Genomic DNA, 72089 nt, shown 5'->3' on the forward strand with positions numbered 1-72089 from the left:
CATGCCATTAACAATTTAAAAAGTGATGCTATAATAATAATAAACACTGAAAATTATATAGTATGCAATTCGAGTGTATTATTTACGATGGATGGTGTATTTCAAAGGTTCAAGAAATATCCTTTTTTCCCAGTATAAGTGCTTAAATGTTTTAAGTATACATTGCAATTTTATATTCCTTTAACAATCATAAATCATACAGATTTGATAATGCATTTTATAATTTTCTCATATGTGTAAAAATGTCTAACAATTTGAATAAAATTGGTGTTTATCAAGTCAATACTGTATTCAAATTTAGGAACAGCTTAATCACAAAATAATGGGATTATTGTGCACTTTGTAATATTAATAATTCATTATAATGATGTATTGATACTTTAACACTTCTTTATTGTATCTTAAAATTTGTTGTTATCATTGATACAATAATACATGAATCAGGTGTCAAGTGTCAACAATTATAGAGCATTCATATTAACAGTTAATGTTGACTGATATGATTTTACTGTACCTTTCATCTCATCTTGAAAATTAAAAAAGTAAATAAAAATTAATCAAATATTAAAAATAATACAAATATAAATAAGGCTGATATTGATGATATTGATTGCAATTTGCCTAATGAGGTTTGATGATTAAAATGAGAACTCAACAGGGTGAATTGTCAATACAAGATGTAGGCCTACTGTAAGTAATAATAACCTGTCATTCTTTTAAAATACAAAATAAATTGGCAAATTGAGGGTAAATGCCACTTAAAAGAGTTTATATGAAAGTATTTGTATGGAAAAATTGAATTATCAATATGCATTTATTATTTTTAGGATGGAGACACACCTCTGATTGAAGCTGCACATCAAGGTTTTCATGAAGTCTGCTTGGTCCTTCTCAATAAGGGAGCTGATGTAAATCACCAAAACGAGGTACTTTCACACATTGTATTTCGAACATTTTTAAATATAGGTGGCCAGTACAATTAAATTAATAATTTATGTTTTGTCATTGATACTGGGATTGTAGGATAATTCAAAGTTAGTACTAGTTCAAAATCTAGACTATTAGTATATTTAAATTTGTTTGAAAATGTATACCACAAATATTTGTTGACATGTGCACAACAAATAGTTTGTTTATTTTGCTTTGTTATCCTATTTTGTAAAGAAATTAATGAGAGCCTTATAATTAAAAGTTTACATTATTTATATATGCAGTATGTTTATTTACATATTTCTTGGTAGCAGAAATAGAGCTCACCTTATTCTGTCATATTTCCTCATAGAGGTTTGAATTCAGTACATTGCATTTCATATGCCATTTCTAGTGCCTTAATTTACTGTACAATGCTTTCTTTATATTTATGTTATAATTTAAGAATCAGTTTTTAAAAATGATTTGATAATAAATAACTGCTATTTAATTAATTAATGTATGTTTAAAATCCAAAAACAAAATGAAATTAATTCTAAATAGGCCATATAGTTTTTCTTGGTCAGAATAGCATGTAGCTTGTTAGGTTGAGTTAATTCATGGAGGTTTACGCAGGGTTTTTGGTGTTTGTGCAATTTAGCAATACCCCTGTGTTATTGATCTTGATCATCAAGTTAGTGAGGGTTTTAATATATTCCTGTCAGTCTGGATGGCAATATACTATATGGTGACAAAAATAATAATACATAGCCATGTCCTATATTGAATCCCAAATCACAATATAAAAAGATCAACTTTAATGATTTTGTAAAGCTTCATATTTGTTAACAGACTGTTCATTCTTTTAAATTCAAACTTTTATTTATCCACAAAATATCAAAGATTAAAATTAAACTTGTTTAAAAAATGAAAAAAATTTTAAAACACTGATCGTGCCTTAAGTTGGTCATTGACACCATTTTAACTAAAATAACTAACTAAAATTTAAAGTTTAGTTAGCAAAGTTCAAAAGGATGAACTAAAACACCTAATAAAAAAAGTCTATGAGGATGCTTGTTTTTCTTTTCATTATTGAATAAATGTTATTGAATTGAAATTGAATTTTAATCACAGTCTACACATACAATAATATACAATAATGACAAAATATGATGTTTTAATTAAGTTTAACTAAAAATGAAAAACTACAATGTGTATTCCCTTTGCGTACTGTACACCCATTTTTTATTGTTGCAAGGTTTCAAAATGACGCAATGAACTTTACTCCGTCCATTGGATTGAATGTTAAATCAACCAAATATAAGTCCTGATAATGAACAGAACAGAGTATGCTCAGTATAATGTGCATAAGCATGCGCAGATTAATATTTTGTGTAGATTACCATATCCTTTCATCTACCATCCACCTTCGTCTACCATACAGTACTGTCATAAAGTCACTAGTTTTATTGTAAATTAACAGCACACTACGTGCTAATACTAAATAGTAGTACTAATCATTGTCAGTATTTTCATTTCTATTGTAAATTAATAGTCAACAGATACCTCTTAGAATTGGTAAGTCATACATTCTACTCATTCACCCTTTACCAAAAATTTTGTATTTTTAAAATGTCTTTCTTTCCATCATATATATTCATTTAGGACTGACAATTTTATACTTATAGTTTCATTCTACTGTAAAACAATAATACTCTCTTTGTCATTACATTCAACCTCTAGTCTTACATTAATATTCAAATAAATTCAGAATAAATACATTTGAATGATGAAGCCTAAAAAAACAAAAAACCAGAATTATAACTAAAATACAAATAAATTGGTATAATTCTATACTATTGTACCTTTGATCAAAGAACTTATAACACAGGAATCTCCTGTTCGTCCGAAGCGCGTAACAATTTCGAAAGGTATTGTGGGATAGAATTGAGCTAATGGGTGGTGCCATTGTGAGCCATGGAGTAGCGCGCCCTCATCAAATTAGTAATTAGAGTAATTGACTGAGCCCTCTATAGGAATTAATAGTTTTGACTTCCTAGTTTGGAGGGGGCGCTGCTCCATGCTGTGAAATGGCGTCACCCACCTTTTAACCCTGTACTTCCAATACTGTGTTTTAAATGCAAATTGAAGAACAGGAGATTCTTGTGTTATAAGTTCTTTGCTTTGATGTAGATGATGATACATAAAACTGTTATAAAGCCTATCAAACATACAGTAGTAAAGTCAACCAGAAATAAAACTTGATTTACTAATTAAGAGCCATTGTCTGTAAGAATCAAAGAAATATCAAAAAGAGTGGCAGACTAAAAAATATGGATTTCTTTCAAATTTTGCACATGGCTATATATGTGTTGAGAGAAATCAAATATGAAGTATTTTTAATTTCACACGTATATTTCCATGGCAACGGCCAAATTTGTGTTTTTGACAAATTTTGTCCTTTTTTAAGGTTTTTTAAAATGGATATTGGTACTACTTTGATGAACGCTATTTTTGTTTTGTTCATTTAATTATAAAAAATAATTAGTGTATGCATAATAACAATGCATTGTGTACCTGTTACAAATTTTTTTATTTTTTTTTATTTCATACTTTGGGAGATACCATTTATTTAAAAAGGGGTGTTTTTCACTTTTTTTAAATTGTTCAATGCAACTAAACTTTACTTCACCATAACGCCCAAAGTGGTGTATTTTTTTAGCTGATTTATTACAAATAGGTAGTTCTAATGTTTAATAATTGATTTCTAAAATAAAATACTGCGGTGAATTTAAAATCTACAAGCAGTGTTGCGAGAAACATAGGCATTTTTATTTTAAAAAAACATGGTATATTAGTAAAAACATTTTATTTTCTTTGATTATTTGATTTGAAACTCATTGGTCAGAAAAATTCTTAATGTTTTATATAGTTCTAGTTGTGTTGTGAGAAAAAAAATTAATTTTTAATTATAGATTCTGTAGTTCCCAGTTGTAATGTTATTTTAGAGGTTATATCCTCTGGAAATTTGAATAAATTATCAGATCGTTGTGAATTTTAATCTTTGCAACAGATTACTCCTCTCTTATTTTGAAGCTCCTCTTTCATTTGTTTACTTCTTTTATTTGCTAACCTAAGCAGATCCCACATGCCCATCCACCACCACTTTCGACTATCACCCCCCCCCCCCACCCCGACTATAACCATAAAACTGCAACACTTTGGTCGATCATCCACTATAGAGTGTCAAATGCATGCATTCAAGCACCACCCACACTGCCGCTACTATCGCCCCAATAAATAGACGGATTCAAACTCCTCCATCCCACCCCTCCCCCTTTCTCCAAGCCCCCACCCACCCCAAGTTAAAAATTGCAATGCAAAAGATAGGACATAAAGTTAAGTTTTTAGACCCTCGCCTTCAACCCCTAACTATTTAAAAGTCTTGGGTCCACCACTTTCCCCTCCCCAAATTAGAACCAATCAAAAGTCAATGATATACTCAGGTATGTTAATGCTACATAACAAATATTGAAGCCCTTATTTGAAATTTCATTTCATTTAAGGTCAGCATGTAAAATATCACACTTTATTATTAAATATTGGTTTTAAATTCTATATTTTTTTTACTGTGATGGTTGGATTCAGTATTAATTATTAATTAATAATTATCTGATAATTATTTAATTTCCCTTAGTTATGCATAGCAACAGTTACTATGGTAACTAAAAATGAGATATTCTTTAGATTTTGCATATTTATCTCATACAAATTTAAATTTGTAGATTGTTAGCAGGCATGCCTTATTTGCATTTTCAAATTACCGTTTCACAAGGTCATATTCGTAAGCACTTTCTTCTGTGATTATTTTTATTCATGAAAACCCCGTATTTTATTTACAGCGGCCACCTCCCTTAACGGACGCACTTTGAAAAGCCTGTTTGTTCTTCCTATCTAATTAGTGCATTTGGTGCTTACCGTAAGCAGCTGCAGGCACCTTTTTATACTAAAAATGAGATTTTTTGTAAGCGGCCAATCGAAAAATGTGATACTTATTGCATGGACCTATGAATTAGAGGTGCATATTTATTGTATTTCTTTATATATTAGCTTTATTTTGAAGAGGTTTTAAAAACATTACTGTGAAGAGATGAGAAAACTACACAGATTTTGACCGACCATTTTTCATATGATAAAAGTTTTTAAAATTTGTCTGAAAATGATAAAAAATACTAAACCACCTGATTATTAATAATAATAGGCCTACAATTAGCTGGAAAATTGAGAGGCTCGTTTCGTTAAGAATATCGTATATAGCCATAATAAGTGATTTTGGCCCTTTATCGGCAGAACCTCCCGTAAGGGGTCACCGCCCGTAAGCGGCCACTTTTCCAGATCCCGAGGGTGGCCACTTACGGGAGGTTCAACTGTATTTAAAAAAACAATTATCCTTAGTTATGCATAGAAACAGGTTCTAAGATAACATAAATAATACATTTTGACATAACTTGACCCAACAAATGACCCTTTCACAAGGTCAGACATTTTCTGGGATTCAGTAGATAAGTAAATTTGGGAAAAGGTAGTAAAGCTATGTAATCTATTGTTTGGTAGTCATGAAACCCCATATTAAAAATATTGTACTTAGTTACGTATAGAAACAGTTGCTACAATACTCATTTGACCTCAATATGTAAAATATTTTTTTTTTTTTCATGAAACTCCATATTTAATTTTTTTTTTTTAAATATCATTTGTAACGTAAACAGGTTTAAGATAACACTAAAGGTCATTTTTTTTACCTTTATTCAGATTCGTCAAGACTTTCTTCCTGAGATTATTAGGATTCAGTATTTAAAGTAAATTTGGCAAAAAGTAGAAATGTAAAACTATGTAGAAAAAATGTTTTGTATTTATGAAAAACCCCTTATTTTTTTGAAATTTTTGCATAGAAACAGTTACTATGGTAAAATGTTGACCTCAAAATGAATGAATTTACAAGGTCAAGTTTGTCATTAATGGAATGCAGTAGAAGTAAAATTGAGAAAAATTACAAATGCAATCAATTCTTTGTATTTATAAAAACGCCATTTTTTACGTTTAAAAAAAAATTACTTTCCTTAGTTACACATAGAAATGCTTGCTAAGGTAACACTATAGGTAAAATATGAAAATTGTTGAGAATTGTTATGAACTATCTTGTAAATTTTGATCAAACAATAGTTGTAGTAAAGTGGGGACCAGTCCTGTTTTGCATTCTGACCCCCTTTGACCTCAAATGACCTATTTACAAGGTCAGATTTTTTGGGAGGTCTTTCTGTATCTCTTTACACAAAATAGATTTAAAAATTTATAAAAACCATTGACGCAATTATTTCCAAGTTTAACATTATTTTCCATCAACTAAATATTTCAATGCAAAATACTGTTTTTCTGGCAATTAATTGAAATAAACCTGGCAACACATTCTCCTATTTTATCTAAATTATTCGTATGACTCTAGTAGCATTATGACAAGCCACATATACATTTTATTATTGGATTAGCCATATTTAAATTGTGTTTCATGTGTTTTGTTTGTTGATATTTTGTTATATTTTTTATATTTTTCGTATTTTCCTGGCAACACAAAACCTATGTACGAAATTTACCCCAGTGTTTTTTTCGTGATTATTGTTGAAAAACATATTGACTATCAAATTAAAAAACCTCATTGATTTAAAAACACCACTTTGGAAATTATAGGTACGTTTATGAGGTATACTTTTATAAAAAAAATATTTTTTAAAAACACCCCTTTTTAAAATAATGGTATCAACCAAACTCCATTTTGTAATTTATTTTTTTTCTATATTAAATGGAACTCAATACATGTTGTTTACACTGCTATAAACAAAAACTGTATACTGTAAGTATTTTTGGTTAAAATAAGTATACAAGTTTGTACTTTTTCACTGTAGAAAATCTGTGAAAAATGGCAAAAACATCAAAATTTGGATAATTGACCGTTGTCATGACAACGGAGGCTAAAAATTAAAATGAATGTTGTAGATATGCTTTTTATTGAAATGTCTATTCATGGTAAAAATTTGAGAGAAATCCATTTTTTTTACATCTGCCACCAAATCTTTGATTTTTACAGACAATGGCTTTTAAGCTTTGGTTGTCAACACAATGTAGGCGCTACGCAAGTGAGTTGACCAATAACAAGCAACAGTTCGGATAATCCATCACATTGTGATTGGTCAATTTGCTTGATTGAATTTACAAAAAAATTGGATAGACTACAGACAAATGGACAGACTAAATGTTGGGACAAACAAACTTATTACATTACAGACTGCTTTGTTCATGCACAAATTTAGTAATCAGAAACTTCCTATCACATTTAACCGATTCTTTACAAAAAACAACGAAGTTCACAATTATAACACCCGCAACTCTAATAAATATATCCCAATCAATAACCATTCTACTACAGCAAGAAACTCAATTAAATCCACTGGCCCTATTTTATGGAATTCTTTTCACACCTTCCTAACTAACCGCTCTTTCGAATCCTTCAAGTTTAGCTACAAATCATCGTTGGTATCAAAGTATTCAATCAATCTCCCCTAAGAATTCAGTTGTTATCCTCTAACCCAGTTTTTTAACTCTTGTCCAGCGTCTTCGTCCCTTCTGTCCTCGTTCTGTCACGTGTTTTTGTCCTGTGTCTTGTTGTGCTTGTGTATGTAGCTTAAATTGTTTAATATTTTTTCTTTATTCTTGTTATTTATTTATTCATATTTTATTTTCATTTATTTATGTATTGACTACTTTTGAAACATTTATTATATATACTTTTTGAATTATATTTTTTTTCTGGTAGAACTAGCCTTAAAGCCATCCGGGCTTATTTATGTTTCTCCAGCATAAGTGCATTCTAATTATAAAAAAACCCCAAAAAACACTGTAATATTATTTCACAATGATGTACTGTATCTTATGAAAATAAATTGAATTGAATTGAATTGAACATGCAATTATTACTCAGTAATTACCTCTGTAGTCCCATGGGTTTTCTTTTAAATAGTTATTGATTACAGTGCCTTAAAATATTCTTTAAATAATAATTGTGTAAATGAATTTGACCAGAACCTTTACCATGCCAATCCATATCAATACTTTGAGTTACAATTGTAGATAATATATTGATATTCATTTGTAACTATACACTACCTAGGCTTCATTATCTTAAGATTATTAGAGTATGCGTAACAGCAGTTGATCATACGCACTGTTTATAGTCTATGTGGTGTAGTAGGACTACAGGGGTAGTCCTATGCTACAGCAGTATATCATAATTACTGTTTATATTTTATGTGGTGTAGTAGGTACAGGGGTAGTCCTATGCTACAGCAGTATGATCATAATCACTATAGGGCTGGAAGTCATTCAAATATATAGGGTTGTAATTGTATTAAACTACTGTGGAGTAGGGAATAGGGCAAAACATCTGACCAATTACTCAACTCCCTGACGCAAAGCTACTCCACAGTAGTTTAATACAATTACGCTGCGTACTTGGACTCGAATCTAACCACTAGCCATCAGCGCAAGTGGTCAGAGGTATGAACGGCAGGCTAGTGATCTGGAGGTCGTGGGTTCGTCTCCCACCCAAGAACTTTTTTCGCAATTATTCTCAAATGTACTTAGTATGAAGTACAAATGACGTCAGAGTTCGGCAAAACATCTGAACAATCATTCAAATAATTATACCAAATTCTATATTGTGTGGTGTCTGGTACAGGGGTATGGCTACATCAGTATGGTCATACTCGCTTAGTGCTTAGTATGTGACCTGATTTTAGTGAAGGTGACAAAGTCACATTCCTCAAACATGTATCATGTTCAAATAGACTTTAATACCATATAACCATAACATCTTTATTATTTTGTCTGTTTTTGTTATTGCATGCATCCATACATATGGGGAATAGAAAGTGACCGCAATTAGGGCGAGGCGCCTCGGGGTAATGAGGTATGAAACTGACTGATTGTACTGTGAAGTTTTAAACTATAATTGTAACAGGTATTCTGTACTTATTAGTATAAGATATGTTTTTATTCAACTGTGATATTTTATGTAAAGGTTGTCATTTTGTTTTTTGTTTTATTATTAACAAAAATGTGCATTTTTCTAACATATTTATTTTTAAAATGTTAAATAGAATGGCGAAACAGCATTGCATTGGGGTGCAGCAAATGTTCATGTTGATGTCTGCCAAATGTTGGTAGACATGGCAGCAGCAGTGGACCAACAAAATAATTTAAGTCATAAATTAATGTTTGTATTGAGAACCATTCAGGATCAGAATCCTAAATTTTATTCTTCATTTTAGTTTAAAATTCTTGTTCTTCAAACAGAATAGCACAAAATGTAGCCTAAGAATGGAATTATTTTATTATGGTATAGAGGCTACTTGTTAATACATTCATATTTTTTTCTTATTTGAAATTTTTATTAAATTGTCTAATTATTCTACATCTTGAATTTAACATATTTATACCATCAAGATAGTCCAGACAAGTCAACATTAACAACAACAAAATAAACAAGTTTAAAATGCTATTTTTTGGCTATAAAAAAGCTGCAGTTAATCTAGCAATCATTTGGTGGATTACTGTAATTTAGTTATTAATTCTCTATTAAATAAATGTCATGAAAACTATAGCGCTTAGATTGCTTAGTGCTTGAAGTTGCTTGTTGGTATGACAACTACAACTAATGCAGATCCTGCATTGTATCTGTCTCAGAATATCCTTGTTTAATCAATCTTTTTAAAACTTGTTTAATCATTACATTAGTAATGCTAATTTTAATACACGATTATAATATTATTGAATGCATTTCATTCATTTCTCATTTGTTTCATGCTGCACAATTTTGATGTGTCAGGCACGTTTCTGATGGTAATGGTATCTTGGACCTTGTGTGAATGGATAAAAGGCAAACAACTTTGGGGAATACATTTTTGTTATACTGATGTTGTCACAAAAGTTTTTAGTTTTTCTGATTTCAGGATATGTTATTTGTAAAGTAATGGCATAAAATTTAAACTGAATTCAAATTGAATCAAATATTAAACTTCTTCTTCTACTAAAATGTAGAGTAGACATTACTCTATACATTGATATAAAGAATTAAATGTTTGAACAAGAAAAACTGTACTTATAGCTATTTTTTATCATACCCTACCTAAAATTGTTTAATAATCTAGAACTCAGTGTTTTGTTAACTTGTGTTCGTACATATTCATAGCTATAAACATGTGCATAACGATGCTTAAATTAAACAGAGTTATAGGCCTACCTATCATATAGTATACTAGCAATTATACCCGCCCCAGAGCGGGTTTCAAAATTAGTTTACAGCCTTCTCAGTACATAACACCCGACGCCATGAGTATCTGTCTGTACTCGCCAACCTCCACCCCTCTTCAATAACACCCCTCTTCAATAACACCCCATACTCTTTCTTAAAAACAAATTCTTCCCAGTGATGGACAAATTCAATTCAACCTAAGCTTCGAATTGAGAGGAGTATGCATAGCTACGATGGGTCTAATAATGGTTAAATGGTACGTTGTAAATTGTGTAAATGAATAGGTGTCATATTGGCTGATAATTAAAATATGTAATTTAGATACTGCGGCCCCCCAGCCTTCTTTCTCCTTTCACCACCCCAGCCACCAACAAACCTTGACTCCTCCCCTGGACAGTTCAAATTTAGTAACTTTCCTTAGTACAATCCAATCATATAGGCTACTTCATTACGCTAGTATTTTCGCTCCTCCTCCCCCTACTACACTACACCCCAGTACAAATTATGTTATTATCACTCCCAACCCATAATCCCTCAGTGGCAGTTTTCAAATACAGTTTCGGTCATGGTGATAGGCCTACATCCCCACCCCAACCTCCCATCCGCTTCCCAGGGATGATTAAATACTTGAACATTTTCCAACCACAATTCTGGTGTAAGCAAAATCCCCCACTATCCCCTGAACCCAAACCCTATCTCCCAACCCCACTCTCCCACAATGGGCGTTTTTCCCTTGGAGGATTGGTGGTGTAGTTGAACACAGTAACAGTAAACAACGTTCACACAGGAATGGATGTTTGTACTGAGACAATCCAAGAGACGATACATAGCTGGATATGGTTAAAGTACTTTGCTAAATGTGTAAATGAATAGGTGTCATATTGGTTAATGAATAAAATATGTATATCTATATACGCCTTGCTGAGGATAATTAAAATACTGTAAAACTTTTGTAGTATAATTTTACAATTCAATAGCCAACAACCCCGAGCCCTAGCAAAAAATGACATCACAAAGCACCACACCACCCCCGCCCACTCCTCCCACCCCTCCCACAAAAACCCCAGGAGTCAGGGGAATTTTTTTTAATGTAGTTTAAAACCTTCCGGGTACAATTGCCATCATTTTAATACCCCATACGTATGGTTACGTGCAGAAACAGAAATTTTTATAACGAACAAACATCGAAAGTGGGGGGTTTGACCACATTTTGGTCCCTAACTTGGATCCTAGGTGGCGGATGATGTAGAAATATAGCTTAGAACATTCCCGGTACAATTACGGTCATTTTGATACCCCATATGTAAGATTATGTGCAGTAACAAAATTTTGTATAACGAACAAACAAACAAACAGACAGACAAACTTTCTCACTTATAATATAGATATATATATGAGAATTTTATATAAATCATTCTGTAAATTATAGAAACAGTGCTCATATTCGGAACATGATCTCATAATCGCGTTGAGCATAGCTCATTGGCGATAAAGTTCCATACTTTTTAGTTGTATGAAATAATGTCTCTGGCGGAATTTGAACATGCAACCTCTCTCCCACTAGACCACAGAGCCATATTATGGTATTTTCACAGATTTTCACCCACCAGATACATTCTCTCATACAACAAATGATATGGACATGTTCATTATTTATATATGTATTGTCCCCCTGAACAATTTTTTTTTTACATTTATTTGTTGATTATGCCATTTTGATATCATATAATAGTTATCCACTTTGACCAAAACTTGGATTGGAAAAAAAATTATTTACCTGAAAAAACTGTAATTTAAAGCAAACAAGTCAAATTGCCTGCCATACCAATGGATTTTTGGTTTGGTGTCATTTTAGTGAAAACATGATTTTTTTTTATTTTTTTCTACGCAATTGATTAACTTGAGTAAAAGTACAAATAACCTATGAAAGTCTGATTTTATTAATCTTCATTTTTCATGTTTTGGGGGACAATACATCTTTAAAAAAACATAACCTAATGTCCTTGTTCTACATGGAACCCCCGCAGTTTAAACGCGGACAAAACACAGAAGAATAGCTTCTCTTTGTTGAGCTATACTTGCTCACTTTATTTCTATCCATCCGTTCATCCGGTAAACTAAAATAAAAACAAACAGAGAAACAATTGACACGGCGCCATGAAGCACGTCTCTAACGTATACTACGGCTTATCATACATAATTCGCCGTTAACATGGGCATACTATCATCATTATGTCTATCAAACCTAACTAATTCATAAGTAAATAATAATATATAAGATTGTCTCCACACGGAGCATTAAAGGTGTACAACAACGTTAATACAACGTATCGCCTATTGTGCACAGCTCTCATACCATGAACAGTGACTACAACAAACCATGACTAGCCTAATTTACATATCAAGGTATCAAGGTGCAATGTACATACATAACATGGCTCCCTGCAAAGATAAATTATGAAACTGACAGTATCATCACTTTCCCTTTGCATACACAACAATAGTGGCTCCTTGACGGGGAATTGATTACAATAATATTAACTACTGACATTCAATGATTGAAGTTTCTCCTTCATCTAATGTTCAAGCAGTATTGTTATAATTTTTTTATTATTGAGAATTGTCCTATAATTTCACACATAAATTAATTAATTATTCCCTCAGATTTGGAATCAAAATAAAATGTACATTGACTTAGTAATGTATTTAATAATTGCCCTGATTTAATGCACAACTATTAACTTAGATTGTATACTGGCTTTTTCTTTTATCCAAATGTACATATGAAAAACATAAGCACTCATTTTGAGGACTTGTGATGAGTTGAAAAACAAATAACAATATTATCAAGTTAAAGTTCAATACAATTTTTAGTCGCGTGGACGCGACTCTATAGTTCACTATGTCGGTTGGTCGGTCTGTCGGTCTGTCTGTCGGTCCATCGGTCCAGTATCACTATGCGTTTTAGCACGCGACTTATGGCTGTTGGCCTTGTTTTCGTAATAGTCAAATGAATACAAAACAGAAAATATATGTAAGTTACACAATTTGTTTAAAAAGTAGCATGAAAACATATAAAATAAAATACATGATTAAAGGTAATGACCATTACAGGAACCAGAACTTAAAATAAATTAATAAAATCAACAGAAATATAGAAAATAGCATATTATTTTCATCAGGAAAATTATTATATAAAAGTTTTTCTAATTAGAAACAATGGTTAAATGAAGACTATTCCACTTATATTTGAGGTAAAACATAATTTTTTATTTAAAATAATTGCCAAACTCTGCAATCCTCCAAAAAACATAGCAAACCTCATTTAAACAACAAAAAAGTGATTGAATTTGTGTACAACTCACTTGGTTTGTCAATTAAAATGTAAATATATTTTTGTTAAATACTTAAATTTGTGGTTAAGCATCATTTTTGGGTTTAAAAAATAATTTCTAAACCTTCACTCTCGAATTAAAGGGGGCGTAATGACCAGCCCAAACAATGTTACAGTACTGTAAAAGTAAAACATTTTACTTTAATTTCTTTAGAATACTAATAAATTCAGATATTTTATTTGATAAAAATTGTTGGCAGCCAATAATCCAATTAAAAGACCAAGGAATGCTTCACTTATTAATTTCCATTACAAAAATATAACAATTGTTGTGTGTAAGTTTATATCCAATACAATTTGTTTTAGCCGTATTAATTAATAATTGGTTTGTAGTGAACCATTCACTAGCTTACTTAACTCTAAATTTAAAAAGTTTAACAATACATCAATATTGATATAAAGTTGTATATAGCGAAACAACTTGAAAATATCATGGATAACAACATTAAAAGTTTTTTGATAAATCTAGAAAAGTACTTAATAAAATTAATTGTTTTTAAATGCAGTATTAACAGAATTAGTGAGTTCAAGAAAAGCATGACAAGTGGTATGGTATGCATACATTTTTCAATATTTTTTTTTTAAATGGTTAAAATTAAGATTGGTAAATATTAAAATATAAAGTACTGTATATCCGTTTTGAAATTGTAATATGTTTAGGTAAATAACCCATCATGAATGATTAATTAATGGCGTATGTGAGATGGCTTATAATTAAGGAGCAACCTTTTTAAGAATCATGCTCTAAACCTTTACTAGAATTCAAATTACTAATTATATTAAGCACTTCTGTTTCAGATATAAATGAGAGGCTTTATGGGAGGTAGTAATTAAGAGATTAGGTCTTTGGTATTTTTAGGTTATAATTACAGAGTTTTACACATTTTTGAAAAATAATTTAATTACATTCTGGCTAATTAGGTTTGTATCATAAAAATATTTATCAATCATTTTTTAAACATGAGGTGTATTTTTACTTTCTTTACCGGGATTAATTACAGAATGTATTACTTCTCATTTGTTATGTTACATTTAATCTGATTGAATTTAGTTTTGTAGCATTTTTTTCTTTGAAATTTTACAGAGTGCATTAATATTGTTGCTATACTGTTTATATCTTGAGATATTTGAACATTTATGAATTTGTTAAAGTTTATGCTTATGTTTACTAACTTTGTTTAGATGGTGTAGGTAGAGTGGTGTCATCCATAGTTGTTTTAGTGTTTGGGGTTTTTTTTCTTGAACTGCAAAAAGTATATAAAAAAATGTATCCAACATTAGAATTAACTGTATAGTTTAGACGAATCAGTTTGAGAAAGATCAAAGCAAAATGCCCCTATATCTCTATATGTGCAAAAAGGGTAAAAACCCCTTAATGCAGGCTACCGTTAGACCACCTCTGGGCCTAGTAAAATTGCAGTAATATTACCGTCACGGTCGTACTGTAAGCCTGATCTGTGTGAAGAGTCCACGATATAAGGCCTGCTTACGCAGCGAAGCATTGATACATTTGGGACATTTTACTTGATTGAGAAAGACTGTGGCAATTATTTTAGGCCAAATTATTAGATTATATCAACATATATTTTTTTAGGTTAAATAATACAATGGAAGAATACGGGCAATGATAATAAAAATATAACAGATGTTGGTCCAAAGATTATTTAACTTGCTGTAACGTACGTAAGCCTAGGCCCTAGTTAGCATAGTTCTAGCGGGAATATCCTGTGCTGTGCGCGCCTGGTGCTAGCTCATAACAGCTTCTGATAATTAAATTCGCGTCTATTTGTAGGCCTAATAGATTTTGTTTCTGTATAATGGCCATCACGATCGGGCAGTTTTAGCACGGAGTGGTGTTGGGCATATTGCCGCAATTCTATGTGAAAAGGGCTTAATTCAGTCTGAATGGTCAGACGTCAACCATAATCAATTATTTTTTAAATAGGTAAATGATCAGAGATGTCTGAATTGTACCGATACCCAATAAATATCAAAATTAGTAGGCCTATTGTTTGTTTAAAAATAATCAATAAGTAATTCTGCATTAGTTTTTGTAATTCTCGTTGGTTTAGAAATCGTAGGGAAAAAAGTACAATAGTTAATAAGATGATATAAAACAATTATTAAATAGATTATGCTTATTAAATTTGATTAAAACAATTTTAATTAAAATTAAAATTTATAATAACCGCAAAATGTTCTCTATATTATTTAGATTTCAGTTGACTTGTAAGTAAAGCCAATTATAGAATTCTTTTTTGTTTAATGATATATAAAAAGCGAATCTCATATAGTTCTTTTGTCAATAATAAATCTGGTTATATTTTGTAATAAAAAAAATCAATAATTGTGTTCTGAAATGTTCATAACAGTTTTATTAAATACATTATGCGTATGACAAAGGTGGTGATTTGTTTAGAATTTCTGAATCATAAACTATCAATTGTACATTGTACCTACTTACTGTAAGTCATGACCAACATATAGTATATATGTTTAAAGATTACCATTTTTAATCATTTTCCTTCATTAAATGCTTTTTCTGGATGTCGGCAGCCGGCATAAAAGTGTGTTGCCTTCATAGCCTTAGCTTTTCGAATTACAATGGATCTCTGCGGCTGCTGCGCCTATAAATGATAATGTGTCTTAGGCATACTGTAGATCTTCACCTTGATTTTTCCAGTTCAGTGTGCATTTTTCAATCAAAATATTATTTAAGCCAAGATCAGTTTTAAATATGTCCTTTACAAGTTGCATTGGATCTTTCCTTGATGTCACCAAATCTTAGGCTGTAGCTTCTAGAATGCCTTTCAACTCGTAGCAATTCAGCTTCCATGTAGCTATTGTATCCTGATCCTGTTTAGATTTAATGTTTCACACATTCATCATCCGTATCCTTTGAAGTTCCATAACATTTCTGTTTAGCAATGCTTGTTAGCCTTGCTTTAGTGATGCTCTTTCCTTGTCAATCCTAGTATTTATCAGCTGCTAAGCTACCCATTTCACCACTCAATGCATTCATTCAACATTTTTTACTTGGGGTACCCGAGTCTAGGACTCTCTCTCTTCTTTTCCATCTGGACACTACAGAGCCAACTTTCAAGTCCTACTAGTTCTTTACGCATTGTCTGCCAGCCTAGTATATACATGCGTATATACTAGGGGAATAGGTGAACAAAGCTATAGAGAGAAAATGTTCATAATTCAATCGTCAATTATGACGTCATAAACATGGTACCAATCGAAAAAAATGCGATTTATAAAGGACTACTCCTCCCTTATTCGTTGTAGTACTTCTGCTTCCGGAAATAGCAAAAAATAGCCGTATTTGGTAGCAAGGTTATTGATGTGTATGTGACGTTACATCCCGTCTTCTGACGTCATTACAGCTTCTTTTGCTGTACCCCGAGTATCGCACATTCGTGCTTGTTTATTCATAGCATGTTCAGTAGGCTCAGTTTTTTTACCTATACTATGAATTTGTGTTTTTCTTGTATTCATAGTTCGAGATAAAGCACTAATAATGTGTTATGAATACTCAGGCTTATATTCTTAGTAAAATGTAATTACTTTAGACTTGCAGAATTATCAACTGTTGGGAATTAAATATTATGCAGAGCAAGTATGTCTTCACTCAGAGATGTCCATAGCACTTTAATTTTACTGTAAATAAGAATTTGAGTTCTCTACACTAAGGTTATTCACATGACAGTATGTAATAGTGATATGTAAAAGGAATTTAATAATAAATCATAATCAACAGAAATATAAAAATAATACATTACAAGGGCCTATACATTTTATATTACACAGTGCCCTCACTCATCATTTATTTTACTTTTTAAAATTTCTTTTTTTGTTCGCACTTTCAGTACCAGTGTACTGTTCAACAAAAACCAATGTACTTGACAGTGATTATTTTGCTTTTTATTAAAAGAAAGAAATTAACAAACACAAATAAAAAATAAAACTTGCTCTACTAAAATCCGTGAATAAGTGCATATATTAAAAGCTTGGTTGCAGTTCAAGTTAGTTGACCAATAACCAGTAATTTGTTTAGTTTTGAGTAGGTGTACTGTAATAATATCATAGGCTATAAAACATGTACATTTACTATCAACATTTATATCCTGATGAATTTCAACATTTCTTAAAAGCTAAATGGAACTTAGTCTACAACCTAGTTTTCCTGATAATATCTATCTGAGATCAAACTTTTTACACTTATTGATAGATTTGTTTGATAATAAAACAAAGGGATTGTCATTGGCAACCCTTATCACCATGGTTAGGAAAAGACTGAATAACACAAATTGTTAAAGACTTTTCGTTTATGTCCAGGATTTGAATTATTTATTTTTTATGCGGGGTAATTACTATTAGTCAATCAATGAATTCTACTACAAATAGAAATATGTTGTAAATGCAATATTGTGGGCATGCAATGCATGTGGTGGGGCGTTTTAATACTCAAGGAAAAAGTCCAAATGATGTTCTATACGGACGTAATATTTGTGGGGGATTATTCAAAAGAGGGTGTTTAATCAAATTGTCATCCATGCACCCTACCAGGTCCCCATCTCTGAAACCTATCAGCACCACAACCACACAGGTTCAGTACATTTTCTAGTAAAAAGACCCCCACCTTCATTAACAACCCAGCAAATGGGCATTTGATATGGAACACCATCTAAAATGTTTGTCACCGAAGTTGAGCTTGAGTGACAGTCGATACTGAAACACATATGGAATTTGATTTAGTGATTTGAATAAAATAAATTTAATTAATTTCAAACAATGACAATTTATTTAATTTATTTAAAAATTGATATTAAAATATAAAGCATTTTGTTCATTTAATCTGGGGATGGTAATGGGGTAAAAAATAAATAATAATTTAACTATAAGCTAGTAAAATAGTTTGTTTAGCAGAATTGCTATCGAAGTTTACTCAATAATATAGTTCTGCTGTTACCACTATTACATTCTTGAATGATTAATTAACACCAAACATGTTGAGTGCTTTCTGCCTTTTTAGCTTACATACATTTTGCCATTTTGGTGCTTAATATCAGGTGAATAGTGGTAAAGTTGGCACCACCTGCAGTTGATTGAAAGTATCAGTTAAATGTTCTTGATTTTAATTTCCAGGGCATAGACCTATAATCATTGATACAACTGAAGTATCATAACCCTTATCTATCTTATCTAGTTTGTTAACTCTTCTCAAAATGAATTAACAAGGTTCTTCTAGATAGTGTAGTGTTTTTTCGTTTGTTTTTTTGATCACTTGCCTAATTTCAGGTCTTGAAATTTAAAAATGAATATTTGGTTGAAATAAATGAAAAAATGATGAAAATGAGAGCCTCTGTTTAGGCTGTACACTTTTATGTTTTAAACAGTATAGTTGTAAAACAAAATGAGAGCCTCTGTTTAGGCTGTACACCTTTATGTTTAAACAGTATAGTTGTAAAAAAAAATGTTAATAATGGTTTATTACATTTTATAGACTTGTTATTATGGCTACGTATGGCTGTGTATTAATTAAATAAACAGTTTAATTTTCTATTAATACCAAACATGTTGGATAATCATTTGACTAATATCAAAAAAAGTTTATTGTTTAATAATATTATGCTTTTATAAATAATCATAGTTTTACTAAATAAAATACCAAAAAGTAATGAATTTATTATTTAAAGTATTTATTATTCCAATACACAACAAATTAGTTTTGCTTATTATTACTCTGAATCTTTTTAGTTTCTTTGTAATAATAGTTAATTCTTGTTTATATTGTTTTAAAAGTATTTGTACTAAAAAAATATTAGTTTAATAAGTAGTATTTTTAATGATTTCAGTAGGCTGTGAATCATTTTAGTTGTATGCCTAATTACTGTAATTATACCATAAATTGTCAATATTATCTTATAGTTTAAAAAGTATAAACTAAAATATAATAACATGTTGTACATCATTGCTTTTTTTGTTGTTGTACATCATTGCTTTTTTATACCGTTGCCACCGCATTTTCGGTCTTTGCAATACCCATGTTTATACTGTTATATACATTAATATCTTTCCTTTTTTAATAGTGCCATCTATGTTTTGATATTTTCCACAAATGTTATAGTGCACGCTATTAGTGTGGACATAACTATCATAAAACCTCTCAATATTTCATTTGTTCAAGTTGAGATGTCATATACTTTAATTCATCGTTCACATCAGCAGTTGATTGAATGTAATGGTTAAATATTATCTACTCAACAAATATGTTCCATTTGTATAATGTACAGTACAGTAAGCATTAGCAAACCTTTACATTATTTTTCTTTTTGCGCATTTAAATACCCTATAAAGTATGAATACACATGTGGTTGATAACCACAATAAAATAAAATATAGATAAATTGGCCAGACAAATTGGTACGCATACTGGCCCACATCTTTCACTACATTATACTGTTACTGCCAGTAACTGCTGCTGCTAATAACTTTATCAATTCCAATAATTCAGACAACAATGAACACAAATAAAAAACAACAAAAAAAACAACTTTTTACCATAAAAAAGACTTTCTGAGATAACAGTTTTAATTATTGTTCTTTCTTCATTAAATGTTATTTTTTAAATTGATATTCTATTTCTTAATTTAAGAAACAAAGATTTATTATCAATTATTTTTGTTTAAAAATCAGTAGTAAACATAAGTTGTGTAAAATAAATATAGTTTGAATTACTAGACTATAGTACTATGCATATTCTGAGTGGCATTACTCACTAAGGTTGGAGTGACCCACTCATACCCATACATTCTTGTGAACAAAAAAATGTATAATTTTTCATGAGCCTTTGTTGTACAGCAGCTGCCGACAAACGTACTCGCTAATCAAAAAATTCATTATCTATATATACCCCATTCGCCAAAAATATTTACCATAGAGGAAGTATTGTTTTGACCATTAATTATTCAATGATAATCTGACGGTAATTATACTTAGCCCCTATGTTGACAGCCAAAACATTGTTTATTGAACATAGGTCAAACTAATGTCTATATACATCTCATAGACTCTCTGTGCGCATGCCCAGTTTGAGTTAAAAAATTCCCATTTAGACTCTTTTCCCAGACGTGCTTTGAGGTGTGCTCATGTCCAGTTTGTGTTTCTAAATACCCATTTTTTGAGCCTTAATAAACTATTTTAAGCCTGCATTGTAAATGTTTCCTAATGCTTCCATTCTCTTGAATGCAACTGCCTACAAAAAAAAATTGAAATTGAAAATTTACTTTTTCATTAATTTTATTTACTGAAGTATAAAACATTTCAATAGAATAAGCAATGATTGGAACATGTGATACAGCACTTTATTTGTTTATTGGTATACTCAGTATGCATGGTCTACTAGGAAAGTTGTATGTAGCCTCAGTGAATATTATTCACATCCTATACACAATGTATATTATTCCACTGTTTGTCTTCAATGTTTTTCAAAATAATATATTAATATTTATTAGCTTGTTATAAAATCATTAGTTATAGGATTTATAGTATAGATAATTTTTAGTTGCATTGAATCTTTTTCAAATGTTGGTATATATACATGTGAATAAATAATGTTTATTTCTTTGTTATAATTACTGTATAATGATTTATTTCCAGTGATTTTTTTTTATATCTTTGAATTAAAAAGAATAACAATTTTTATGAATTTGTTTTAATGTAAATTTTATTAATTTTTTGTAAGTCAATTCAATAAGTATAACACAAATAATAAAGATCTTAAAATCTATTAAACTGTATAAATGTTAAGTTTGCATTTCTTATGTACTGTATTGATTTTCAGATTCAATATTTTTCACATTGATATGATTTGTTTAAAAGTTCTTGGTATTCTGGCATCAGCCAAACCTTTACCCATTTTAATTCTCTGACAGGCTTGAGCTATTTAATTCAGGGAGGTATAAAAATGGTCATGGTATTTCTAAAAACTGTCCATTTGATCTAACAACTTTAAAAAATGAAACAAATATGGTTCAAAAAGATGTCTACAATTAAATTGTCCATCTTTTTTTTTATCAGATTAAACTCAAGATTAACATTGTTACAATCAATATTTAGACTAATATGCTACACTTGCAAGAACTTGTACTAGCTAAACTCCACCACCACACAATAGAGCAATGAACTATTCTTTGCTCTATCATCACATAAAGGATGAAGTTAGTTATACATGCCCCTGAAAGTAAAAGTTTGTATGCCAAACCTTCAATAATTTAATATTTAAAAAAAAAATATATAAATAAAACTAAAAAGTGATTGATATTTAAATATCAGCAACAACATTTTGACATTAAAATTGAAATAATACAAATTTGTATAAAAGTATATAAAATAATTATCATATTAAAAAAAAATGTATACAAAAGTAGAAATCAAATTCAGAAACTAATTTGACTTGGTTCATTGCGTATGATGATGCAGTAAATAGTTGCAAATTGATTTTTGTAAAGTAAACCTCTGTATAAATTACTTAACAAATGAATATGTGTACTGTAAGATATAACCAATATTGTATGTATTTCATATTATAGAATGGTTGGACAGCTTTGCATTCAGCAGCAGCTAATGGACACCCAGCCTGCTGCAGCCTGCTGGTGAATGCAGGAGCAGGTGTCAATGTATCAGAAGAAGTAAGTCATCTTCATTATTATTTATTTTTAAATATACTGTATAACATTTTATTTTTTAATTATAATGGTCTTTTGGGTAATAATATTTAATGTATAAAACTTCATTGATGCTGAAATTGGCATAATTTGAAGATATTCAATATATTTTTTTTTCTCTGATATTTAATCATAAAAATTGCTATGACACTACATTAACATTTTGTCATGTATTTCCATTGAACAATTAAAACAATGCAAATGATAGTGCCAATTTTACTTAACTAAACTACAGCAACATGCTATATGCACAATTGAAATATATCATCCTTATTCCAAAGTGTTAGATACAGTAATTTAAACAGTTTTGTGAACACTAAAACTTCACAAAATTTCAATTTTTCTTTAGATCATTATGATTTTGTATATCTTAAAAGTTCAGTTTTTAACCAAAATGATTTAATAATTTCTGAAACACTTTGATTCAACCTATATATCACATAGAGGTACAAATGATCAAAGATGCTAGTTGATAGACATATAGACTGTATTCATTTATTTTATAATTATCATCATACTCATTTGCCATACTCTCCTTTATTCCTTTCAACAACATCACCACCAACTCCAACCACCTCCTGGTTATAGTCACCACCACCAATCCCAAGAATGATGATGCAGAATTTGGTTGAGAGCTAAAGTGATCTGTTAATACACACCACAATTATAATTCTTTGTTATTAGGTTGTAATTATTTTTTCCATATACAATATAAGATACAGATAGTATATCTGCCACATTTATTCTTTCTTTATACTCGGTATTAACAAACATAAATAAAACTGAAATAGCGGCACAAATATAATTTTGTAAGTTATTTACCGTACCTAGTTTTTAACAAATCACCTTACATAATAATTACCGTACAGTATCAAACCACCATTAAAATGTCATACAAAATTTGTAAAAATAAACAAATCATCATTAGCATAACTAGGTGATAATTGATCCATTGTAATATTTTTAGTCTATTAAAAAAAATGTTTATGTCTTAACATTTATTTAAATATACATACACACATAGTAAATTATAGTTAACAAAAAATAAAGGGAAATTGTTTAACACTAAACAACCTACATTAGTGGTGAAAAACAACTAAGAAACACAAGAAAGCTGAACTAGACTTAAATGTTCTACACAACTGTAACAAGTTCAGAGTGTATCCAACATTTAACATTATGACATATTTTAGACCACTGACAATGGTGATCACCAGGGGCCGGATTTATCAAACTTGCTTAGCAAAAAAATCGTCTTAACTTTGCCTTAAATCCTTGATTTTGTCTAAGTCAGATTTATCATTATATCTAAGCAAAAAAATTTGCTTAATTTTGTCTTAAATCTAAGACAAACAACACCCTGCCTTAAGATGAAAAATTTCGTCTTATCTCATTTCTGCAACAGAAACGTTCTTTTTTGACAACGCGAGCGCGCTAGGCCGGAACATTGAACATTCGGAAAGGCTACGCTAGTGCGTTTTCCGCTGTACTACGGACGCTAAAATAATGATATCGATCTTCATAAAGATGGCCTAGAAATTGGACGAGCAAAACTAATATTTTCGGGATAGGTACGACCCAATTGACTAACTTTTAGAAAACTGTATCGGCTGCCAAGGGTCGCTGTCATTGATAAAAATAAATAAATGTTGATTTGATTTAAGTTTAGAGCGAATGATTTTCGTATGTATTTCCGACTGTTGTGCTCTTTCTCTATTTTAAGTAATAAAAACAATAGTAGCCAGAATGCGCCCTCTCTTGTTGGGAGTGAAAATACGGAGATAAAATGTTATAGCGCCGCCATCGCTAAGAGAAAAAAGGTAATACGCATGCGTAAGCAAGAATTTTTCGTCTTAAGACATAATTTGCTGCCCTCTAGAGTTTAATTTTGCGCATGTGCAAAGTAAAATTTACCTAAGACAATTTTTCTGCTAAGATATTGCTAAGACGGTTTGATAAATAAGATTAAGTTATTTGCTTAAGCACTTCTTAAATTTTTCACCTTAAGCAAAAATATAAGCAAATATTGATAAATGCCAACCCAGTGCTTTGCAAAGTCTGCAGTTGCACTTTATATCATGTTTTATTCATTCATATTTATCTCCATCATCCAACTTTATCAAACAAAACTTTTTTGAGGATAAACATACAGTAGCTATATGTAAGGTTCAACTTTAATAATTTTAAAAAGTTTAACATTTTCTAACATTAATGTTAAAAGATTACTTTTAATTTCAATTTTCAGTACAAGCTATTTAACAATTAAAAAAAAATATATGCCAAGTTATTGTAGCATAACTTTATATTTTAATCAATGGATGTAAATGACTTTGCATTATATAAATGTATTACAATTGTTTATAAACTCTTAATTGTTGTAGATTCTATTTCAGCACAACTTTTTTTTAAAACTAATATTAACCTTGGTTCATCCTTGTTTCAGTTGATGGTCCTACCTTTTCAATAGAATTACATTCATGTTCACAGAGTAAATTAAGATTTATCTCCTTTTAAAATTAAATTCAATAAAACTATATCCCATAACAATTTTCCTATGAATAAATAGATGGAATTATTCTTAGTTTATTGATTTGATTCAGACCAATTTCATACACATTTAGCAATATTTGTTTCATTTTTTAACTAATAATATGCATAGAAAATGTTTATTTTACAACTACAATACCTCATTAAGTAATTCATTTATTTACTTTTTTATGGCTTTAACTAGTTGAATTCTCTCATGGTACCAATATAAAGTCTTAATTGGCAATAAATTTCTATTGATCATACATTCTAATAATTTATGTTTCATAATTTTTTGGATTTTATTGTGTTACAATAAAGGAAAAATAAACGGTGCGGGAAAAAACATTATCAGATGACTAAATATATGTAATATAACGTTGTAATACATTTCTGGTGTTTTTGTGCAACTTCAAATTTTTATTTTTGTGCTATAGTTTAGGAGTAAACTAAATTTATCTTCCCATTTCCACCCTTTTTAAGACAGAATAGTTCAACTTCCCTTCCCCTGTAGTAGAGCACCGTATCAAGAATGTTAAATAACAGACAAGAGACATAAAATTGCTTGTCTACATACACTTTATTCACAGTACACATTTGGCTGAATGCATATAACAACATTACTATAAGCCCAACAATTGGGAAACCTTAAACATGCTTTTTAACAACCTACCTTAAACCCCTGCGTTAGCGGCTAAGGTAACACCAACCCAGTGAATGCTATGCAGTCCAAATAGATACTTATTGTACCCACATCTTCGTAAAATATCCTTAAATAGCACGGCAGCGTGAATAGGACATCTTTCTAGCATGTGCCTACTAGTTGATTTCACTGACTAAATAGTGCTAATGTGGTTCCATGCCTTCTACTCTCTATCAGCATGTATAAAGACACAGGTATCTGTGTCCAACAATAATGTCCAACCACCAATAGTTTTGATAGTTCAAACACTGAATTATTTAATATTTTAAATAAACCAAAATAAATTTACACTATCTAGTATCTTTGTAAAAAAAATCTTTTACCCAAACCTTGTATTATTTTAGATAAATACAGAATTTAATTTACAGTATTGTGGTACAAAACTATGAAACCAAGACCTTCTGTTTCTGAATTATTTCTTGTAGATGTTAAAACTTTGATTAGTTTTATAAACTACACCTTTTCACCTTCTGTCAATTATATAAGAATGTATTTATTCTGTTACTGACATTCAATGATTCAGGTTTCTCATTCATTTAATGTTCAAGCAGTATGTTATAATTTTTTTTTATTGAGAATTGTCCTATAATTTCACATATAAATTCATTATTCCCTCAGATTTGGAATCAAAATAAAATGTACAATGACTTAGGAATGTATTTAATAATTGCCTTGATTTAATGCACAACTATTAATTTAGATTGTATACTGGCTTTTTCTTTTATCCAAATGTACATATGAAAAACATAAGCACTCATTTTGAGGACTTGTGATGAGTTGAAAATCAAATAACAATATTATCAAGTTAAAGTTCAATACACTTTTTTCTGTAATGGTCAAATGAATACAAAACAGAAAATATATTTAGGTTACATTTGTTTAAAAGGTAGCATGAAAATATATACAATAAAATACATGAATAAAGGTAATGACCATTACAGGAACCAGAAGTTAAAACTAATAAATAAATTCAAAAGAAATATAGACAATAGCGTATTATTTCATCAGAAAAGTAGTTGGACAGATAATGATTTTTCAAATATCATTTAAAAGTTTTTAAAATTAGAAACAATGATTAAATCAAGACTATTCCACTTATATTTGGGGTATCACTTGGTTTGTCAATTAAAAAAATTAATATATTTTTGTTAAATACTTAATTTTGTAGTTAAGCATCATTTGTTGGTTTATAATTGCTAAGCCTTCACTCTCGGATTAGAGAGGGCGTAATCACCAGCCCGAACAATTTTACAGTACTGTATAAGTAAAACATTTTATTTTAATTTCTTTAGAATACCAATATATTTAGATATTTGATTTGATAAAAATTGTTGGCAGCCAATAATCTAAAAGACCAAGGATTGATACTTCACTTTTTCTTTAAATTAATTTTCTATTAAAAAACATAACAATTGTTGTTTGTAAGTTTATATCTAATACAATTAGTTTTAGCTGTATTAATTAATAATTGGTTTGTAGTAAACCATTCACTAGCTTATTTAAATCTAAATTAAAAAATTTCAACAAGACATCAATATTGTTATTAAAATATAATAAAGTTGTATCATCTGCAAAAAAAGGGTTGTCTGGAAGATTTACTAATTATTAATTTGAAATAATGATTTTCATCTGTAAAATAGCTTTTACACTAATCTAAGAAAGGCCCCAAAATACCATATTTACCTTGATTTACCTTGACCTTTAGACTATAAACCTGTTAAGGTTTGTGAGTCCCTCTTTGAACATCTTGGTTATATGGCTCAAAACTTTAGGTTGTGGGTTTTCCAGTGTGTTTCAAGATGGGTTTTAAAATTATTTATAGAGGATGCATTTACTATATGATATGGCAAACTATTCCAATCATTTACTGCAGATATTGAAAAGAATTTCTGTCTGTGTTTCGATTTACTATGAACTTTTTTAATTTTAAAATTGTGGCCTCTAGTTACAGTAGATGGTGCTAATTCAAAAAAAACACCCGGATTAACATTATCATACTTTTGTATCATTCTAAAAATCTGTAAGCAGCAAGACCTCTTTCTTCGAAATGCTAATGATGGCAGTTTCATAAATTTCATTCGGTCACTATATGGTTGAGTTTTAATTTCCACAGCAAGTTTTGTGGCTCTTTGCACCATAACGAAACAACTTGAAAATATTATGGTTAACAACATCAACATTTTAGAAAATCTAGAAAAGTACTTCATAAAATTAATTGTTTTCAAATGCAGTATTAAGGGAATTAGTGAGTTCAAGAAAAGCATGACAAGTGGTATTGTATGCATACATTTTTCATTATTTTTTGAAAAAAAATGGGTAAAATTAAGATTGGTATAAAAGTATCCGTTTTTAAATACAGGATTAACTTTTAATATGATTAGGAACAGAACCCATCATGAATGATGGCTTACAATTAATGGCGCAACCTTTTTAAGAATCATGCCCTCAACCTTTACTAGAATATAAATTATTAATTATATTAAGCACTTCTGTTTCAGATATAAATGAGAGGCTATATGGGAGGTGGTAATTAAGAGATTAGGTCTTTGGTATTTTTAGGAATATAGAATTACAGGTAGTTCTACACATTTTTGAAAAATAATCACTGAATTCTGGCTAGTTAGATTTGTATAATATTCATCATTCATGTATTTTTACTTTCTCTACCAGGATTAATTACAGAAATTTTTACTTCTCATTTTTTTTAAATGTTACATTTAATCTGATTGAATTTAGTTTTGTAGCATTTTTTTCATTTGAAGTGCAGCAGTATAATGTTGCTATACTTTTTATATCTTGAGATATCGGAACATTTATGAATTTATTTAAAGTTTATGCTTACGTTTACTAAATTTATTTAGGTGGAGTGGGTAGAGGGGTGTCATCCATAGTTGTTTTAGTGTTGTTTTTTTCCTTGAACTGCAAAAAGTTTATAAAAAAAAATGTATCCAACATTAGAATTAACTGTACAGTTTAGACCAATCAGTTGCAAAATGCACCTATATCTCTAATTCAGTATGAATGTTCAGGAACGTCAACCTATTTTAAAGTTAATCATAATCAATTATTTTTTAAATAGGTAAATGATCAGAGATGTCTGTAAAAAAGTGTGTAAAAATAAGTTCTGCATTAATTTTTTTTTTTCTCGTTGGTTTATAAATCGTAGGGAAAAAAGAACAATAATTGATAAGATGATACAAAATAACTATTAATTAGATTATGCTTATTAATTTGATTAAAACAATGTTGTATTTTCTCACAATATTCCAAAATTTTCATGATTTAAATTTTGAAAACAATTAATTTATAATAACAGCAAAATGTTCTATGTTATTATATTTCAGTTGACTTAAATAAAGCCAATTATAAAATTCTTTTTTGTTTTATTGATTTATAAAAAGCTAATCAGATAGTTCTTTTGTCAATAATAAATCTGGTCATATTTTGTAATAAATAAAAACTGAAATAAAATGTTCATAACATATTTTATTAAATACATTATGCATATTACAAAGATGGTAGCCGGTAGATCATCTATCACATAAAAGTTTGTTGTCTTCAAATCATTGCCTTAGCTTTTCGAATCACAATGGATCTCTACAAATGATAATGTGTCTTGGGCATAGATCTTCACCTTAATTTTTCCAGTTCAGTATGCATTTTCAATCAAAATATTATTTAAGCCAAGATCAGTTTTAAATATGTTCTTTACAAGTTGCATTTGATCTTTTTCTTGATATCACCAAATCTTAGAATTTCTTTCAACTGGTAGCAATTCAGCTTTCATGTAGAGTATCCGGTTTAGATTTAATGTTCACACATTCATGTCAAACTATCCGTTGTAGCTTTAAATTTATCCTTAGCTTTATTTTGAAGTTCCATAACATTTCTGTTTAGCAATGATTGTTAGCCTTGCTTTAGTGATGATCTTTCCTTGTCAATCCTAGTATTTATGTCAGCTGCTAAGCTACTGTACCCATGGCTTTAAATTTGCCGAATGATCAACTGTTGGGAATTAAATATTATGCGGAGCAACTATGTCTTCACTCAGAGATGTCCATAGCACTTCAATTTTACTGTAAAGAAGAATTTGGGTTCTCTACACTAAGGTTATTCACACGACAGTATGTAATAGTGATATGTAAAAGGAATTTAATAATAAATCTTAATCAGAAATATAAAAATGTATTTAATTAATACAAATTGTTCAATATAAATTAAAGTATTTAATATTCCTAGAGTATTATCACAAATAGATAATCATTTCAATTTGTAGCATTCAAAATACAGTAGGAAGGTTAGTTTATAATTTTATAATTCTATTACTCGATGGGTAGACACCCCAAAAATTTATTTTTTTTAACTCCATCTTTGGTATTGCATTCTTTGAAAATTACCTTTTTTTTTCAATGAGCTTGCCTGAATCTCCGACTGTCTGGTGTTTTCAATTCTCCTTCTCCTTCCTTTTTATTTGGATATAATATCATATTTTGTATCATCTTCTTCCCAACTTTTTTATTTTTTTCTGGGAGCCTAGGCGTAAAGTTTTTAAGCTTATGTAGGTTTCCTTCCACACATACTATGTTTTTTATTGGTTATCACAAGTGTTTATATAATTATTATTTTTATTATTCAATATTTATTGAATATTGAATAAACAAATCAAATCAAATAAAAGAAATCATAATATAATAATTTTGTGTATGCTAAATGCCTTAGTAAACAACTCACATGTTGTACAGTATACGAATACCATTGGGCTACTGGTTTAAATTTTGGTTTATATCTAGTAAGACTAATAATACAATTAATGTGCATTACTAGAGTAAGCTAAGCTAGTGGCATGTTTTGAAATTAAAATGACCATTTTAATTAACTGACAAATATAAATGAAAGTGAACCTATTGTTTAATAGTGAGTATACGTGTATTCTTTAAATGTTATGATTTTCTAAAAACCAATAGAGTTAGCCGAGGCCTCTAGGCATATAATACATAGCAGACAATATTTTTGAATAGAATAAATAAATAAAATACTTTTTGTCTTTTTTTAATTAGACAATTGGATTAATAAATACATTTATAGTTGTGACTACATTCAGGTGTCCTGTAAATAATTTCATGTTTTTTTCTGTTACTTATTCATTTTTTCATTTATACTTCAAGTATGTCACTGTAGTAAAAGAATTGTCAGGAAAGATGTCATGCAACATGGAAATATTGCTGTTTCAGGACATGACAATATCATAACTCAGGTTTCAATAGGCATACAGCAAAGACTCTCCTAATATTAACCATGATGTGTATGGTTTCCTAATATCTGACAGTACTTATGTTGTTGCACCATCTGGTAAACAATCACAATCTGTATACTCAAATGTTTCTTTAATATTTTTGAGCTGGGTCTTTAGGCTTTTACAGTTTTTAATATTCTATTCATGTTTTTTATTTTAACCCTAAACTTGTAACTGTGATATTCATAAACTCCAACAGTGTATTTTTGTTATGTCACTAACAAACTTCCTTCTCATTTTTTAACCAAATTTCTAAAATTTTCTTAACAAACTCAGAAATCCATTCATACAACACTAGGGCCTCACACGCCCTTCATCTTCCTTTAACTAAACTTTCTTTAATTCAACACAATGTCCGATCTAATGATTTTTGTCGACCGCTTTTCGTCTCCTCTGCCCCATGGCTACTAAATTACAATAATTACCATTTATATCAATTATTGTCTTTATGCTTCCTGTTTGTTTTTTTTTGTGTGTGTTTTGTTCTGTCTTTTTGTTGTTCTTTTTAGTCGCGTGGACGCGACTCTATAGTTCACCATGTCGGTCTGTCGGTCTGTCTGTCGGTCCGGTATCACTATTTTAGAACGCGACTTATGGCTGTTGGCCTTGTTTTTTTTCAGTACACACAATATGTTACATTTATTGTACCTGGCTTGCCTACCACAAGTGTCAATTAGAGTAATCCAATTGATGTATAACTTCTAGCTTCTTCTTTTTAGCATTTTTAAAAAATTTGTTTATTTTTTGAAGCAGGATTATATTTATTATTTATTTTAATTATTTATTTTTGTCAAATGTTAACGTTTTATTTGAAAGAAGAAGTAATAAATGTTACTTGAAATGAAATGAATTTATAAATTACTATTAACTATTAGGGAAGAAATCAAATCAAATAGTTTATTCATATCAACGATATTGCAAAATTATTTATGGAGTATGAACAAATTATCTATGTGTTAACTGTTTTTATTAACTTTTTTAAATTGTATTAATCTATTAATCAATTTTTCCTGTTATAATCTTTTGTGGTCATTTTTAGATTATATTTTGTATTGTTTTTAATATGCACACATTATGTTTGTGAACAAGCTCCATTACAAAAATGATTTTATTATTATTATTATATTATAACTTATATTATCAAGGTTCTATCTTTTATTTTTAAATGAATCCCAAAAGTTTGAGACGTGTCAGTCTGTAATAGTGTAAAAGCGGTGGACAGAGATAAAATCCTTTTTTTTGTAGTATAAATGAAGCATGGCCTCCTGAGCTCCATTTGATTCTTTCAAAGTTAAAATAATATATATACTAAAAGGAAAATAATATGTGTTACTAAGTCACGTATCCATGGTGATTGTGATGACAGGTCCAGACTCTATACTATACCTGATATTAGGATACTATCTGAATTAATATTCAGCCAGTGTGCAAAAACTTCTGGATACTATTTAAGTTGATTATCAATGACTTAAACAATTTAGCTTTCCTATAATGCTAAGACCTTTTTAATGTTTATATAATGCTTTTTTTTATAATTATAACTCTTTTTAATGTTTTATACACATAATTACAGTATACATGGATAAAAAGGTTAAATAATACACGAAAAAAAAAAGGAAAAGGGATAATAACAATTTAAACAGATTATAAAGATGCAATATTTAGAACAACAACAAATATTGCGGATTGAATTGTGTCTTGTTGTGAATGAATGATTTTTGGTCTTTATTTTGAATATTATATTGATAAAGATATACAACAATTACGAAAAAAGGAAGATTATATTGGATAACAATGATCAAATAGATTATGAAGATTGTAGATTTATGACAACTACTGTATTACATATTACTGATTAACTTGTATTAATCATGTCATTGAATGAATGAACAAAAGTGCTGGTTCAAGCCACAAAAGAGAGAAACAAAAGACAGTGCTAGAACCCTGGCGCATTTAACATCGTGGATAAGAGAATGATAAAGTTACATATTGGCTTTCTGTAGTTTGCAACGCCCTTTTCATTAATTGGGTACGTGTGTTAATAGAGCATTTTCACACATTGCATACAAAAACAAGTCATGATATTATTTTATGCTCACTAAACTGAATTCAGAAGAACATCAAATATATACTTATAAATAACTAGATGGTACGCTCGCTTCGCTCGCGTACCATCTAGGTCGTGCCCACAGATGGTTCTCGAATACACAGTAATTTCAGGGTAAAAAATCTGGCGATTTCAAATGCACGTTCCACAGGACTATAATACATTGTCGTTTACAGAAACGAATAAGTAGACACAATGATTTATGTAGTCAACCAAAATTAGCACCCTGGGAATTACTTCCGAAAGAGAAACTTACCACAAAATGAGTCCAAATTTTTTATTCATTTAAAGAAACCCAATTAGGGTTGAGGGATGGGAAAGAGGATAGGTACAAAGAGGAACAATTTTTAAATATATTCTTTATCTACGTCAGTAACGAAATATTGTTTTCATTTTTTATAGGCCTATAAATAATATACCACTAACGGTGACTAAATATAGTAAAACATTTGCGATTTAATACACCACTACGACGTTTATATTTTTTTGTAATTATTAATTAATGCAAACGTTGAGAAGTAACTGTCAGTAAAAAAGTTTATTTGTATATTACGTGTTTATATATCTAACAGTAGAGCCTACCCATAATCACTGTAATAAAGTTTATTTGTATATATTTTTTTACATCTAACAGTATTCACAGTAAAAAATGTTTGTATATATTTTTTTACATCTAACAGTATTCACAAATGTTCGATTCAAATGACGACCAAAAATAGTTAATAGGTATTTGCAGTACTGTATTGTCAAAGTATTGCAAGTTTATTCTCCAAGGGCTCATAAATTTACCTACTTGCGTTAAACCAAACTGGCAGACTGAGAGATTGGAATGTTCCATTCATCGCAAATCAATACATTTGTAAAAACGTAAATTAAATCTATCAAAATAGTATTTTTTAAAGAAAATCGGCCTGTCTTCAACATTATGATGCTGTACTCGAGCAGTTCAACCGGTTTTCAGCTATTAAAAACAATTATCGTAGGAGGAGATAGGAAAATGCGAAGCGTCCTCGTATTATTGTGTGCGGGTTTTTTTCAAGTTGGACATCCATTAGACAGTGTATACCACGATCGGAAAACACCCCTATTTGGGGCAAATCGTTGAACCTAAATTCGTTTTAATCGTCAATAACTAATTATCTAACTCAATTTAATTAGTAAACAGGGTTACATCAGGTGGTTAAAATCATTACCGAAAGTACGAACCAACTTTATATACCATTGAGTAAAAATTCTAGAAGTAAGGCGCGATTTACCGAATTTTGCCCTTACGTAAATTTATATATAGAAACTGAAAAAAAAATGAATTAGTAGTTTCTATAATTATAAATTGCTTTAAAAAATGATTTGGGATTTACACTACCCATCTGACTATACATACACCTAAATACCTTATCCAACATGAATACAGTGTTTAAACAGCGCATAATACTATGCCTTTGTAGATTCATTCCATAACATAGTTTCATTCCATTAAAACTACAATAGTAACATTATCGTATAACCTATATAACCTACCACTTTTTTTAATAGAATAAACAGAATGCTATCATCTTTTTTTAAACTATTTAATACACAATAACATCTACCCGTCTATGATAGTGCAGCCTATCAATCACAGCTAAAGACACATTGTACACCTTTTTGTGTCTTATTATCCAATGCCTTTCAACACAAGGCACAAGACACAAGAAACCACCTATATTATTCTACTTGAGTTCGCTAGATCATCATATAAAAGTGCATTATGATGGGATCAGATTTTCTTTTGTCCTTTATTAATAATTATAATATTGACAACCATTCTGATGTGTGTTAATGGTTGTGCAGAGAGATGATAATACAATTGTCACAGCTTGAATAAGGTGACAGGGAGAAAATTAAATGAAAACCTTTCTCAATAATATATATCTGCTCAAATGCTGGATTATAATGAGTTTTTAATATTAAATGTGTCTATATAATTTATTGTTTGTCAAGTAGGTCTTTTCCCACACTGATGTTTAATGTGAAATGCTTAAATGTATTCAGAGTGAGATCTGACAATGTAAATTATCTTAATTAAAATCATTTACATTAAAAACTTTAAATTGTATTTATATTTTTGTGCTGTTCTTAAAATACAATTGCAGTCTACCAAATCATGGAGCTACAATATAAAGGTCAATGAGACTAAAAACTGTTAACTTATGATGTACACAGCCTATTTAATACTTTGTTGAAATGCCATTTTAGACATTTTTAACCATTCATTCATTTAGTGCAATTTATAAAACTTCACCAAAAGTTTTACAATGGTCAGATGTGTTTTGATTATTTATATTACTTATAACATATTAATACCAAAATATATAGATAGTTACAATATAATAGCGGTGAAAAACATCATGCTTGCACAATAAATATTAAAATATGTTTTTTTTTTTTAAAAATAATAAATATAGGCCTAAAGAACATTTAACATTAACAATATTCAATAATGTATATCTTCACTGGGTAAATTTTTTATTATGATTATGATTAAATTAAATAATCTAACAATATAATATTAAAAAATATTTTTAATTGCACCACAATTATTAATAGTCATGCTTCTACTGTGCATTGCTAAAGAGGTTTGTTGTATGACATATTATAATCTATTTTTGTAGGATGGAAATTCACCGCTCTTGTTAGCTGCATTCTTTGGTCAAACTGCATGCTGTATGATATTAGTTGATGCTGGTTCTAATGTGAACCAACAAAACAATGTAAGTTGTATACACAGTATATCTAGTAATTTCACATAATTATGCATGTATTATTGTATCGTATTGTAAATATCACAGTGTATGCAGGTATACAGTATTACACAATACTGTGAGGATTATACTATTTGCTGCACCTAGCCCCTCACCCTTTCGCTCCATCACTAGGACAGAATAATCTTGATTTTTTTTACCATATTATAATCCAAGTTGATCAACTACCACCATTCAATCCTGAATGTTAAATGTTCTTTAGGTCTAAATAGTGCATTCTATTTGTGTACCACACTCCATGCAAACTTCCTATATCTGTACCTGGCTGGTGCCATGATATTATTGTAGGTATTATTGATTCCACTGTAAATTCACCAACCTATTTATAGAATCTTAAAGCAAAAAGTATATAAAACCATAGAGATATTGAGTTAAAACCAAATATTTTATCTTTTGATTCAAAAAGATTTGATGTAAAATAGTTTAAAAAGCTAACAAGAAGCTTTTATATTAGCATTATAATGAATAAAATTGTAAGGTGAATCAATCATAAAGTATTATAACTGATATCCAAGTATACCATTTATATCGTCTGCAATTTGCAAAGTATATTGAAATTTCACTAAAGAACTTTGTCCTTTAAATGAAAAGGTTTTTTCTCTCCAGATATCTTGCTAACTAAATATGCTCTTTTTGTATTCAGTAAATATAATCAATCAATATAATCAATCAAATGATAGATAAGTATTGGTAAACATTCAATAGGTTTTGATTATATCATTTATAAATCATCCATGTTTCGTAAATGAAATTGGAGAGTTTTTACTAAAGGGTTGTATGTACAATCAAAATATAATATTCACAGTATTAGTACAGCTTGTGCACTTTCACTTTTTTCAAGAATGGAGACAATGCTCTGCATATGATTGCTCGATCAAAGCTTACTTATGAAGAACACAAAAATGCCTTTGTGTTCTTCATAAAGGAAGGACGTATAGACATTAGCAAGAAAAATAAGGTTAGTTTGTTATTAAGTACTGCAATGCAATTATTTTAATAATAAAGTTTAGTTCTATTCCTTTTTTTTTTAAGTTATATAAAATATAACAAATAGAAACAAAAAGGTTTATTATTATCTGTTGATATCAAGTTTGCGGTACACCATGTTTATTAGTTCTGAAAAAAACTGTTGAGTTTCTTGACGTTTCGATCAATATGCTTTGATCGTCCTCAGGAGAATTATCATTGAAAATATTACAGGCTATTTTCTTCTTGTCTAACCCTCGAAGCAGTCTATTGCCCATCCACCTTCTCACATGTTCCTGTATATTTTTTTGATGGAATAATTAATTACAGAAATATTAAAATGAATATAGTATATATTTATAGTTATTAACATTTATTTTTTATTTTTCCATTACAGTATTCACATTGTATTGTTAAATTTCAAATCTAAACATTGAATGGTTTAATTAACAGCATGCTTCCATTATTTTTACTTTTAGTCTCATATTTTACTGTAAACTGAAGTATACGTTATATAAATAAATACATATAATATAAATATTGAAACTACATTAAGTATTTGTTCTATTTTTCTTTAAATTATAGTTGTTGACATATCATTTGATATTAAATTTATCTTCTCAGTTGCTCATCATTAACATTTATTTCAGTTGCAGGTTACTTTTGGACTATTAGTAAGCTACATGATTTAGACAAAAAATAATTTATTTTGTTCAAATTCTTTCAGAGCATGTATTTAATTAGTTTAGATCTAATGGCATGTGTGGTTATTATATGGCTTATGAAATGATTTTGGCCCAAAAACCCCATAAATATTTCATTTCGGCTGATTTCACATCGTGCCTGGATTAACGTGTCCAGCACCCTGAGAAAAATATCGTGGAAAATGGGTTTAGTAATATTAATGCATAAAATCGCACTGAGTGGAAGTAGATTTAGTCCATAGTGGAATCCAAGATATGGCCAATAGTAAAGTTATTGACAGGGAACATTTTCGCCAGTGTAGCGTAGCAAAAAGCTATACAAAACAACCTTATTGCTACACATTTTGAAAATTGTGTAGCAAAAAATACAATACAAAACTATGTTTCTCGACTTAAAAATCATTTTGATTAGCAATATTGCTAAACAAAATTTTTAAATGAAAATTTTCCCTGATTGACCTTTGAAATATCTAGAATTTGCATAACTATTATGAAATATATTTATTTAGTCTGTCATAATTTGATTTTTTTAATGGCCAGGGTTATTTAACCTATTAGTATTATTTAGTTTGGCTTATCTTTTGGTTTAGTATGTTCTTGCAAATTATGAAATTAAGCTGAATTTTAAATTTTTTTTTTAAAGAGTAGCTGAGGGATTTATCAGAACTAATTATGCTTATAACTAGAATTGCTAATATTGTTATTTTAAATCACAAACACTTTGATTGTCAGAATGGAGAGTCTGCATCTGATATCTATAATGAAAATGTGTGCGATAAATACGATGGTGAACAGAAGAAAACAGAAATACTTGCAATTTTGAATGGTAAGTTAAAAAACACATTGTTCAAAGCATGAACTTCTAAAAATAGAATTAATGATCACTTTTTATCCTGTAGTATTTGTAGTTAGTCATATAATCAAACAAATTAAAAAATATGATTTAAAAAAAAAGTAGATTGATTCAAATAGCGGCTCATCTCAACTACTGTCATGTTGGTACAGGGTATGTTGAGACTAACAGCGTTAGGCTTGTTATCCAACACATGGTGTATGGTACTTCATTGCATGGAAATGTGTAATATGGTTTCAGTTGTGCATTTTATCCTGTCTTCCATTTCGTGTGCTACTAATTCTGTTATAAATATCTACATGTTGGTCCCAAAGGTAATTTAAAAATATGTTTGTCCTTTATATCCTACATTATTTCCAATCTGTAATTCTGCACTGAAAAGCTTGATATACACATTCATTTTACTTGTTTAGGTGGACCTTTACCTTACATCGAAATGACATCGTCAGGTATGAATATTCTTCAATTTCAATGCCCCACAATAGGGCTATTGTTTCCAAATCTATCAAAAAGGAATTAAAAAATTAATATTGGTCTATAGCATTAGGTATCTTTTATGTTCTATTTGTTATGGAGAAGTTTGGTATTCACAATATCTATAAATAAACTGCTTGTAAAAGTTACTTAAATATTATTTTACATAAGAAATATAAAAAAATATATTTTTTTTTAGAAAATAAAGAGTTTATCATGATTGAACTTTAATTTTATTTACAAATTATAAAACAACTACACTATAGACAAAGTGAACATTTTACAAAATTACATTTGGGTAATTTAGATCTACAGTAGACATTGAGAAGGGTAGGTGGAATCAAACAAACAAATTACTAATATTTTAGGATTTATTAAAATATTTTATAAACAGTATAATATATATATCTTATTTTATTTAGATATTACAATCAAAGAATTATTATACATTGCCAATAACACCTACAATAAAAGGCAACTAATAGCAGCTAATCTTGGAATGACACAAGAAGATATAAATTCATTTGAACTACCAGATAAAAGCACACTTCAAAGGACTTACAACATGTTGAACACATGGGCAGTTAAGGTTACTAAGAAGTCCATGCGTTCAGAACTGGTTGCAGCTCTCAGGAAAGCTGAGGAAAAAGATGTGGCTGATAAAATTGAAAGTAAGTAAATAAAACCATAAGATAGCCTTCAGAATGACTGAACTCTCTAATTTATAAGGTTCTTAAAGGCTTTGTAACGATATTCTGTGTGTTTATAATAATAAATAAAAAAAACTTTTGAAATATGCAGAAATGTCTAAGTCTAAATGTTGGTCGCATTTGTGAGAATCGGCTTTAATAAGCCTATGTGTTGGCATATACCTTATTAGTACCACATATTTATCAAACCAATTGTTATAAAATCTTTGCATTTGATGGAAATCTATCATCTGTTTTTCGTGAGGTATTGCTGAAGTATTTTATTCTATATACATTATACCTTCATCATTGTACTCTGCTTAATTTATTTAAGTAATGATTGAGGTATACATAAGACAGTCTTAGTGCATATTAAACTGTTCAATTTATAAAGAGTATTAATTGCTATCCTGTGGTATACAAACAAACAGGAAGTTATACAAATAGTTATTTTACCTTTTATTGTGTTTTTAAGATGTGCATGTTCCAGAGGAGATATTGGCACGAGGACCTGATGCGGTGAAAGCTTTTCAAAATGCACTTGAAGAAGGACAAACAGAGTTTAATCAAGGAAGAACTATTTTTGTAGGACTTGAGAATGTGGGAAAAACGTCTACTATCAATTCTCTTTTAAGAAAAGAGTAAGCATATACTTTATATCAATTATTACATACCACTTAAACTGTTACATACAGTTGTTAACTGGATCAATTACAACAATAACCCATACATTTTTTCTGAATAGTTTCAATTTATTTCACCATAAAATAATATCAAAATACATAGCAAATATTGATGAGAGTGACCATCAAAGCAAAGCTCGTATTCCAGTCACCCATACACATAGCTAGCCAATGGCTTAAATATCTTATTTTATTGGGACCCTTATAAGTAATCTAACCATAAATAATCTAAATATCACAATGTAAATGAGTAAGAATATAGTTGATTAAAATTTACTATTATTGAAATTGTTGTTTGATTAAAGTATTTGGCCCTTTAGTGTTCTGGGTATGTTGAGGGTTTAAAACAAGATTTTAATGCAACGTAAAAACAATGTAATTGCAGTATACCATCAAATTATTTTCTGTTTTATTATAATGCAAACATTCTTTTATAATTATATAATGTCATTTTGTCAGGTTTAATCCATTGCATATAATAACAGATGCAATGGTTAAAACAACGGTGTGTACACCAGATGCCAGTAACAAAGAAATGTTGAAAGAAACAACGCAGGATATTTGTAAGTATACACTTTATTCAGATACATGCTGCAACCAAAATAGATGATTTATTTATATTTTTTAATTTATTTTTATAATTATTTAGGCAAATTGCCAAGGATAACCATAAGCGAATTAATTCACTATCCTTCTTAAAGGTAGCAATCATGTTCACAAGACAAACATACACAAGTCACATAAACAAAGTCTTATTACAAGTCTTTGAGAGGGGAGTTGTAATTTGTCCTGACTTATGACAGGACTTGAACCCAGGACCCTTGAATTGGTAGCCAAGCATCATAACCACCAAACCACAACTCCACTCCAAATTTAAAATTCACCCTGACTTATGCACTGTCATGTCACAACTTGTTTTATTATGTTTTATTTTTTTATCAAATAATTGTTGTTCTCATGTCATTGTAAATCAATTTAATAGACACTCTAGGTTTAATATTTGGGTGACAATTTGCGACTAGTTCTTGCACACAAAATACTTTGATATTTCATAAATGCATGGAGAAAACCACTACCATATAAACATACAAGTTATTTAAATTCAATTTGAGGATAAATTAGTTTTTAAATTATTGCAACAACATCATAAAAATGGTTTCAAAGTTTCTATCCTTTTAAAAACCAATATATACATGATTTTATTAACATTTTTAATTTAAAAGCTTTAGACAATATGTATCAGGATGCTGTCACTGATGTCACAGTTAAACACATTTTGAAAAGTCCACGCCATACAAAAGGATGCACACCAAGAGCAGGACCATCAAAGCAGGAAACACAATCTGGTAAAAGATTTTAATGAAAGTTAATTCAAATTTACTTTAAAAATGTCTTTATTGTTATTGTAATCTGCTGTAAAATAAATTTAAAAGTATAAACATAAAAGGCACAAAATACCAATCAATATAAAATTGGTACAAAAGAGATTTATATAAATTTAATATAAAAGTTTTGATAAAAGACAGGTTTATACAGCATTTTGCTGTGATTACTGCTGTGACATTTGAATTCAAATAGAGAATACAAAAGATACACATATTATAATGATGATGGCAAATCGGATCAGGTTGGAATCGGCAAAAAAAGATTACACTAACCTTTGTTCTTGCCAAGTTAATTTGATTCTAAAACATAATGATGAATGCTAATAACAAGGTAGCATCTTTAATTATATCAACACATTTTTCAGAAAGTAGACATGAGAAAAACCCCACAGGAGCATCAACATCAAAACAGGAAGCCAAATCTGGTGAAACATCAACAAGTTCAAATACAATGCCAAGTCCACAAAAAGAGGGTAAATATTTATTTTGAAATGTGTTTGATTGTGCTGTTCATACATATTAATGATATCAGAAATAAAGACTAAAATGCTAAATATTGAAATGATTAAAATGGACCTGAAATGGACTTTCGATTTTCAAGAAATTCACACGTTATTTAAATGTATCAAATTAACACAAGCCCATACAAATAAAAACAAAATGTATAGTATTTGGCTGGAGTGTCCATCGGAAGCCTTAGCATATGTCCGGTCCATTTGTATTTTCTTTTCCCTATTATGTTTGACCATTTTAGTTCTTTCGTTCTGCTGTATAGTTCTATATTTACCTGTTTACCTGTTGAATAACCGTTTATACGGTAATTTTATTTTTTTTTAAATTCTAAATACATTTCTGCAAAAGCACAAGCATTTTTTTGAAAATACTCCATAGATTTCAAGAGTTATAGCCAAAAAACTGCAAATTGTCCATTGGTTGGAATATATTCGCAAAGTGACGTCACCGGCGAATTTTTTTGATTTTCAAATGGGGCTTTCCCCAAAAGGCCGAATTTATATTTTGTAACAATATACATTATAGCAACAACTAATAGCCCCCAAAACATCATTCTAAAATGAACAAAATCGAAAATCCATTTCAGGTTGATTGTGCTGTTCATACATAATAATGATATCAGAAATAAAGACTAAAGTGCTAAATATTGAAATGATTAAAGGAGCGGAAATTTAATCATAATCATCAGTGTCTGCTAATGAACATATATTATCGAGTTACTTTGTCAGTTAATACTAATATTTGTATATTGTATGACACTGCTGTGTAATCTATTCAACTTGCAGTACAATGTGGTTAAATAAACTCATCACTAAACCATTGATTGGAAAGGATAAGGTTTAGAATACTTAAGAGCCATTGTCTGTAAGAATCAAAGAAATATCAAAAAGAGTGGCAGACTCAAAAAATGGATTTCTTTCAAATTTTGCACATGGCTATATATGTGTTGAGAGAAATCAAATATGAAGTATTTATTTTTTCACACGTATATTTCCATGGCAACGGCCAAATTTGTGTTTTTGACAAATTTTGTCCTTTTTTAAGGTTTTTTAAAATGGATATTGGTACTACTTTGATGAACGATATTTTTGTTTTGTTCATTTAATTATAAAAAATAATTAGTGTATGCATAATAACAATGCATTGTGTACCTGTTTCAAATTTTTTAATTTTTTTTTATTTCATACTTTGGGAGATACCATTTATTTAAAAAGGGGTGTTTTTCACTTTTTTTAAATTGTTCAATGCAACTAAACTTTACTTCACCATAACGCCCAAAGTGGTGTATTTTTTTAGCTGATTTATTACAAATAGGTAGTTCTAATGTTTAATAATTGATTTCTAAAATAAAATACTGGGGTAAATTTAAAATCTGCAAGCAGTGTTGCGAGAAACATAGGCATTTTTATTTTAAAAAAACATGGTATATTAGTAAAAACATTTTATTTTCTTTGATTATTTGATTTGAAACTCATTGGTCAGAAAAATTCTTAATGTTTTATATAGTTCTAGTTGTGTTGTGAGAAAAAAAATTAATTTTTAATTATAGATTCTGTAATTCCCAGTTTTAATGTCATTTTATAGGTTATATCCTCTGGAAATTTGAATAAATTATCAGATCGTTGTGAATTTTAATCTTTGCAACAGATTACTCCTCTCTTATTTTGAAGCTCCTCTTTCATTTGTTTACTTCTTTTATTTGCTAACCTAAGCAGATCCCACATGCCCATCCACCACCACTTTCGACTACCACCCCCCCCCCCACCCCCACCACGACTATAACCACAAAAAGATAAACTGCAACACTTTGGTCGATCATCCACTATAAAGTGTCAAATGCATGCATTTCAAGCACCACCCACACTACCGCTACTATCGCTCCAATGAATAGACGGATTCAAATTCCTCCATCCCACCCCCTCCCCCTTTCTCCAAGCCCCCACCCACCCCAAGTTAAAAATTGCAATGCAAAAGATAGGACATAAAGTTAAGTTTTTAAACCCTCGCCTTCAACCCCCTAACTATTTAAAAGTCCTGGATCCACCACTTTCCCCTCCCCAAAATAGAACCAATCAAAAGTCAATGATATACTCAGGTATGTTAATGCTACATAACAAATATTGAAGCCCTGATTTGAAATTTCATTTCATTTAAGGTCAGCATGTAAAATATCACACTTTATTATTAGGTTATATGCATGCATTCATGCATATAACCTCTTGATTCTGTCAGAATCTTTATTTCTTTCTTTATTTATTGGTTATCCGCCTCAAGGCGGATAAGCTCTTGGAATTGTAGTGTTTCTTTTTTTTTGTATTCTTCCATATTTCCGCCACTTTTTGTGTTCAACTTTTCTCTGCAACGTTTTAACATAACATGTTGTAACTTTGTAAACATTTCGACATTTAACTGAAGTTGTGCAGCGAAGCTTTTGGACGCTGTCAGATCCGCGTAGCGTAAGTTACGCGCGAATTTCTGAAAATCTTAAGTTGATCATAACTTCGAAACAAATAAATATTTTTTAACGTAATTTCCAACCACGTTTGCTTTACATCAATTGCTAACTTTTTTATCGCTACCGACATTTGTAACATTGTAAAGTGCGCGCGTAAACGGCTTTTGAAATTTTAAAATGCTCCAAATCAATTTCTGATTAAATTAGAACACGATTCAGGTCATTTTAAGGGTTTGAAAAATTGCCACCAGGTGCGCACATTTTTACGTGCGCACGGCGCAGGGAACACGTATGAGCATTTCTTTTGCACGAGTTGTGTTTTTCAATCTTCGGTTAACAATTTAACGTTATTTTAATCACAATTTAACTTGAAATGACGTTCTACGAGCACGTTAAACATGACTGGTTGCGCACGTAAAATGTTAACAAAATTGGAAAATGTTGCAAAATATGTATACTTTTAAAAATGATACAGTTCATCAGAATGCAAGGTTACCCCTATTTTTTATTTTATTTTCTTGCAGTGTATGAATCATAGGTCTGATTTATTATAATGTTGAATGTTAAAACGTGTTTGGTGGCTACATTATTTGCATATTAAATATAATTTTTGAAATTTTTATCATCAAACAAACATAAACATTTTCAAAGAGCAAAATAATAAACATAACGTTTATCTTTTTTCTTCACATGTTAATATATAAAACTTAAAAGTATGCACTTTTATAATATGTCACTGTTTAAAATTTGTGACGATTTCTTCATAGTAAAAATTATGATTTAGTTTGATAAGTAATAATCTATTTGCATCGAGTGGTTCACGACATACCGAATGAACGAGTAAACTTTCGTCGGATTGTCTTCAGCAGGTGCTCATATGGCTCGATGTGTAGTGCCACCGACTTTGGTATCATAGGTACCGGGATCGAGTCCCGTCACGGGAAAACAATTTAATAAAAGGATTTATTTGGTTGTTACACTGAAAAGGCAGTTTTAATTTCGAATAGGCTACTTTTTGGAAAAGCCATAACTGAAAAGTACTTGAATGCGCAAGATACGTTTTTTTGCGGGCGGATAACCAAACTCAATCAAAAATTACGCGCGATTTAACGAAATCAAGTTTGTAATCATATCTCCATAAGCATGAATCACAATTAAACAAAATTTGGTACTCATAAATTTCAGGTCATATTTTATCATATGGCAATACAATTACGTGCGTAGAGCATATAACGCATGCGTACGCGCGCTTAAAATGTTGAAAATCGTCAGAATTTATTTTCGATGAAATTAGAGTACGTTTCAGGCAATTTTAAGCGTTTAAAAAATTGCCATGAGTGCGCAGATTATTGCACGCGCACTGCGCGTCAAACGTTAATGCGCACTGTTTTTGTCCGATTACTGTTGTATAACCTTTCTTTAATAATATCATCATATTTTATTCACTTTTCAACGCGAAACGGCGTTATACGAGCACGTCAAAAGTGACAGGCTACGCACGTGTAAGTTAACAAAATGGTGAAAATATGCTAAATTTTAAAATTAATATATATCGTTAGAATGCTCGGGAACACCTATTTTTTTATTTAATTTTCTTGAAGTGTATGTATCATATGTATGATTTATTATGAAATTAGAAGAACAAAAGTTGATTAAGTCATCATTAATGGCATATTAAATTTAACAAAATTAATTTCGACAATCAAACAAATTATAACATTTTCTTAGGCCAAAATAACAAACTTAACATTAACTTTCTTCCTTAAGAAGTTCATATATTAAAGTTAAAAGTATATAGTTGGACAGTGCATCATTTTTTTAAATTTTTAAAGATGTCATCATAGTAAAACATTATAATTCATTGCGGTATGTAATAATCTATCTGCACCAAAGTGGTTACTGCATAGTAAATACACGGAGGAATTAATTATGGCTCGGTGGTCTTTGCTCGTGTCTATAGCAGTCAAGTACCGAGTTCGAGTCTCACCTTGGGAAACCAAACGAAATAAGATTTTTTTTATTATCCGTATTGGTTGTTCAATTATATTTCTTAGTGTACAGATTATACACATGATTTATAATGAAATCTAAATAAAAACACAAATGTGGTTTATGACATTATATATGCAGAAAGATCTTTGATCGGATTATGATACCGGCTATTGTATTTGAGTTAGCAAGATCCTGTCATATATTATAAATAACTAATGATTCTGAGAAAATCAATCAATCAATATATCTTAAATCAATCAATTATCTTTATTTAAATCAATGCATATAACCTATAATTTGTCATAGTGACGAATTAAATCTAGTTAAATATTGGTTTTATATATATATATGGATTCAGTATTTATTAATTAATAATTATCTGATAATTATTTAATTTCCCTTAGTTATGCATGCAACAGTTACTATGGTAACTAAAATTGAGATATTCTTTAGATTTTGCATATTTATCTTATACAAATTTAAATTTGTAGATAATTAGCAGGCATGCCTTATTTGCATTTTCAAATTACCGTTTCACAAGGTCATATTCGTAAGCACTTTCTTCTGTGATTATTTTTATTCATGAAAACCCCATATTATATTTACAGCGGCCACCTACCTTAACGGACGCACTTTGAAAAGCCTGTTTGTTCTTCCTATCTAATTAGTGCATTTAGTGATTACCATAAGCAGCTGCGGGCACCTTTTTATACAAAATGAGATTTTTTGTAAGCGGCCAATCGAAAAATGTGATACTTATTGCATGGATCTATGAATTAGAGGTGCATGTTTATTGTATTTCTTTATATATTAGCTTTATTTTGAAGAGGTTTTAAAAACATTACTGTGAAGAGATGAGAAAACTACACAGATTTTGTCTGAAAATGCTAAAAAATACTAAACCACCTGATTATAAATAATAATAGGCCTACAATTATAAGCGGCCACTTTTCCAGGTCCCGAGGGTGGCCACTTACGGGAGGTTCAACTGTATTTAAAAAAACAATCTTTAGTTATCCATAGAAACAGGTTCTAACATAACATAAATAATACATTTTGACATAACTTGACCCAACAAATGACCCCTTTCACAAGGTCAGACATTTTCTGGGATTCAGTAGATAAGTAAATTTGGGAAAAGGTAGTAAAGCTATGTTATCAAGTGTTTGTAGTCATGAAACCCCATATTAAAAATATTGTACTTAGTTACGTATAGAAACAGTTGCTACAATACACTATAGGTAAAATGTTGATGTCATTTGACCTCAATATGTAAAAAAAAATTTTTTCATGAAAACTCCATATTTAATTTTTTTTTTTTTAATATCATTAGTTACGTAAACAGGTTTAAGATAACACTAAAGGTCATTTTTTTACTTTTATTCAGATTCGTCAAGACTTTCTTTCTGAGATTATTAGGATTCAGTATTTAAAGTAAATTTGGCAAAAAGTAGAAATGTAAAACAATGTAGAAAAAATGTTTTGTATTTATGAAAAACCCCTTATTTTTTTTAAATTTTCGCATAGAAACAGTTACTATGGTAAAATTTTGACCTCAAAATGAATGAATTTACAAGGTCAAGTTTGTCATTAATGGAATGCAGTAGAAGTAAAATTGAGAAAAATTACAAATGCAATCAATTCTTTGTATTTATAAAAACGCCATTTTTAACGTTTTTTTAAAAATTACTTTCCTTAGTTACACATAGAAATGGTTGCTAAGGTAACACTATAGGTAAAATATGAAAATTGTTGAGAATTGTTATGAACTATCTTGTAAATTTTGATCAAACATTAATAGTTGTAGTAAAGTGGGGACCTGTCCTGTTTTGCATTCTGACCCCTTTTGACCTCAAATGACCTATTCTATTTACAAGGTCAGATTTTTTGGGAGGTCTTTCTGTATCTCTTTACACAAAATAGATTTAAAAATTTATAAAAACCATTGACGCAATTATTTCCAAGTTTAACATTATTTTCCATCAACTAAATATTTCAATGCAAAATACTGTTTTTCTGGCAATTAATTGAAATAAACCTGGCAACACATTCTTCTATTTTATCTAAACTATTCGTATGACTCTAGTAGCATTATGACAAGCCACATATACATTTTATTATTGGATTAGCCATATTTAAATTGTGTTTCATGTGTTTTGTTTGTTGATATTTTGTTATATTTTTTGTATTTTTCGTATTTTCCTGGCAACACAAAACCTATGTACGAAATTTACCCCAGTGTTTTTTTTGTGATTATTGTTGACAAACCTATTGACTATCAAATTAAAAAACCTCATTGATTTAAAAACACAACTTTGGAAGTTATATGTACGTTTATGAGGTATACTTTTATAAAAAAAAATATCTTTTAAAAACACCCCTTTTTTAAATAATGGTATCAACCAAACTCCATTTTGTAATTTATTTTTTTTCTATATTAAATGGAACTCAATACATGTTGTTTACACTGCTATAAACAAAAACTGTATACTGTAAGTATTTTTGGTTAAAATAAGTATACAAGTTTGTACTTTTTCACTATAGAAAATCTGTGAAAAATGGCAAAAACATCAACATTTGGATAATTGACCGTTGTCATGGCAACGGAGGCTAAAAATTAAAATGAATGTTGTAGATATGCTTTTTATTGAAATGTCTATTCATGGTAAAAATTTGAGAGAAATCCATTTTTTTACATCTGCCACCAAATCTTTGATTTTTACAGACAATGGCTCTTAAATATTGCATTGGAAATACTTTCTCTTTAAATAAAAAAGTTATAGTTGTTAATCACATATGAGACCTAATGCAAGTTGTTGTATGTGTTATATATTTTATCACAACAGAACCAGTGTATGAAGAAAAACCAGAAATTCCTAAAGAGTTCAGGAACAAATTTGTAAGCAAACTTCGCTCTGCAAGAGAAGGTGGTGACTCTAAAGTGGATAGCAACAAGTTTGTTATGAATATCTGGGACTTTGGAGGTCAACCAATTTACCATGTGATACAACGGGTAAATTTTATTGGTGTATTTAATTTGTATTAATAGAGATTAGTTTTGCCGTCAATATTCAATATACATGCCTTCTTCTGAGGTTCTGTTAGTTTCAGTGTATACTTTGTCTTTTGGCCTTGTTACAATATCAGCACTGAAATCAAAAAGCTTGCTCACTTGATTTGAAGTTAAGAATCTACAATCTTCCTCCAAGGTATTACAAAAATGTGGATCTAATATAGTACAATATGTCAGTATCAGATATAAAATACAATTATTATTATTATTACAATATTATAAATTATTTTATTCTTCATTTAATTGAATACAGTCAACTCAGTCTCTAGTCTCTAATTACCAGAAACCAAAACCAGACTTGAGGTCAAAAAAGATAAAATACATTTGGAATATCAGAATTTCTGTAAACCCAGACATTATTATGCCAGCCAAAGGGTGTCCAGTTTTGAGAGACTTTAAGTAAAATAGTATTCATTGATATGTACCATAATGTAATATTAGCGTAGATGGATAACAAAGAGGGAGAGAGAGAGAGGAAGAATGTAATATTAAACATTCATTATTTATTAAACCAATGATTAAGATTGTAAATGTTTCCAAGGTGAACATGCAGTTTGTGAGGAAAACAAAAGTATCAAATAATCAGTTGTGCCAGTATACTGACACATGTGTATAAACAGTTTGTAATATTGACTATTATGATTATGTTTACTAGATATTCATGGTATCTTATGCTGTTGTATGTGTGGTATTCAACATGAAGGAAGGTCTTAATGCCCCAGCTAAAGTTCTGGATCCAACAACTGTAAGTAGATTTTACAAATTTCAAATGTTTATGTACATGTTATGTTATTCTTTACCTTAACACAAACTGTACAAATAGCAGATGCCTGATATATGATTGTTGTCATTTTCACTTCCATGATAGTGTTGTTTTTCTATATAAATTTGTGCTGCTAATAATAATAGATAATTTTCCACAATGTTTCAAACTAGAATTTTAAGAATTTAAAATGTAAATTTTGTTCATTTTTTTTTGTTTAGGGAGAAATGTATGAACATCGAATGACAAATCTTGACTTCATTCTGTTTTGGATTCGTTCAGTTTTTGTAAATGTAAGAAAAGGACAAAATAACAAGATAATGCTAATTGGTACACATTATGAGAGCCTTGGTAAAACTGAACAAGAAAGACAACAAAGGGTACATATATCATCACATTTCCTTTTAAACAGTACAAAATTGTATATTGTCATTAATTCATTGGAAACAATATGTAGTTTCATCACTAACATTAGCAATCATGTATGATTGTTTTATACGTCATGTCATGAGCATACTACTGTACTGTGCTGGCTTATGATTAACTTAACTTAATTTTATTTGTCATTTGGATATAATAAAACAAATAAAAGGGTATACAAATATCTATGATTTAGCAAACATTTTGAATTTGTTTTCTTATATTGGTATAATTATACAATGTATACTGGGTAAGTAAATACGTAACATAACTTAAATGAAACACTTTTTGCACTTTACAAAAGGGGTTGGGGTTGGCTAAGCACACTCTAAATCTTCCCCTGACATAAGTATATTTCCAATATGATGTTATTTATTTTAGGTAAAAGAAATAGAGAATATACTTTGGAAAGCCCTGGAAGGAAAACCATTTGAGGACATGGTGTATCAAGGAGAGGTATTTACAATAGAAAACAGTGTCTCATTTGATAAGAGCGGTGCTTCTAAAATCATCCTCCAAATACAAGAATTAGTCCAGATGATGATTCTTACTTTTCCTATCAAATGGCTGCAAGTAATGCAGGAAATACAGCTAAGAAAAAAGGAAAAGGAAAGAAAAGGGGAAAAACTACTGTATCTACCAACGTCTGAGGTTAGAAATATATTTTTCTTTCTTTCAGCTTGATCTCAATTATATATCTTTACAGTTTAGTCATGTAAAACAATAACCAGTTACATTCGTTTAGACTAAATATTAGTTGAGGATAATACATAGTTGATTGTTTAAAACAACTATCATTATAACCATCTTTTAAAAGTGTATAGGAAACAAGTTGGCTTATTGTTGGTAGAAATTTTGCCCATGAGGGTATAATGTAAACTTGCTTTATTTGTCAATGTTTATTGACTGTTTATGACGAATGTCATCGGTAACAGAACGGTGTAATTTTAGTTTTTTTTTATTTTTATTTTTTTTAAATGTTATTTATTGTACATCCAACAGTGTAAACACCAATTACAGGATGAAATATACATATATATATATATATATATATATAAGAACTATATAACAATTAGAATCATATTAATAACATTAATAAAATAATTTAAAATTTAAAATTATTTAAAATTATCTAACCAACTTATGATAGACTTATGGTAGACAACATACCAAAATGCCATTGTAACATTGTTCAGAAATACAAAATGATTTAATAAGTTTCAAATTTCAATTCTAACCCTTTCATGACAATGAAAAAAGATGTCCTTCTAGTAACTTTTAGTCTTATTTCCAATATGCTGTTTAACAAACACAGTAGCAAAAATTACAATGTTGGTTAAACTCCCAACTTTTAGAATTTAATTTTATTTAATTGTTATGTTTATTTGCTTTCTAGATAAATGATTTACTTGTTCGTTGTAAGATCACCAATAACAAAGTCCTTCTTGATTACTTACATGACATCGGCGAGATTCTGTTCTACCCAGATGACAAGATCCTCAAAGAAAAAATTGTTATAGATTTGATGGGAGTAGTTGACAAGTTTAAAACAATCATCACAGTTATTGATCCCAAGCTTCAGGTTAGTAATATTATGCACTATACTTTTGTGAATAATCTGACCTAAACATTGTGATAATGTTTTTATGTGATGAATTTAGCTTCAAAATGTAATGTCTACCACAAAGAGAAATTTTTGTCCTGGAGCCTAATATATATACTGTTTTTAAAATAGAATCAAATTTATTCAAATTTACACCTTGTTTAATTTTACTACTGTATATTCTAATACATAAAAGCAAATATGCTTGTGCATTACAGTAGAACCCCTATTAAAGAGGACACCACATAATGTGAACCCAACAAAGTGTGATCCCTTTAATAGAGCTTAGTTGTAGAACCCCTATTAAAGAGGACACCACATAATGTGGACCCAACAAGGTGTGATCCCTTTAATAGAGGTTAGTTGTAGAACCCCTATTAAAGAGGACACCACATAATGTGGACCCAACAAAGTGTGATCCCTTTAATAGAGGTTAGTTGTAGAACCCCTATTAAAGAGGACACCACATAATGTGGACCCAACAAAGTGTGATCCCTTTAATAGAGGTTAGTTGTAGAACCCCTATTAAAGAGGACACCACATAATGTGGACCCAACAAAGTGTGATCCCTTTAATAGAGGTTAGTTGTAGAACCCCTATTAAAGAGGACACCACATAATGTGGACCCAACAAAGTGTGATCCCTTTAATAGAGGTTAGTTGTAGAACCCCTATTAAAGAGGACACCACATAATGTGGACCCAACAAAGTGTGATCCCTTTAATAGAGCTTAGTTGTAGAACCCCTATTAAAGAGGACACCACATAATGTGGACCCAACAAAGTGTGATCCCTTTAATAGAGGTTAGTTGTAGAACCCCTATTAAAGAGGACACCACATAATGTGGACCCAACAAAGTGTGATCCCTTTAATAGAGGTTAGTTGTAGAACCCCTATTAAAGAGGACACCACATAATGTGGACCCAACAAAGTGGGATCCCTTTAATAGAGGTTAGTTGTAGAACCCCTATTAAAGAGGACACCACATAATGTGGACCCAACAAAGTGTGATCCCTTTAATAGAGGTTAGTTGTAGAACCCCTATTAAAGAGGACACCACATAATGTGAACCCAACAAAGTGTGATCCCTTTAATAGAGCTTAATTGTAGAACCCCTATTAAAGAGGACATCACATAATGTGGACCCAACAAAGTGTGATCCCTTTAATAGAGGTTAGTTGTAGAACCCCTATTAAAGAGGACACCACATAATGTGGACCCAACAAAGTGTGATCCCTTTAATAGAGGTTAGTTGTAGAACCCCTATTAAAGAGGACACCACATAATGTGGACCCAACAAAGTGTGATCCCTTTAATAGAGCTTAGTTGTAGAACCCCTATTAAAGAGGACACCACATAATGTGGACCCAACAAAGTGTGATCCCTTTAATAGAGCTTAGTTGTAGAACCCCTATTAAAGAGGACATCACATAATGTGGACCCAACAAAGTGTGATCCCTTTAATAGAGCTTAGTTGTAGAACCCCTATTAAAGAGGACACCACATAATGTGGACCCAACAAAGTGTGATCCCTTTAATAGAGCTTAGTTGTAGAACCCCTATTAAAGAGGACATCACATAATGTGGACCCAACAATGTGTGATCCCTTTAATAGAGGTTAGTTGTAGAACCCCTATTAAAGAGGACACCACATAATGTGAACCCAACAAAGTGTGATCCCTTTAATAGAGGTTAGTTGTAGAACCCCTATTAAAGAGGACACCACATAATGTGGACCCAACAAAGTGTGATCCCTTTAATAGAGGTTAGTTGTAGAACCCCTATTAAAGAGGACACCACATAATGTGAACCCAACAAAGTGTGATCCCTTTAATAGAGGTTAGTTGTAGAACCCCTATTAAAGAGGACACCACATAATGTGGACCCAACAAAGTGTGATCCTTTTAATAGAGGTTAGTTGTAGAACCCCTATTAAAGAGGACATCACATAATGTGGACCCAACAAAGTGTGATCCCTTTAATAGAGGTTAGTTGTAGAACCCCTATTAAAGAGGACACCACATAATGTGGACCCAACAAAGTGTGATCCCTTAAATAGAGGTTAGTTGTAGAACCCCTATTAAAGAGGACACCACATAATGTGAACCCAACAAAGTGTGATCCCTTTAATAGAGGTTTGTTGTAGAACCCCTATTAAAGAGGACATCACATAATGTGAACCCAACAAAGTGTGATCCCTTTAATAGAGGTTAGTTGTAGAACCCCTATTAAAGAGGACACCACATAATGTGAACCCAACAAAGTGTGATCCCTTTAATAGAGGTTAGTTGTAGAACCCCTATTAAAGAGGACACCACATAATGTGGACCCAACAAAGTGTGATCCCTTTAATAGAGCTTAGTTGTAGAACCCCTATTAAAGAGGACACCACATAATGTGAACCCAACAAAGTGTGATCCCTTTAATAGAGCTTAGTTGTAGAACCCCTGTTAAAGAGGACACCACATAATGTGGACCCAACAAAGTGTGATCCCTTTAATAGAGCTTAGTCGTAGTTGTAAATGGTATAATTGTTTATTTCGTGAGAAGAAATCAACAAATTAGTAATTCTTCGTACTATGGTTTCTGTTTTACAAACGAATGTTAATTTTATATAATATTTTTTAACAACATATTTCTTCACAATCATGTGTCAATTTTGAGAAATCATCGATTGATTTTGGTACTCTATTTTGATATACATCGCGATGTATCGGCGTGAGTGATGTTGGTTCCGCAAAGGAAACATGTTACAAATTTATCTGCAACATCCAAAAATCTGTACCACCTGATTGTACTTCACCAATCTTAGTATGATTAGAGATTGAGGAATCCCCTAAAACGCACGGAGTGCAGCAGTTTAAGTGTGTAAAAAATCAACACAAATGTATCCTTCGCGAGTCGAGGAATTTTGGTTTATTTTGCTACTTACAAACGTTGTAAACGGACATTTTTAGTGAAAGAAGAAGATATGCTTGTTTAAAAATTGTTTCCTGCTCAACATGGTGTATGATTATGGCTTGTTAGAAACACAGTTTAGAGAAAATAAGAGGCCAAACAAAAGATAGCTAGCCTAGCGCCAATGTCCTATCTAGGCTCTAGCTTAGCTAGAGTGTAGTAGGCTACTGACTTTCAATATACTTCTTTGCTAGGTTAGGACTGAGGGGTAGCAACATACTACTCTAGGCTAATAATGCTAAATGTCTAATAACGGCAGTCAAACCGACAATTATAAACAGATGATTAATATTTGCAAGAAAACCATACAAAACTTTTCGTAATAGTGTTTAGGCCCATGTTGAAAACCTAGTTAGGCTAAACAAAACCAGGCTACATTTGGGTGGCATGATCTGAGTCCTTGGTATCTAGGGCCTATATATGTTTACCACACTATTTTTCAATTCGATTTCAATCAGCTTTTATTATTTCACATCAAAAAAAGCTATAGCTTTTAGTATTAAAAAGTAGATGAAGATATGAAATATAACACAATTCAGCCTATTTTTCTTCTTGGAAATTAATACTTAAATTATGTAATTAATGAATAATTTATTACTCATAATCATCGATCGATCGATCTTTTCTACCTTCAAGTGGTAGTGAATTGGAGCTGAATTTTAGGCCTGAAGTATATGGTAATACACTTATCTAATAGATATGTTTCTAATTTTGGAGAGGTTTTAGTGACCAGAAGAATAGTAATTACTTTGTTGCATTGACAAATTACACTTTTGTGCTTTTCTTTTTTTTTAGCCATCTCTGAAACAGCTTTGGAGAAATTTAAACGAAGGTAAACTAGATGAAAAACTGTTGCGGCATATTTGGAAGGATGAGTCAGATGAGATGATTGACTTCTTTGTGTCTCTCATGCAAACCTTTGGGTTAATGTGTGAAAAAAGGAGTCAAGAGGTATTTACATTTTATTTTAAATATTTAATTCAATTCTTTTTTAATATATTCTATCTAGGACTCATGTTCTATTTTTTTTTCTATAGAATGTTGGACGAACGTTCTATGTTCTTTCACGCCTAAAGCCCCTACGTGATGATACAGAGGCTGTTGAATATGAAGAGAAACGTGCTGTTTCTCTCTTTCATGACTTTGATGGCTACCTTCCAGATGATCTCTTTCAACGTGTTGCGACTAAATTTATCGAGGAATTTCAAATGGAAGATGTTGAGCCTACATTATCTTACGAGCATGTAGAACTGAACATTGATGGCCATCATCTTGTCATTCTAAACGTAGCTACCATCAACAATTGCCGTTTGTTCCAGGTAAACTTGATAATGCAATCATGCCTTGAATGCCAGTAAAATCACAAGTATTATATTGGGCGATTGTTCTTATGTTGTTTATTATATGTTTATTAAACCATTTCTTTGTTTTTGTTGGTCACCACTTCTGGATATAACAGATATTATAATATACACTTTCAGTAACTTTAAATTTACTTGGTTTATTGCCATTTCTGGAATGATATCAGTAGTAATCACTTTGGAATTGATTTGTTTTTTATATTGCAGACAACAATTGTCAGAACGACAATCATGAAAACAGAATCAGGAAGCAGCTCTCCTGAAGATGATGATCCACAACCTAGCATCTGTAAGAAGGTAAGCTATAAGTACCAAAGAAACTATAATACTTTATGCTACATTTAATTAGCACAAACTTTGAATTTCATTAGGGTGTGAATTTTACAATGTTATCTATGCCTAGTATAATTTACTTGCTTGATGATATTTGTCAGTGTAACTTTATAAACTATAAGTACCAAATAAACTAATGTTAATAGTATAATTTTGCTTGTTTTGTCAGTGTAAATTTATAAGTTCCTGGGTTGTTTTTGAATGATTATAAATGTCTTTGTAAATATGTAATATAAGATATAAGATAAGACAAGATAAAATTATTATTATTTTTCTCTTTAAATCATCTTAAATGTAGTGAAGTCATTTTATTGAGATTATTTGAAATATTTTTTTTTTCTAGGTCCTTAATTTCCTTGAAAAAGAATTGCAAGTTTTAAGTCAGAATGGTGCACGTGGTGTTGAAGTAAAGATGTACATCCGTTGTGCATGTTCAAATAGTGAACGTACTCATATGCAGGTTGTTCGCAAATTTGACCAAGATGTGTTGCCATGTAAAAGCAAAGCAATGGACGTGAAACGTTACCGTAAACTGTTTGGAGAAATAAAAGATGAACAAGGTATATGCCTAATAATCCATAATACATATGACATAAAACAAAACAGGCAAACATTCTTATTTTTGTTCTTTAACTAATGATATTCCAAACCTCAAATTTTCAGTTGATGCATTTTAACCTTTATCTCTAGTTTTTATTTTACATGTAAAAAATACCTTTGCTTAATGATGTTTTATCATTTGTATTTAGCTTCTATCTCAAAATCTAATACTGACCAACCTTCTTCTATAAAGAAAAGAAAAACCGCTTTAGAAAATTCTTATAATGCGAGTGGCAGCGATGCCCAATCTTCTTTATCAAAAGTTCAAAGAACTACTGGTAATGTTTTATGTTGTTGGTTAGCATAATAACAACACCATTTTGTTTTATTCAAGAAATAACTTTACTCATTATATTTCTATTATAAAAACTATGCACACAATTTATTTTATTTGCAATTATACACGCCTCAGTGTATCCTTGTCTTTATACACGCCTCAGTGTATCCTTGTCTTTATACACGCCTCAGTGTATCCTTGTCTTTATACACGCCTCAGTGTATCCATGTCTTTATACACGCCTCAGTGTATCCTTGTCTTTATACACGCCTCAGTGTATCCTTGTCTTTATACACGCCTCAGTGTATCCTTGTCTTTATACACGCCTTAGTGTATCCTTGTCTTTCTACACGGCTCAGTGTATCCTTGTCTTTCCACACGGCTCAGTGTATCCTTGTCTTTATACACGCCTCAGTGTATCCTTGTCTTTATACACAAGTGTGTTTGAATGCACAACTGTCGTTTGAGCAGAATCATCCTGGATCGTGGAATACCCTGCAGAACCCGATGGGTATTTTTGAAATGTAGATCGAAATGTATTGTTGGTTTGTGGTTGTTGTGATTGTTCACCGTGTGCTAAGTTGTGCAAAAGGTCTACGCGGACGGTTGCCCAAGAGCACTTTGTGTGCGGAATTGACGGTCGTACAGTTGCCATGAAGTCGGATATTGTTTTTTAGGCTTTAAATAAATTTCAGATAAGTAAATAATTTTTTGCAGATCTTGAGCGTGGGCGGACAGGTATATGGTTGCAAAGTCAAAGAAAGCCGTGAACCACTCCTGTTCATCTAACCCCGTCTTTTCAATTTAGGGACAAGTTCAAGACCCCCATTGTATTGTATATTGAACGTTATTGGTGGTTCACGGGGGCGAAGATCACACATGTCGACAAACCTATGGGCCTGAATTTTATTCTTTAGGGTTTCGGAAAGAGCTCCAGCCTTGACCCCACCGGAATAGTTGAAAGGATTGGAAATAAGATTTCCTTCGGCCAGAGGGATAGGGATATGTTTACATTATGGCGGGGTACTATCGCTAATTGTATCAATTTCCTGGGGGATGCCCGTCGTGAGGTCTCATTCAGCGGGAGAATCAGTTAGTTCGGACATATTTCGTTCGATGATGTTAGTAATATCAACTGTCAACGATGGGTTACCCTTCAATTGTTGAACCTTGGCGGAAAGGTTTTTAACAATCGCCGTAAGTTCTGCCAGTTCCGTTGCCCCAGTTTTCTTAGGCCTCCTCTTGGCAGGTGTGTTGGTTTTTGCCTTCTTAGTGGGTCGGGTCTTTGCATCATGTAGATATAGAAGGCCTCTTTATCTACCCACTAGACTAGACACATTAATGTACAATAGATAGCATAGGATGGATCATGTAGATATGGAAGGCAACGAACAACTGACATAGACCATTTTAAATCTATGTTTTTGTAGCCTCTTTATCTACCCACTAGACTAGACTCATTAATGTACAATAGATAGCATATGATGCATCATGTAGATATGGAAGGCAACAAACAACTGACATAGACCATTTTAAATCTATGTTTTTGTAGCCTCTTTATCTACCCACTAGACTAGACTCATTAATGTACAATAGATAGCATCTGATGGATCATGTAGATATGGAAGGCAACAAACAACTGACATACACTATTTTAAATCTTCATGTTTTTGTAGCCTCTTTATCTACCCACTAGACTAGACTCATTAATGTACAATAGATAGCATATGATGCATCATGTAGATATGGAAGGCAACAAACAACTGACATAGACCATTTTAAATCTATGTTTTTGTAGCCTCTTTATCTACCCACTAGACTAGACTCATTAATGTACAATAGATAGCATCTGATGGATCATGTAGATATGGAAGGCAACAAACAACTGACATACACTATTTTAAATCTCTATGTTTTTGTAGCCTCTTTATCTACCCACTAGACTAGACGCATCAATGTACAATATATAGCATCTGATGCATCATGTAGATATGGAAGGCAACAAACAACTGACATCTCGCAAGAATCATTATTGTTAGTTGGCTATCCGTAGAGACCATTATGTATCATATGGAAAGTTGTCAAATGAAAAATATATGAATAGGATACGGAATCATAAAACAGTGCATCTTAGTGTTATTAACAGAACAGTGTATTGAATTCAATTCACATTTATTTACTCATCCTTTATAGTATACTGTAGTTTCATAGCATAAATGATGGCAAGGATCCTGCATAAAGAAGTTTTCGCAGGACCCTTTTACATAAAAAAACATAAAACAATAAACACAACATAATAGATATAAAGTAAAAAAACATTTTAAATATACATTTTCTATATACATTTTAGAGTTGTTCATCATCAAAAAGCGATAGTGTTTTTCTAACATGATTATTGTGATACTGTATTCTTTATATGTATATGTTTATTTTGTATAGATACACAGACTACTACTCCTCTAGCTACAAGCTCATTACGAACAGGTTAGTTGATTATCATTTGATCATTAGAGATCCTTGGATAGGGTAGTGTTACAACCACTAATGTAGAAAATATTAGCTAATGTTGAAATGGCAAAGCTAAATGTAGAAATAACAAATTGCTCATATGTAATTAGTACCAGCTAAGGTGAGAAAATGCTTCACAACTATGATTAAACTACTGTTTGGAACTACATCAAGAAACCTGAAGGATAGATACATTATGTGAAGTTAAATGTAATATAAAGTTGGTAATACATAAGGATAACAACTAAGGAGATTCTGTATTAATCACTTTCAACTACCATGTCTGTGTTTTGGGGATATTAATTATTCCCTATGCAGGAATATAAATTTTGATCTGATTTCTGGAAAGTTTGTAGCAGAAATCAAGACGAAAAAACATGAATTTTCCCTTAATATGGTCAAATACAAAATTTGGCAAAATTCTGCCATAAAAACCAGGAAGACTTTTTTTCAGTACTTAGGTAGTTTAACCTAATGTAATAACATGTCTGGTGACTCCTTAGAAGTTGAAAAAAAGATGGTGGATATACGGTGGATAATGTTTGCTATAGCATGAAAATAAGAAAATCTGAAGTTGAATAAAAATACCAGAAATGTAAAATTCAACTTATATTACCTATATTTAGTGATCTGATAACATTTTTTACTACACCGTTTATTTTTCATAGCTTTTTAAAATGCCTCTCTATTTACAAAATGTGTGTACAAAGGAATAGAGATTTTACTGTGTAATTTGAACTATGCTCCCACTGATAAGAAAGTGCTTATTTTCAACAAACTTGTGTAACACAAATAAAATCCCAAAAATTATGAAACAAAGGGGAAACTATAGATCGATAATTATTGGAGTGTATGATCAATAGAAATGTTTTGCCCGCACCTGGCCTTTAAGATAATAACGTGAGAATTTAATTATCCACATTGATATTTTTTTTAATGGTTATCTAGTTAGTAAATCACTGATTTATTAGTAAAGTGTTGTCTATGGTGTGATGATTGTCTACCATGTGTCTTCTATGCATCATTTATGATGTGGATTTTAAACTTTAATTTCTTTTGGCAAATTACAATAGTATGGTCACAAAGATTATAAGTTGAATGGAAAGAATGTTTTAATGATTAAAAAGATTTCCTGTTTTGTTGACCTTCATACTTTTTATTTTTTAAAAATATATTCATTATTCAAAATGTTGGTACTGAAATTTTTTCAAATCTGCTATCTCGGCCTTTTATTGTGTCCACAAAAAAAACCCGACCCAGTGACATATATTACACTGTTGATTTTTTTAGGTGAACTATCTGACGATAACTATTGGGAACTGCTCAGCAAAGTGTCATCGTGGTTCAAGAAATCAGAGAAAGTCAATCTATTGAAAGTTATACTTTGCAAGTGTGAACATATTTCTGTTGTAGAAATAGAAAGAAGGAATGATCCATTTGAGCTGTTTAAGTTACTTGAAGGTCCTGGAATCATTAGCCAATCAAATATCGATGTTCTCATTGAAATCATTGCAATAGGAGGAATGAAGGGTGTGTATGAAAGCATCAAGCACTTGATACCAACCTTTGCTGGATTTGAGAAATTAATCATCTCTGATCGCTGGAATGATGTACGAAAGGTGATCAAATTCGGTCTTAAGATAAGTAACGCAGATAAAGTAAAAATTGCACAGTTGCGTGGCCTAAAGGTTAAGGAATCAGATGATGTTTGGATTTTAATATTTCAGCTAGTAATGAAAGATACATTCACTAAAGAGAGCACAGAATTCGTTCGACTACTTAAGGACAATGACATGGATAGGCTTGTTACATTATTGGAATAGATAGAATACAAGATAACAATACATAACATGTGACAACATAACACTGAATTAACATTCTACTACTTAAGGACAATGACATGGATAGCCTTGCTACATTATTGGAATAGATAGAATACAAGATAACAATACATAACATGTGACAACATAACACTGAATTAACATTCTACTACTTAAGGACAATGACATGGATAGCCTTGCTACATTATTGGAATAGATAGAATACAAGATAACAATACATAACATGTGACAACATAACACTGAATTAACATTCTACTACTTAAGGACAATGACATGGATAGCCTTGCTACATTATTGGAATAGATAGAATACAAGATAACAATACATAACATGTGACAACATAACACTGAATTAACATTCTACTACTTAAGGACAATGACATGGATAGCCTTGCTACATTATTGGAATAGATATAATACAAGATAACAATACATAACATGTGACAACATAACACTGAATTAACATTCTACTACTTAAAGACAATGACATGGATAGCCTTGCTACATTATTGGAATAGAAAGAATACAAGATAACAATACATAACATGTGACAACATAACACTACATTAACATTCTACTACTTAAGGACAATGACATGGATAGCCTTGCTACATTATTGGAATAGATAAAATACAAGATAACAATACATAACATGTGACAACATAACACTGAATTAACATTCTACTACTTAAGGACAATGACATGGATAGCCTTGCTACATTATTGGAATAGATAGAATACAAGATAACAATACATAACATGTGACAACATAACACTGAATTAACATTCTACTACTTAAGGACAATGACATGGATAGCCTTGCTACATTATTGGAATAGATATAATACAAGATAACAATACATAACATGTGACAACATAACACTGAATTAACATTCTACTACTTAAGGACAATGACATGGATAGCCTTTCTATGTTTTGAAATAGATAAAATTTAAATAACTATTAGAATCAGAATTAGCACTCTATATATCATAGTAATTTAAAGACAACCTGATTTAAAAAGTGACTAAAATTGAATAGCAGTTCAGTTGGATTTTTTTTAAATATACTAATTACAACCAATCAAAATCTGAATTTGATTGTAAAGAACCTGTAAAGTTTTATTAAATACAGTCAACTCATCCAAAACCATACCTTTAATGTCCCATTTTTTACCATTATTCGGAATACCAGACATATTAGCTCAGCCCAAGGCTGTCCTGTTTTGAAGAGTTGACTGTATTATTAAATTATTTATCGGTTATTGTAATAATTTTTCAAACACAAGACAAATATTTAATCTTGGAAAAATTCATACAGTAGTGATTCAGATTTAAAAGCTCTTGATGGTCGATACAACTTCTCTGTCCTTAAGGAGAATACAGACAGCTGAAGTTTAAAGATGAAATGTAGCTTACTGGGCCTGTTTCTGCTGCATAGAAAATAACCGGTTAAAATCGGTGTGAATAAATTAAAATCAGTGTGAATAAATTAACTCCATTTTCTTGGCAGCAGAAACAGGACACATTTGTGGTAACCGGTTAAAAGGCAGCGCAAAATAACCGGTTAAAAACACCAATTTAAATCGGTGTTAGAACGCCGTTTAACCGGTTATCGCTGAGCAATTCTTAGCTGCAACACGAAATAACGGTTATTTGATTGACAGTTGTGACCCCGGGTCAGATACCGTCGCATACGATGTGTGTTTTCCTCGTGGTTTTGACAGTCGAACGAAGAAGTGAACATGTATGTGGATGAATGAAATCACAAGATATGTTATTCAGTTGTGGGGGGAGAGAAAGTACGGGGAAGGATGGCAGGGAATAGAAAAGAATCACAGATAATAAATAAGAGCATTTTTGCGAAAGTAAAAGAGGAGTTTGGGGTGGAGTTCCGGGGACTACCCAAGCTAAACAATTTGAGGCGTTAGTACACGCTCGCGAAGGGTATGGATGGTCCCCTATATAAACACCAAAACGGAAACAAAAGGAACTCAGAATGTTGCAAATACCTACCAAACGATAGTAGATAATGGTTAATTAATTATGAAAACCCAAATTTTATAGCAAAAATCATCCGAATTTATGTTATAAACGATGAATTTAGCAACAAAAACTTAATCCAAACGAGCGTATTTATGGCATGCCCTTAGTGCCTTTAATAGGAGAACAATGAACATTCTTACTTTGATCGTTTTACATAATAATTTTTTAGAAAAACATCACATCGACCGAAAACAAAGGTAATTAGAGCCTTTGATAATATATTAAATATGATTTTATTAAGCATAGAAATGTGTTATTATTTATGTTAGTACATAAATATACGAAATAATGTTCAATACTCATTATTTTATTAAAGGCACTATATGCGTGCGATATTCTATGACTTGGATACTCTCGTTTGATTTAAGTTTTTGTGGCTAAACTAATCGTTTTTAACATAAATTCGGACGATTTTTGCTATAAAAGTTGGGTTTTCATAATTAATTAACAATTATCTACTCTCGTTTGGTAAGTATTGCAACATTCTGAGTCTCGTTTTTGTTTCCGTTTGGTGTTTTGTAGGACCGCGCTCGCGAAAGACAACAGTCGTTCACGTGGGAAGGGCCGTATGTCATCGCCTTTGTTGAGGATAAAAATTATCCTAGTTTAGGCGATCGGGCGCTGCACGACCCTCCCCATCATGTTATTGAAGGCGCCATGAGAATTAATTTTATTAGCGATGTAAGTAGGCTTTACAAAAAACAAAACTTGTAGACCTGGAGACAACATTTTATTTTTTTAACATGTTTGAGTGAGATGTTCGGCGATATAATACACACGTGTGTACTCACGACGTCGATGTAAACAAACAGCCAACTTCTACTTCCGTCTGAGTGTATTGCATTTTGGGTAATGATGACGTTTTGCTCGACGACCACCCATAGATTTAACCGGTTATTTCGGAGCACAAATTGAGCAGAAACGCGGTCTTGTTATTGTTATCTATTTTTAATCTATTTTAAAATAACCGGTTAAATTGCGTTATGCAGCAGAAACAGACCCACTGTCACAAGTCTAACCTTTTTTTGCAAACCATATCTCTCTGTATTTGTAGCCTCTTTATCTACCCACTAGACTAGACTCATTAATGTACAATAGATAGCATGTGATAGGAATAATTATTTCAATGTAGTTTATTTCAGGTGCTTTATAGTTGTTGCTTTGTCTTTTTTTCCAATTTATATTTGTGTATGTTTTTTTACAATCAATCATTGTGAGTTTATTTTAAATACTTGCATATTATTGTAAGTGTTAAAGCTTTGTACATTATATTATATACGTTATGAAATAAAATGTGAACAAGATGATTTATTGTTAAAGCTTTGTACATTATATTATATACGTTATGAAATAAAATGCGAATAAGATGATTTATTGTTAAAGCTTTGTACATTATATTATATACGTTATGAAATAAAATGTGAATAAGATGATATATTTTTGTATATAGACAATTGTAAAAATGAACACATTTAATATTGTGTGTTTATATGATGTGGGATTTTTAGGTGGATGTGTGTTAACAGATAACAATAGTGATAGTAACAATAATAATGCACAGTTACAATACTGATAACAATGTAGTCACTCATATAAACAAATAAAATATATAAATATTATTATATAATTTACTTATATAATGAGGACATGTTCACCTAAAGAGTGTGAGTGCTGGCTGTGTACAGGCTGATAGTCATTAAATTGTTTACACAACTTTTACCTGCTGCCACAATATTAGGTTAATTACATTTGGTATTTTAAGATGGAAATTATCTGCAATTTTGAGGCAATTTTTATATGAAGTTTAAAAATCCAATAAATTGAAAGAAGAATACCAATCTAATATAATAGTTTTTGTATGTTTTTTTTTTCTGTAGGTAGGTTATGCAAACATTATGAATTATTCATCATGTGTAGTGCATCAGCTATGTTTGTTATAATGAATTGCTATGTTTAAAAAAAATCATCAGAAAATCACTATTAATTTATTTTGTGCATTATGAGAAATGCAGTTTATGGCTCAGCAAATGATGCAAACTAAGGGATTTAATGTATTACCAGTCTGTGGTACAAGGGTTGTTGTTATTGTAATTATTAGGCCCATTATTGACAGTCCATTGGGGGAAACAACAAAAGCTGACCCGAAAATGGTTCTTACCAAAGAATATATGTCACAAGAATGAGTAATCCGCGATTTTCCCTGTAACAGTAATATTGTCCATGTGGTAGGGCGCCGCCATAAGTAAAGGATGTATACAACTTTTTGTGACGGTTACACTAATCTAAGCCTGCACCACCGATAGTATTTTCATGATAAAAAATGTTATCAACTACATGCCAACATCATGTTAAATGCTGTTTGGATATTTAATTGTTCGTTTCATGCAATTTATGTAGTAAAAACTGCCGAAAAAACAGTTCGCTTCATCAACCGGGCGTGAATTGATGTTTACGCGTTTTCACGAAGGATAGTTTAATAATATTTCTATATTTAACTTGTTTCTGGTATAACAAATAAATGTTAATGAAATTTAACATTGTATCCTATTAATAACATGTATTTTATACTAATTTATATCTTAAAAACAATACTTAATTTACCGGGCGTAGATTAGTACGCGGCAATGGTAAAGAATAGGCCGTGCTGAGTAACGCTTCGTTGATTTTTGGAGTTGCTGTTAGGCTTTTTTGTGAACTAATTTAGTATGGTAGTAAATAGTTTTCTGTAGAAGTGAATGTACACTACTTTGGTACAGGGGTGGCGCCAGGATCTTCCGGACGCGGGGGCTACATTCCCCGACGAGGGGGCTATGCGAGCGAAGCGAGCATCACTAGGCTGGGGGCCAGGGGGCCGCCAAGGGCCCCCGGTGGGGGTCCAGGGGCCGAAGCCCCCGGAAGCAACGCGTTCTAGCGTCATTTGAGGTCATTTTAATCAGATTTAGGGTAGCCATTTTTTCCATTTTTTATAATGCATAAATAAAATACTGCGTGCAAAAAAACGATGCGCGGTGACTGTTTCAATCCATATTTTTCAATTTAAAAAATAAAAGTTCAAAGAAAAATAGAGTTGGAGGTCCCGGAAATTAGACTTATTATACTTCAAAACATGAAACAAAATATATAAGTCCCTATCATGGTTGTGACTGAGCTAAGAAATGTTTGAAAAATAGAGATGTTAGGTCCCGGAAAATGCACTTCTTGTACTTCGAAATATGACCAGCTTTATTGTTGGGGCTGAGCTAAGAAAATGTTTAAAACTAGAGCTGCAGGTCTTCAAAAAATTGCATTTTATACTTTGGAAACATCAAGCCTAGAGGCTTAAAAAACGCAAGTAGACCTTTTTCAGTCGGGGAAATAAGTTTATTCCTCCCAAGTGTATGCGTGCGTACCATCTGGACTTCCGAGTGGTGAGAAATTCATGACATACAGGACATTGAAAATGTAATAACTTAGCTATAATAAGATGTTGGCTAAGCGAAAATGGCACGTTTTTTTTTTGTTTAGTAATTGATGAAAAATTCATTTAGGTGCCCCACGGTACAGAAGGTTACTTGTAAATTTAAAAATTGGTGAACATACGAACAATTAACTTAATTCGTTTTTGCTGTAGTGTAGCGTACGTCGACACAGTACACGACGTAACCGTCGGTAAACTTCGCCTGGAAAATAACTACAGTACACATTTTGGTCCCCTGATGGAACATGATATCACGCGTCTCGACCCAACGTTGAACGATTCGTACAAAGGGATACCGCCAGACAAGTGCGTACCTAACTATTGTTTAGTAGTAAGTTAGATCGCTGGCAATAATGAATGCATATAAAGTGCATAATATCACTCTGACGTACTCTCACGGTCAATGAAACGTCGCGGTTTTCTAGGCGCTGAAGCTAGCTACGAAGTGAACGCGAACGCTTTTTACTGTATATTATATTCCCCGACAAAAAGTACCCGTGTTCCCTTCGGTAACCGTCAGTAAACTTCGCCTGGAAAATAACTACATTACACATTTTGGTCCCTGGATGGAACTTGATATCACGCGTCTCGACCCAACGTTGAACGATTCGTACAAAGGGATACCGCCAGACAAGTGCGTACCTAGCTAATGTTTAGTAGTAAGTTAGATCGCTGGCAATAATGAATGCATAAAAGTGCATAATAGCCCTCTGACGTACTCTCACGTTCAATGGAACGTCGTGGTTTTCTAGGCGCTGAAGCTGTATGAAGTGAACGCGAACGTTTTTTACTGTATATTATATTCCCCGACAAAAAGTACCCGTGTTCCCCGACGGGGGGGCTAGGCTCCCCGACGAGGGGGCTAGAGCCCCCGTAGCCCCCCCGCTGGCGCCACCACTGCTTTGGTATTATATATGCATTATAAAATGTTTTACAATCGCAAAATATATTATCATAATTCTATTTAATCATAATGTGACATGTATAATATCTATTAAATCAAGTCTTATTTAGTCTGTATACATTCGCATCCCATCTGAGGGCGGGCATCACTCTCTGTTACAAATTTATTATGCAAAAATCGCGGAATACTCATTCTTGTGATATATAATCTTTGTTCTTACTAAAATCTCAATAATCTCAAATCAACTGATGGTCGCCGACGTTGACATTCCGAACAGAATACCTCCGACTCGTTTCGTAGATATTTTGACAGAACAGACAATAAACTATTGGACAAAGCTACCTCGATTACACAAAACAGTACTGGTCAACAGTCAGTATTTTTACAGATTTAAAAAACAAAGCTTGTGGATAAAGCAAAAGAACGATTCACGTGACGAGTAAAGGATCCTTTTCTTTACGAATTACCAAAGAATATATATCACAAGAATGAGTAATCCGCGATTTTCCCTGTAACAGTAATATTGTCCATGTGGTAGGGCGCCGCCATAAGTGTGGATGTATCTGTGATGTATACAACTTTTTGTGACGGTTTCAATAATCAAAGGCTAGACCACCGGTAGTATTTTCATGATAAAAAATGTTATCAACTACATGACAACATCATGTTAAATACTATTTGGATATTTAATTGTTCGTTTTATGCAATTTATTTAGTAAAAACTGCCGTATAAACAGTTTGCTTTATCAACCGGGCGCTACGATAGCGTGACCGGGCGTGTTGGTGTTTACGCGTTTTCACGAAGGATAGTTTAATAATATTCCTATATTTAACTTGTTTCTGGTAAAACAAATAAATGTTAATGAAATTAAACATTTTATCCTGTTAATAACATGTATTTTATACTAATTTATATCATAAAAGCAATACCTAATTTACCGGGCGTAGAGTAGTACGCGGCAATGGTAAAGAATAGGCCGTGTTGAGTAACGATTCGTTGATTTTTGGTGTTGCTGTGTTAGGCCTTTTTTGTGAACTAATTTAGCATGTTAGTAAATAATTGTCTGTAAAAGTGAATGTACACTAGTTTGTTAATAAATATGTATTATAAAATAGTTTACAATTGCAAAATATATTATCATAATTCTATTTAATGTGACATGTATATATATCTATTAAATCAAGTCCTTATTTCGCCATATATCATAGAAGCGTCTATACAAAGTGGATTTTCAAAAACATTTTCATCACGTCTGCATGTCTCGTGTAGTTTATGATGCGACAAGATATTGGTTTTCTTGGTTATTAGAACCGATTGTGACGCATGGAAACAACAAAACTGTTGAAACAACTCTTTCACTACTGTACCTTTGCGAAATGTGAATCGGAATTGGATCCGTGTACGTTGACGGTGTATGGCCGTTTTCTATCATATCACGACGCATGCATCAGAGAAAACGAAAAATAGGTGTGCATTAAATCATTAAAGACGGTACTACTCATATTGTGACGTGTTGTGATGAATGCGATCGATGGGACGGTATGATTTATTTTTGCAAAGGTTAGATCAACGTGTTGGTATAATGTGGTTCGGTTAAATCGTGGTACAGTACATGCTTTATAGATCGTAGCACCAAAGTACTTAATAACAATTGCTTGGTGCTCACGCCCGTGCCCGCGAAGTTGATCTTAAACGATTACAGCGATTGCAGAAACAAGGCTGTGTTTGCGTGTGGACGGTATCAGCCTTCGGATGGTTTATATTGAAATATCTCGATTGGCTTCATATAAAAACAAGAATTGTGTACAAAATTATTGTTTTTGTTCATAAATGTATTTACTCTGTTTCCTTTATACCTTTTTTTATTTAACCGTGATCCACTTTCATTTAATTTCGACTTCTCTCCTCTAATTGATCCCACCCGACTTTTCGTTGCACGATCTAATCGGAAAGCTGGGGACAATACTTTTCTATCACCTCTCCGCGGATCTGGAACGTAACGCGCTTCCTGTCGATTTAAGAGGAGCGAATTCGGCAACTCTATTTAAACATCAAAAACTTTTCTTTAATTAATAATAGGCGTACTAGTGTTGTTAGGCGCTCTGTTCATTGTAGAGGGCGCCTATACGAACTTATAGAATAGAATATAAATAAATATTCTTTTGAAACGTGTAACTTAAACACATCTGATATCAATGATCAGTGGCCTCTTGTACCTGACAATGATGGATGCAGCCTGTTTGGTTCTCATTGCTTTTTCTCAGTGGGTGAAAACGTATAGGAAGGTGCGTTCCTACTCTGTTTGGTTATCCAGAAACAATTCCCGTATCGGATGAGTGCTTTCAACGATGTAATGTAGACGCGGCAGTATGTGAGCCATAAGTCGGTAGAAATCTTGTCGTATGCGACATGATTTGATTATCGTATACAGATGTGTGGCTGTTATCGTATGTTTGTGATACATCGTATTCTTATTTTGTTTTCTAAATAAAACTTTCTAGCCAAAAAAGAAAAAAAAATTGTCGTATGCAGATGTGTGTCTCTTATCGTATGTTTACAATGTTTTAATATTTCTGTAATAACAAACTAAAAATCGTATTTTAATTTTTTAAATTATTTGTTATCTTTTTTTGATTTCTTACAAAGATGGGGATGATGTTAAATTGAAATTCATGAAAGCGCCTTGATTGATGCAAGCATGCAAATGTATTAGACACGGTCATAATAATATTATTGACAATGGTGCGTGCCATACTGTTCTTGATAATGAAACAAACATTAAATTAACATAGCTAAACTATGAACACATCTATGGTCTTTCTCGTTATGCCTGGGGAAGCGATATGGAAACGGTAGTAAAACAGTGTTAGAACATTGATCCCAAACAGGAATAATGTTGCTAAGATACGAAAAGGAAAAGCAGAAAACTCAAAGCATAGAATACTTTGAAGAGATTTGCAAAAGAGTTGTGTTGACCAGAGGCTATGAATTGCATAGAGCCAGGCACTCATCGTTTTACGAATATTTATCGTACATCTGTATACGATAATCAAATCAATGGCATGTTGTTCCCAGAGCAGATTTACGGATTTCGAAAAGTATTGAGTTTCATGCATCAAACTATAGCACAACCAGAAGATTTGTTGAGAAAACCGATATTGAAACTGAAAAGGAGCACTTGGCAGTGCATCAAGAGCGTAGACCTTAAGGTTGATTTTGGCGAATTTATAGAAAATGCAAACATCGACGTCTTAACCATGTATCATAACGTACTGGGTGGTATTAAACGTGAAATGAATAGAAAAGACAGTTTCCTACCAAACACTCTGTTCGATGTCATAGAGAACATTAATGTGCCACAGGGACTCTTGTGTCTTCCAAGGTCTTTTATAGCAGCCACACAG

General features: G+C 31.1%; 2 protein-coding genes across 2 annotated transcripts; both read left to right on the top strand.

Annotated features, from left to right (window-relative positions):
* The first annotated feature begins 643 nt into the window (after positions 1 to 643).
* On the top strand, positions 644 to 41558 carry LOC140044188 (uncharacterized). The gene is made up of 11 exons (XM_072088666.1): positions 644 to 679; positions 828 to 926; positions 22265 to 22363; positions 35680 to 35778; positions 36671 to 36787; positions 38232 to 38325; positions 38766 to 38801; positions 39249 to 39497; positions 39991 to 40156; positions 40658 to 40761; positions 41422 to 41558. The coding sequence occupies exons 1-11, from the start codon at positions 644 to 646 to the stop codon at positions 41556 to 41558; spliced, it is 1236 nt and encodes a 411-aa protein (XP_071944767.1).
* A 338-nt stretch (positions 41559 to 41896) lies between these two features.
* Positions 41897 to 57709, top strand: LOC140044189 (uncharacterized). Its single transcript, XM_072088667.1, has 10 exons — positions 41897 to 42056; positions 49390 to 49556; positions 50272 to 50361; positions 50601 to 50759; positions 51181 to 51450; positions 52196 to 52381; positions 56155 to 56310; positions 56397 to 56678; positions 56928 to 57017; positions 57397 to 57709. Exons 1-10 carry the CDS (start codon positions 41897 to 41899, stop codon positions 57688 to 57690), a joined length of 1854 nt encoding a protein of 617 aa, XP_071944768.1. The 3' UTR covers positions 57691 to 57709.
* Positions 57710 to 72089: the final 14380 nt, after the last annotated feature.

Source organism: Antedon mediterranea, chromosome 3, assembly GCF_964355755.1.
Source record: "Antedon mediterranea chromosome 3, ecAntMedi1.1, whole genome shotgun sequence".
NCBI lineage: Eukaryota > Metazoa > Echinodermata > Crinoidea > Comatulida > Antedonidae > Antedon > Antedon mediterranea.

What these genes read in the sequence shown, in the direction of transcription:
- LOC140044188 (XM_072088666.1), top strand. Translation starts at nt 644, where the DNA reads ATGAGAACTCAACAGGGTGAATTGTCAATACAAGAT. An exon ending in GTGAATTGTCAATACAAGAT is followed by an intron (nt 680 to 827) that starts GTAGGCCTACTG and finishes TATTATTTTTAG; the next exon opens with GATGGAGACACACCTCTGAT. An exon ending in ATGTAAATCACCAAAACGAG is followed by an intron (nt 927 to 22,264) that starts GTACTTTCACAC and finishes TTCATATTATAG; the next exon opens with AATGGTTGGACAGCTTTGCA.
- LOC140044189 (XM_072088667.1), top strand. Translation starts at nt 41,897, where the DNA reads ATGAATGCTAATAACAAGGTAGCATCTTTAATTATATCAACACATTTT. An exon ending in AAGTTCTGGATCCAACAACT is followed by an intron (nt 50,362 to 50,600) that starts GTAAGTAGATTT and finishes TTTTTTGTTTAG; the next exon opens with GGAGAAATGTATGAACATCG. An exon ending in AACCTAGCATCTGTAAGAAG is followed by an intron (nt 57,018 to 57,396) that starts GTAAGCTATAAG and finishes TTTTTTTTCTAG; the next exon opens with GTCCTTAATTTCCTTGAAAA.